This window comes from Hibiscus syriacus, unplaced genomic scaffold (assembly GCF_006381635.1).
Source record: "Hibiscus syriacus cultivar Baekdansim isolate YM2019G1 unplaced genomic scaffold, ASM638163v2 tig00111937_pilon, whole genome shotgun sequence".
In the NCBI taxonomy this organism is placed as follows: domain Eukaryota; kingdom Viridiplantae; phylum Streptophyta; class Magnoliopsida; order Malvales; family Malvaceae; genus Hibiscus; species Hibiscus syriacus.
Window position 1 is genome coordinate 470,793 of NW_024063215.1, and position 72,089 is coordinate 542,881.

Below are 72,089 nucleotides of genomic sequence, written 5' to 3' on the forward strand. Positions count from 1 at the left end.
GAAGAAAAAACAGAAAGGTATTCAAAAGAGCCAGGATAGAATGAGAGCAAGGCTAGTCGGGGAGGATGTCAAGTGGGAGCCTTTGACTTTTTCGCCACTGTGTGATACTATCATATCGGGGGTTATATGTTTCAGGGAGGTTATTCATCTAAAGATCCAGTTGTTGAGAATGACTTGAGGGATTTAGGCATCAATGTGATATCAGAGGATGAGGTTGAGGAAGGAAATGTTATGGCATTTATCCAGCACCGCCAGGCTTTGTGCTAAACAATTGGACTGTAGAAGAATTACTTGCAGTTTACAAAACTTTTCAGAGTAATGCACAAAAAACTTTCCCTATTGTCTAAAACAAGGGGCAATAGGTGATCCTTTGTAAAGGGTTAATCTATTTGTTTTTAAGATTTCAATGAAAGATGCATTTCTATTAATTTACAAAGTGGCAAACATCCTCTCATGCATTTCTTCATTCTTTATTATTTATATTATTTTCTTCTATTTATTTTAATATGGGATAGATTCTCCTGTATGTATATATGCGTATATATCATCTCGTTTGTTATTCTTTTAGGACCTTCGATATCAATAGTATGAATGCTGATGACTCTGACCATGAGGTAGATTTCGAGCTACCCATATGTCAGGGGGAAGTCGAGGGTTGTGATAATGAGGAGGAATGTGGCTTACCTTCTGAACTACTAAAAATGGTAGAAAGGGGGATAAACATTGCCTCATGAGGAGCCCATTGAAATTTTGAATCTAGGATCTGATGAGAATAAGAAATATATAAAGATTGACACCACCCTATCTACTGAGGGGTGACAAAGTCTGATTGAGTTGCTTCAAGAATACAAAGATGTGTTCGCTTGGTCATATGAGGATATGACAGGTTTAGATACTGAATTAGTGGTCACAAATTTCGATAAAGGCAAAATGTAAACCGATACAACAAAAGCTCAGAAAGATTAGACCCGAAATGCTACTGAAAATTAAAGATGAAGTAAAGAAACAATTTAATGTTGGGTTCCTGAAAGTAGCCAAGTATCCAGAATGAGTGGCAAACATTGTTCCAGTACCAATAAGGAAGAAAAAGTTCGTATGTGTGTTGACTATAGAGATCTTAATAGGGTCAACCCGAAAGATAATTTCCCTCTGCCATACATAAACACCCTGGTAGAAAATACTATTGGAAACTCCCTATTTTCATTCATGGATGGGTTTTCAAGTTACAATAAAATAAAGATGCATCTAGAAGATATTGAAAAGAATAAGTTTGTCACCATGTGGGGCACGTTTTGCTACAAGGTGATGTTTTTTGGGTTAAAGAACGTAGGAGCAACCTACCAGAGAGCTATGGTAACACTGTTCCATGACATGATGCATAACGAAATAGAAGTCTATGTCTATTATATGATTGTTAAGGCCAAAACGGAGGAAGAAAATGTAGAGAATATGAGGAAACTCTTCCAAAGATTAAGAAAATGCCAATTGAAACTCAATACAAGCAAGTGTACCTTCTGGGTAATGTCTGGAAACTCTTGGGGTTTGTAGTAAGCAAAAGAAGGATTAAAGTAGATCCAGACAAACTCAAAGCCATTCATAACTTACCACCCCACAAACACAAAAAGAAATTCAAGGATTATGGGGAAGATTAAATTATATCACCTGGTTTATTTCACAATTAACCGAAAGTGTGATCCTTTTTCAACATTCTCTGTAAAAATAACTCAGGCAGATGGAACGATGATTTCCAAGGAGCTTTTGAAGCAATAAAGGGATATTTGTCAAATGATTCAGTTTTAATGCCGCCAATCACAGGAAAACCATTGATTATTTATTTGTCAATCTTCGAGAATTCAATGGGGTGTGTATCAGGCAGCATTACAAACCTAGAAAAAAGAGAGAGCAATCTACTACCTCAATAAAAAGTTAACTGATTACTAGGCAAGGTACTCACTAATTGAAAAGTTGTGTTGTGCTTTAGTTTGGACTACTCGAAGGCTTAGGCAGTATATGTTGTATCACATTACTTGGTTAATCTTCAAACTTGATCCTCTGAAATATATAATGGGTATGCCCGCTTTATCTGGAAGGTTGGCTTTATTGTCTGAGTTTCACATCCAATATGTAAGCTAAAAAGCAGTTGAAGGGAGTGTTATAGCCAATTTCATTACAAGCAGGGCTTTGGAAGAATATGAATCACTAAACTTTGATTTACCAGACAAATATTTGATAGTTATTTCATCTGAAGAGGTAGTTTCCTCTACTGATGAATATTGGAAGACGAATTTTGATGGCGCCTCGAATGCCTTGGGACACGGAATGGGGGCAATTTTGGTCTCACCTAGTGGAGAACACTATCCTTTCACTAGTTGGTTGAACTTCGATTACAAAAACAACATTGCTGAGTGTGAAGAATGTATTATGGATCCAGAGCTGCCATAGAGCTTAAAGTAAAAACACTCAAAGTGTATAGATATTTAGTTCTGGTAATTTATCAACTTAGAAGTGAATGTGAAACGAAATACCCCAAGTTGGTGGAATACCGTAAGTTTGTCCTGAAGCTTATCAAAGATTTTGAGGAAGTGACATTACATTTCCTCCCCAAAGAAGAGAATCAAATGGCGGATACTCTAGCCACTTTGGAAGTAGCCTTCAAAATCAATGAACATTCAAGTATGATGCCTATTTAGATGCAAGCCTATGAATATCCAACCAACTGCTATAGCATATAAGAGCAAGAGGATGGAAATCCTTGGTATTATGATATCTTGCAATAGATCATATATCAAAGCTACCCTGAGCAGGCAACTGAGAATGACAAACGAACTATTCAAAGAATGGTTGCAGAATATGTACCTGATGGCGATATCTTGTATAAGTAACATGTATTGTTGAGGTGTGTGGATGCCAAAGAACTAAAAAGATCATAAAAGAAGTGCATGAAGGAGTATGTGGTACCCATACTAATGGACGTGCAATGGCTAGACAAATAATGAGATTTGAGTATTATTGGTCAACCCTGGAAACCGACTGTATCAATTATACCAGAAAATGTCACAAATGACAGATTTATGGAGACAATCTCTATACCTCTCCTCATCCATTACACGTTATGACTTCTCTGTGATCATTCTCTATGTGGGGCATGGATGTCATTGGGCAAATCTCGCCCAAAGCTTCCAATGATCATCGTTTCATATTGGTGGCAATAGATTACTTCAATAAGTGGGTAGAATTGGCTTCCTATACAAATGTCACCTGTCAACATTTTGTAAGTTCTTAAAAAAAGAGATTATTTGTCGACATGGACTACCATAAAGGATTATCACTGACAATTTCTTGAATTTAAACAATAAGATGTTGGATTCAGTATATAAACAGTTCCAGATAAAACATCATAATTCCACCACTTATCGGCTAAGATGAATGGGGCAGTAGAGGCAAAAATAAGAACATCAAGAGGCTCATAGAGAAAATGACTGGTACTTATGAGGACTGACATGAGAAGTTACCATTTGCTCTGTTTGCCTATCGAATTTCAGTAAGGACGTCAACTGGGGAAACTCCATTTTTTTTGGCCTATGGGATGAAAGTTGTATTACCCATCGAGGTTGAAATTTCATCACTTCGAGTGCTATGAAAGGTTAAACTAGATGAAGTAGAATGGGTGCAAGCTAGGTATGTCCAACTGAATTTAATCGAGGAGAAAAGATTAAAAGCTATCTTTCATGTACAAATGTACCAGAAGCGTATGATGAGGGCACATAACAAAAAAGTTCACCCACGAAAGTTTCAAGAATAAAATCAGGTACTGAAAAAGATTTTGCCTATTCAAAAGGACTTAAGAGGTAAATGGATGCCAAATTGGGAGGGACCCTACGTTGTAAAGAATTCCTTTTCCGGAGGAGCTTTGATCCTCACCAAAATGGATGGACCTGAGTTACCTAACCCTATGAATTTTGACGTTGTTAAGAAGTACTTCGCTCGAAGAAAGAAAGAAAGTAAAAATAAATAAAATGAAAGAAAATGAAAGAAAAAAAGAAAGAAAAAAAGGATGAAAGAAAAAAGAAAAAAGAGAATAAACAAAAAGGGGTTCAAGATAAAAACCCGTAAAAGGCGTCTTGAAACCAAATGAGGTCTCAAGTTGAAAATCCGCATAAGGTGACTTGAGAATTGTGTAAATTCAGGTTTTGAAGTAGTTTTGAAGAATTAAAATGGTGGTCAAGATTAGGACTGGAAATCGAAAAGTCTTTGATAACTAGAAAAGAAATGAAGAACGCATGAGATTCAAATAATTGTTTATGGCATCCAACATTCGGGGAATTTGGTAGTACAGGGGAAATTTCACACCCTTGCGCATTGTCACCATCCTCAATATCCCTTTTACATAAGCTACATTCAAGTCATTCTACGGTGTGCCAGTTCAAAAGCATTCGTACTATTAATATCTGAGAACGCCTACTGTGTTTTCTTTTGATTACTCCATTTAAAAGTTTGTCGTGTATTTACCAAAAACGCTTTATTTATATAAATAAAGAGAGATCTTTTTTCTTGTTAAAACATGTTGCAAGAATCTTAATTGTAAATAAAAACATGTAGATTAACTCGGAAAACATGAGATCATCATGTATTATTGTACAAAAAGTTTTGGAAAAGTGCAGGAGTTCTGAAGCTAAAAATGGATTTAGCATGAGATTTACATGATGTTGGGCTACAGAAAGTTAAAGCCTTAGGCTACACATAAAACCTCAGCAAGGTGGGATAATCTAAGAGATTTGTCATTGATCAAGTAGTTGGTCGTGAGTAGTGTCTGGATTCAGAGTCACGTTCAACCAAAGAGTGTCCGAAAAGAATTGTCAGTCGGGATGAATTGTTGTTGATTTCTCGTGCCCAAGATTCGACTGAATTATGAGGTTGTCTACGAAAGAGAGTTCTCGGTTGAAAAGAAAAATACCCTAAAAAGAACTACATCATTGCATACATTTTAGGCATAAATAAGATCATGACATAAAATGCATCATAGTGATATATGCAATTGAGTACTTACAGGTTCTCTAAAAAGAAAAGATGGAGATATAAGAACCCATCATATAAGTAACAAATTCAGATTTCCATGTTTGTTGGTGGCAAGACAAGCTCCCACAAGAGAAATCACTTACCAAAGATTATTCTACCAAGGCTTTCAGGTATGATGTTTTCGAATCCTCAAGCACATATTAACGAGGTTATTGTTTAATTTTTAGATTTGATATTCTAAAAGAAAAGAGAAGCGAATCAAACTCGATTTAATCTTCCCTAGAGAACAATGGAATGAATAAACTTTTTTAGATATGAGTTTTCCACAAGAAGAAGCGAAATGGATCCCTCTCTTTCAAGATTTGATATTCCCTAAGTAATAGTGGAACAAGTCTTCCTCGATTAAAACTTCCCTGAAGAATAGTTGAATAAATAAAAGTCCCCATATCTGATTTTCCCTCAAGAAGAAGCGTAACAGATCCATCTCTTTCAAGATTTTATATTCCCTGAATAACATAGAACAAGTCTACCTCGATTCAATCTTCCTTGAAGAATAGTGGAATGAATCAAAGTCCCAAGATTTGATTTTCCCTCAAGAAGAAGTAGAACATATCCTTCTCTTTCAAGATTTGATATTCCCTGAGTGACAGTGGAACAAGTCTACCTCGATTCAATCTTCCTTGAAGAACAGTGGAATAAATTAACGTTTCTCGATCTGATCTACCTTAGAGAAATAGTCGAGCAGATCTCTCAAGAGACTTAAGAGCATAGATTCGACCGGACAAAAACTCATTGTCTCTTCGCCTTTGCCCTATTCTTGTTAACACAAGAATGTGCAAAGACGGGCAACTGTAGACACCCTTTTTTGTCTGGGTTCTAATTTATCATTATATTATTATTATTACTATTTTTATTAATTTTATTTTATTATTATTTTTAGATTACAAATCAGGCCCAACAAAGGTCCAAACCAAATTACAGGCCCAAATCAAATTTACAGGTCTTTAAATTTCTATTTTTTTTGTCATACCTTAATACGGTCTATTTGACTTGTTTGTGTAGCGTTAACCTCTCTGGTTTGTTGCATGTTATTAGGTAGTTATTAAATGTGCATGGGTTTGATCAATATGTGTATATTAGTATTTTTAATATATATATATATATATTGAATATTATTTTGTGCGAATAATTTATAGAAACGTGCCTTAACTGACAAGGAGTGTGTTTCCAAGAATTGTTCGAACAAAATAATTTCTTTTATATTTAAATGATTTTTTAAAATATATTTAATATATGTATTTTATCTATAAGCTCAGGCAATATTATTTTGTATGGGGAATCTATGGAAATATGCCTTAACTGACAAGGATCACATTCCTAATGATTTTCATACAAAGTAACATCTTTTTATATTCGAGTTTTTTATAAAAAAATATTATGCATATATGATTTATTAAAAATTAGGGCAATATTATTTCGTATGGAGAATCCATGGAAATGCCCCTTAACTGACAAGTGCTTTCAAGAATTATTCTTACAAGATAATACCCCTTTTAATTTTTATAAAATAGGATCATAACTTAAATGTATATTCATATTTGCCAATTTCAATATTCAGATGATGTATAATTGCTTAGTTACCGATTTTGGGCGCTGTGGGGTGATAATCCTTTCCCACACATAATCGACTCTCGAACCTTTTTCAAAATGAGTTTCTGGTTAAACGCATACCACTTTTTATCTTTTAAAATTATTTTCTTAAAATTATTTTAAATGATATTTTTTAGGTATTCGACCTACCTAACCCAAAGGTCGATGGCAATTCCAAATTTTTTTATTTATGCATTTATTTTAAAATCCAACTTTTTTCCAAGATTAAGTTGGATTGCTCCCTCCATACCCTAAAAAGATTAAGGATCATTCCGAAAACAACAATCTTAACATAAAGAAAGATAAAATTATCTCAATTTTTTCAGAACTCTGAAAGGAGAGCAGATTTTGTTAAGTTTACAGTTAGTTTTTCTATTACTAATTAGTTAGAAGCAGTTTTGAGTTGTTAGGTTGTTAGATTAGATACTTGTATATATTGAGAACAAATTGTAAGTTTACGATTGTGGTGTATATGAAAAGTAATTTTTCATTTTGTTGTTTTACATTTTAACATGGTATCAGACTAATCGATTTCACTGGGTCTTTCCTTCTTGGGCTCATTCTCGTCTTTTTTCGTTTCACATTTATGAAGTAGTTCATTTTGAGATAACGACGAGACTGCTGAAATGCCAGCTTTAATTTTGCATCAATTGTATGGGCTCGACAACTACACCATCTGGAGTCGATCTATGCGAATCGTGCTTCTTGCCAAGAATAATTTAGGGTTTGTTGATAGAGTTTGTTACTGTGATAATTTTCAACCTCTCCTTCAAGTTCAATGGGATAGTTGCAATGCCCCTGTGCTTTCCTGGATCATCAATTCTGTGAGCAAGGAGCTGTCTGCTGGTATCGTTTTTACCTCAAGTGTCGCTTTAGTTTGGGCAGATCTCAAGGAATGCTTTGATAATGTCGATGGTTCTCGAGTGTTCTTCCTTCATCGTGAGATTGTGCCACTGGTTCAAGGTGAATTTTTCATTTCTGCAAATTTCTCGCGTTTAAAACTTCTTTGGGATAAGTATGATGCATTGGTACCTCTTTCGAATTGCACCTGCGAGAATGCTCAGTCTAGTTCAAGGCATATTTCTTAACAGAGACTTTCAATTTTTTATGGGATTGAATGATTCTTATGCTGCTATTCGAAGTCAACTATTATTGATGCAGCCTTTACCTTTAGTAAACAATGCCTACTCTATGATAATTCAAGAAGAATCCCATCGTCTTCAATTGTCTGGTGTTGTTCCTCTTATGGAATCTACAACATTGTACTCTAATGCTTCTGGTAATCGTAGGAGGTTCATTGGAACCTGTGATCACTACAAGATGAAGGGCCATAAGAAAGAAAATTGTTACCGGCTGACTTCAAATTTAACAAGAAAAAGAGCTCCCAAGCTGCCATGGTAACTCATTCTGATCATGAGTCAGTTTCTCCAGCTCCACCAGTCTTCATATATGGGCTTCTGAATCAGGCTTCAACTTATAATTCTAGTACAGATTCCTCTATGAATTTGGAAGGTACTTTCTGTTCTCTTGCTCATGTTTCAATAGAATGGATTCTGGATTCTGGAGCAACTGACCATATTATGTCAGATTTTACATGCATGACTGATCATGTGCCTTGTATATATACTCATAGATATGTCCAGTTGCCTAATGGTAAATCTTTTGCTGTCACTCACATAGGTTCTGTTAAATTCCCAAATGGTCTTCAATTGTCTAATGTCATGTGCCTCATTTTACTCATAATCTTACTCTATTTCCAAGTTAGCTCATGATTTAAAGTGTGCTATCTTGCTCTATCCTGATATTTGCTTCTTGCAGGATCTTTACAATGGCATGATAAGGGTGATTGGCAAAGAATTTAAAGGTCTTTATCTGCTCAGGTTTCCTTTAAATTCTGTTTTTTCTGTTTTTGCCTTACAACATTCTGCATGTAAATCTTCTGTTAGTTCTGAAATTTTTCTCAATACTTGTAAATTTGTTGATACAAATAAAACACATCTTTGGCATGCTTGTTTAGGGCATGTTCCAACTCCTCAATTAAATAAATTACCTATGTTTCACAATACTGCTTTGCATTATGAATTTGTTCAAAATTCTCTATCTGTCCTTTAGTTATACAGTCTAGGTTTCCATTCCTAGTTAGTAGTTCTAGGACTATTAATCCATTCAGCTTGATTCACATTGATTTATGGGGGACCTATCGAATTTCCACTCATTCTGGTCAACATTTGTTTTACCATTGTTGATGACTATACTAGGATGTCTTAGGTGTACTTATTAAAGATTAAGAATGATGTTGTTTCTGTCTTAGAACCTTTATCTTAATGGTTTAAAATCAATTTTCTGTCTCAGTTAAAGTCATACATAATGATAATGGTCGTGAGTTTTTTAATTCTGAATGTTCTCCCAAGTTTGAATCCTTGGGAATTATTCATCAAAGCTCTTGTGTGCGTACTCCTCAGTAGAATGAGGTTGTAGAACGTAAGCATAGGCATCTTTTGGAGGTAGATCTGGCTCTTTATTTTCAGACTCAAGTTCCTTTAAAATTCTGGGAGAGCATTTGTTAGTTGCATGTTATATCATTAATAGGTTGTCTTTTTCAGTCTTATCTTGGAAAACCCCTTTTGAACTATTATATAATAAACCACCTTCTTATGACCACTTATATTTTACAACAAATCTCAATCATCATGATAAGTTTGATGTTCGTGCCTTTGCTTATGTTTTTGGGATATTCTCCAACTCAAAAGGGTTATTTGTTGTTTAACCTTGATTCAAAAAATTATTCATTAATAGAGATGTTAAGTTTCATAAAGATCAATTTCATAAAGATCAATTTCCTTTTCATCAATCTTCTTCCTTTTATGATTATGTTTCTATTTTTTTCCCATCTGCTCTTTTTGTTCTTGATGATGATTTTTTGGTGTTAAACTCTCCAAGTTCTCAAACTTCTGTTTCTCATCATAATGTTCCCACTAAACTGGGTTCTGCTGCTATTGAACATAATTCTCAGGTTCCAGTTCAGTCTTCTGCTTCAGTAAGTTCACCTATCCCTTCCAGGAAGTCTTTTATAGTATCGAAGCCACCTTATTGGTTAAATAATTTTGTATGTTCTTGCCAATCTTCTTCACCAGCTTTCAGTTCTCTTTCTTATTCTCATTTACCCACTCCTACTCAATTGTTTTTGTCTTTCATTTCTCAAATTTCTGAGCCTCAATCTTATTTTGAGGTTATTCAAAATCCACTTTGGGTTCAAGCAATGAAAGAGGAAATTCATGCATTAGAATCTAATAAAACTTGGTCCTTGTTCTAATACCACCAGGAAAAGTTCATATTGGATGTAAGTGGGTTTATAGAGTTAAGTACAAAGCATCAGGTGAGGTTGAGAGGTATAAAGCTCGTTTAGTTGCTAAAGGTTATAATCAACATGAGGAATTGATTTTGTTGATACATTTTCTCCTATGGTCAAAATAGTTACTATTCAAACCATTTTAGCTCTTGCTTCTGCCTTTAATTGGCCATTGTTGCAAATGGATGTCTTCAATGCTTTTTAGAAGGAGATCTTTCTGAGGAAGTTTACATGCAACTACGAGAAGGTTTTTGTAGTCAGGGGAGAGGATTGTATGTAGACTGCAAGAATCATTGTATGGCCTTAAGCAAGCTTCCAGGCAATGGAATTGAAACTTACAAAAGCCTTGGTTTCAACTGTCTATGTTCAGAGCAAGTATGATTATTCTCTATCCATTAAGAGGCATCAAGGTAAAATGTCTTTGTTGTTAGTTTATGTTGATGATTTGGTAATAACAGGTGATAGTAGTGAATTAATTAATGAATTGAAGTTGAATAGTCATTTTAAGATGAAGGATTTGAGTGAACTGAAGTATTTCTTAGGAATTGAAGTGTTAAGGTCAAAAGATTGTATACTTTTAAATCAAATGAAGTATGCACTTCAGTTAATCAAAGATACTGGTTTGGAGGAAGCCAAATCTGTTGTTACTCCATTAGAACAAAATTTGAAATTGACTTCTTTGGATTATGATAAAGCTATGCAGCATGATATTGAAGATGAGTACGATCTAGTTGAAAGGTCAGTTTATCAAAGACTCATTGGGAAACCGATTTATTTGACATATACAAGGCCTGACATTACATATGCAGTAAATTTTCTCAGTCAATTCATGCAGCGACCTAAGAAGTCTCATTTGGAGGCAACTTTAAGAATAGTCAAGTACGTTAAGAAGGAACCAAGGCAGGGAGTTTTGTTAAAATCTTCTTCAGGCTGCCAAATTTCAGCTTATTGTGATTCAAATTGGGGGTCATGTCCAATGAAAAGAAAATCTGTGATAGGGTTTTGCATTAAGATTGGTGACTCACTGGTTTCACGGAAATCAAAGAAACAAAATGTTGTAGCAAGATCTTCAGCAGAAGCATAATATAGAGATATGGCAGTAGTTACTTCTGAGTTAGTATGGTTACAAGGTTTACTTGCAGAACTTGGTACAAAAGGCTTGAAACCAACAAATTTGTATTGTGACAACAGGGCTGCACTTCAAATAGCTGCCAATCCTGTGTATATGAAAGGACAAAACATATTGAAATTGACTGTCATTTTGTAAGAGAAAAAAATTCAGGAAGGGATGATTCAAACAGAACATGTTTCAACACATGAGCAGCTTGCAGACATCATGACAAAAGCTTCGGGAAGCCAGCAACATAGTTATTTGCTATCCAAGTTTACAGTTAGTTTTTCTGTTACTGATTAGTTAGAAGCAGTTTTGAGTTGGTTAGGTTGTTAGATTAGATACTTGTATATATTGAGAACAAATTGTAAGTTTATGATTGTGGTGGATATGAAAAGTAATTTTTCATTTTCTTGTTTTACATTTTAACATATTCAAATATTTGAATAACATTAACTAACGTTTTTTCTTCCTTTCTTTACAAATATAAAGTTTCTTACACTTACTACAAATTGAATTATTATTTTTGTATGAATTCTAACAAAAAAACATAAATTATTGAATAATTATATATTTTAAATTTAAATTTAAATTTAATGATAATAATAAAAAATCGAAAATAAATTATGATGGCTTTGCCTCTAAACATTAAAGTTGAACTTTATTTTTCTTTTCATTTACTTGGAGTGTAGCTATGATAGTAGAAATAGCCCATTGAATGGTACAAAAATGAAAGGAAAAAAAGTAGAGTTTAAAGAATTGGCATAGTTAGACTTCAAAAAAATTCATTTATCAGATTTGAATGATGATCCAATTCATTGTGGAAGATGAAAGGTATAAAAGGAAAATAAATTATAGCAATAAGGTTTTTATTATAAACACAAAGGAAAGTTTTAATTTAATCCGAGTCATATTTATTTTGATCTAATGGTTTGAAAAAAAAAGGTATAAAACTCATAATTTTTTATGGTATAACTATAAATATATTCCTTCCATGTATGTATCGGTAGAAATTCACCTATATTTAGGGATATGTAAAAATAATAATCTGATTGATATGGTCTATTAATCCGATTTATTGATTTAATCTAAAAATTAGATATTCGGTCTATTTTTTAAAATTTTGGATAGTTTAGATTGGATATCTAAAAAAACAAAAATTCGAATCAGATACGCATTTCCTAAATTCTTTTCGGATTATCCAAAAACCTAATTAAAATTGGGTCTTTAGAGCTTAGACATTCTCGAGAACAATAAGTGAGTAACCTACTAGCTCACTAAATCTATACCCACATAAAATATAAGATATTTAATTGTTTATTATATGCAAATAACTATACATTATATATATATAATATATTAAAGGTATAGAAGATGTTGCATTAAGTCACAACATATAAATTTAAGTCTAAATTTCTTTAGTCAAATTAAGTTTTATGTTTAGACTAGTTATCCATATTAGGGCTGTAAATGAGACGAGACAGATCGTGAGCTATTCGAGATCGACTCGATCAATGCTCGATAAATACTCGGATCAAATTGACTCGACTCGAGTTCTTAACGAGCCGAAACGAGCTACTCGATATTCGACTCGAAAAGCTCGTGAGCAACTCGAAAATATAATATATTAAGATTTTATTTTAAAAAAATAAATTATTAATAATATTAACATTTATGTAATTATTTTTTTAAATACACTAAGATTTTCATGTATTTATCGAGTTAAGTTTAATATTTTTTTTCTTTTCGAGCCTTTTCGAGCTGCTCACGAGCTTCAGTTCAGGATTTCGAGTTCGAGTCGAGCTTGAAAATTTTAAGCTCGCGAGTTTTCGAGTCGAGTCGAGCTCCATTTCAAAGTTTTCGAGTCGAGTCGAGTCGAGCTCAGCAATACTCTCGACTCGGCTCGTTTACACCCCTAATCCATATATTCAATTTGAAAATTTAAATATTCAAAAAATTGAATATCTATTTTTTTGATCGGATACGAATCATAATTTTAATAGTATAAAATTTTAGATATATGAAATTTTAGATCAGATAATATCTAATATTCAAATATCACACTTATATTAGTGTAAAATTAGATCCATCTAGATATTTCAATAGTTTTCCGCATATTAGACAATCCGACCATTTAGTTTATTAATATGATTGTATTCGCTATGTCTTTAAAAAAAATTAAATTAATCTTTTATTATAATCACTGGTATCTGATCTATTGATCGACTAATTTGGATTGAGTATTGTAAAGGCAAGGGTGACCCTCCCAACCAGTGGCGGATCTAAAAATTTAAAAATGAGGGTCTAAAATTATAATACTTGATTTTAAAAGTTTTGGGTATGCAAATTTTCATATTTTTCCTATTTCCATTTACAAGTTAAACTAAATATAGTTCTGTCAAAAATAAATAAATTTAAATTTTTTCCTAAAATAATTAATGTGCAAATGCTCCCCTAGAGAGCCACATGCATCCGTCACTGCTCTCAACACAGTTTTCTCTATTTGCAATCGCCAGGATTCGAACATCTAACCTTGCTTAAGAGATCTAATATATCATCCCACTTGACCATTTTTAAAAAAAATTAAGATGAACTTCTACCATATTGATATATTATGAATTTGATAAAAAAGAATTATCAAGCATCATTTGAATAAAAATATAAAATATGATCAACATATTATAAAAGAAGGAATGCACATAAAGGAGGGCGGGTGGGGGCTTACGCCCCTAAAATTTTATATTATTATATATATTAGATATAGTTTTTTATTAAAAATATGTTTTTACCCATTAAAATTTTATAAATTCTCCTATGTAAAATTTTATATGAGTTCTCCCCTATTTAAAATTTTATATGTTTGACCCTCTAACATGATATCCTACCCATACCTGAATAAAATTAAGCATACAAAAAAGTATTAGAATATCAAATAGCTCTAATTTTATGTGTGTGTTGGGGGTTAGGATCCACTTACAGCTAATGTATATATTAATTACTTTTAGTTTTACATCTTTTTAGGATCATTGGATGATCAAAAATCAAAGGCTGAGATTAAGTCCTTATATTTTCTTAGTGAATATCTTCTTATTTTCTACTTTTAATCTGAGTCTTTTGTTTCCCCTCATCCAACGATCTTAAAAAAGTATCAAATTTTTAAATTTACACTATGTAATTAGATCCATGGTGATATATATATCTTGGAGTGAAATGCTTGAATGCCAATATCTTTAAGGTTGTTATAAAGTAATGATATATATATATGGGCAGGATCTAGTTACACAATGTAAAACTCTTTTAGTTTTATACTAATTTAAGAACGTTGGATGAGTGAAAATAGATAGTTGAGATTAAAAGTAGGAAATGTAAATATTGTCACTTGGGATAAAAAGGAGTTAATCTTGCCTTTTGTCGTAACCGATTTTCACCCGGGTAAGAATTTTTACTTGGCGGGAAATGTAATGTGAATAAATAAATGGTTTTTAATGAAATATTTTGGGAGTCGCCATCGACCTTTTGGGTCAGGTAGGTCGAATACCTAAAAATCATCTTTTAAAAGAGTTTGTAAGAAAACATCAGTTAAAAGATAAATGGGTCCGCGTTTAACCAAAAATTCATTCTTTTTAATAATAAAAAGGGATTCGTGGTTGGTTACATTTGGGGAAGGAATAGCAACCCCACAACGCCCAAAATTAGTCCTTGTCGATTATAAATTGTCTCTAATAGTAGAATTTAAGAATTCATATATAAATTTAATTTATGATCCTATTATTTCGTATTTTAATCGAATAATTCTAAGGAAGAAAAAGATATTAAATAATTTTTATAAATTATAAATAAAATATTTATTTATTTAAAACATCAGAAAATGACATCTAGTTTCTTAAAGACTGTCACTTCATAATATTTGAAAAATAAATAAATATTAAAAATAATAATTTTTTTCTAAGAAAATAATTTAAATAAAACAATATGTATTTTCTGGTTTTTATAAGTAATATATTTATTTATTTTTAAAATACCAGAATAGGACATCCAGTTTCTTTAAGACAACCATTTTCTTTGATATTAAAAATAAATAAATATTATTATTTAAACATATATATATATATATATATATATATTTATATGACTAATATAATAATAAAATAATAATTAAAGTATAATTTAAAGATTTTGAAATTGAAATGATAATAATACAAATTAAATTGCAATTAAATAGTGACTAAAATAAATAAAATTAAAACTATAGTATTAAAATACAGAATATATAAATTAATAGACAAAAATGAAAATTATTAAAAAAAATCAGTAACAAAAATATAAAACATAAAGATCCTAATTTGAATTATTAAAAAGATATGTACTAACAATGTAATTTAGCCTTAATATAAATTATTCGGGTTAAAATAAAATTTATTAAAATTACCAGGGACTAAATAAAGTATTTACCATAAATATGTATAAAATACAAGTAATGACTAAATTATAAATAAATAAAATATAAAGACTAAATTGAAATAATTAGAAGTTGATTGCAGTGACTAATTTGTAAAGAATACAAACTAGGAGTGACTGCGGACGAGATTTTCCCATGAGGGAAATTACACAGGTACCCTCCCCAAAACGGCGTCGTTTGGGGAAGGGTTTAAATACCCTTTTAATCGGCTCTTTAAGCCATTTGCTTTCATTTTTTTCTTTTTCATTCTCTCTCTAGTAGAGAGAGAATATTTTTCTCTCATCTCTCTCCTAAAACCTCCGCCCGGAGGGAGCCCGGGCACTAATCGGCCGCCATGCTCCGGCGCCGATGGCCACCGCCGGCCACCGTAAACGGTGGTCGGAGTTTGAAAAACTACACCAATGCTTCCTTTTTTAACCCTAGTGTCGAATCCGACCTTTACTCCTAAAAATTTTAGATCTCCATAGATCTAAGAAAAATCAAAGCTTTTACCTCGTTTAGAATAGCGTCTCCGGTGATGGTTTGAAGGCTCTCCTCGGTGGTAAGTCTCTCGGCTTCTTTTATTTTCTTTCGATTTGTATTTGTCTGGGATCATTGGTGTAGTTCTTGCTCTGTCTTTGGTTGTTGGTTGTTGTTCCTGTATCTCCCTCCGTTTCTTTTATTTCATAGTGTCAGTAATGGTTTTATAGCCTCGATAAGGCTCTCGTCGGACCAGGTACAAGGGTCGAGTTCGGTGAGTCACCAAACTATGTGGTGACTCACCATAATGTTGACGTGGGTGGCCATCTGGCCTTCTGTAGACTTCGGTGATGGTGGTATCGTGGCAGCAAGGCGTCGGCAGCATTTGGTTGGGTCACCTGGCAGTGTAAATGTCGGCAGTGGCGGCTGGAAGTTGAGACGACCGCAGTTGAGATGTAAACCCTAATTGGGATTAGGGTTACACATTTTGGTCTTGTAATTAGGCCTTGGGATTTAATATTTGGGCCTGTAAATAAATAAAATTATTTCTTAATATTAATAATAATAATAAAATAATTATAATAATAATTATTATAATAATAATAAAAATAATAAAACCGGGATAAAAATTTAATGTCTACAGTTACCCCTCTTTGCCCATTTCTTGTGTTAACAAGAATAGGTCAAAGACGAAAAGGCAATAAATTTTTGTTCAGTTGACTTCTCTTGGAAATGTTGAACAAGTTCTTCTCATTATGAACTTCTTCTTCCTCTTCAGATGAGTTATTCTCATTATGAACTTCCTCTGAAAATGTTGATCCTCAAGTGAGGTTCTTCTTTTATTCAACTCCATAGGAGATGAATCAAGCTAAAGTCGAACAAGTTCTTCTTATTATGAACTTCTTCTTCCTCTTCAGATGAATTCTTCTCATTATGAACTCTACCTGAAAATGGCTCTGCTGCTCTATCTCCTTTGTGATAGAATCGAGCAAAGGGTTGAACAAGTTCTTCTTATTATAAACTTTACATTCCTCTTCAGATGAGTTCTTCTCATTATGAACTTTCTCTGGAAATGTTGATGCTGATCTATCTCCTTCTGTGATAAAATCGAGCAAAAGGTTGAACAAGTTCTTCTCATTATGAACTTTTTCTTCCTCTTCAGATGAGTTCTTCTCATTATTAACTTCCTCTGGAAATGTTGATGCTGATTTATCTCCTTCTGTGATAGAATCGAGCAAAAGGTTAAACAAGTTCTTCTCATTATGAACTTTTTCTTCCTCTTCAGATGAGTTCTTCTCATTATGAACTTCCTTTGGAAATGTTAATGCTGATCTATCTCCTTCTGTGATAGAATCGAGCAAAAGGTTGAACAAGTTCTTCCCATTATGAACTTTTTCTTCCTTTTCAGATGAGTTTTTCTCATTATGAACTCTTTCTGGAAATGTTGATCCATCGAGTGATGGAAATTTCTGTTTCTAGTAAAACTGTCTCAAGCGAGACGAATCTTGTTTTAAGAAAAAAAATCTCAAGGGAGATAAATTATTGTTTTGAGTGAAATTGTCTCAAGCGAGACAAATTTTGTTTTAAGAAAAACAATCTCAAGTGAGATAAATTGTATTTGAAAACATCCTGCACTGAAGGTCTTATGGATGGCCCGTAGGACTTATAAATTTGGGAAATAATTTACTAAGTAAGAAACTTTGGAAATCGTTTTCTCACTATTCAAAAATTTCATTTTCAGAAAAGATTGAATGAGAAACTTTGGAAATCGTTTTCTCATTTTTCAAAATAACTTGTTGATTCGGTAACATGCCCCATTTTAAAATAATGATTCTTCTGTGGATTGCGTCCATCTATTCTTCAAATGTTTGTGTGATTCCTGCATTTGAGGTTTTGAATTCTACCTTCTTCTTGTAAGGTATTTTCCATCATAAATCTTCTTTTTCATTTGAAAACCTATAAAACTTTATGCTTGAATGCAATCAAATGTATCAATGTAATGCATTTTTTATTATACAAATGATGTTCTTATGAATGCATAAATGTTGATGCAATCTTCATTTGACTTCAAAGTGGTGAACTCGGTCTTTCTTCACTTAATCAAAAATGTCATTTCAAGCTGGCATTTATGATGAACCATTTGATCCAATTGCCTCTTTCTGTCTTCTTTGTTTCATTAAAGTATCAAAAGAAATGTTTCATTTGTGGAACTCTTGCCGTAATCAGAATTATGACCTTGATGCCCCATTTTTGTCTTTCATAACATCATTTTTCTTCATCTGGACTTGTGTAGAAATCCAATAAAATTTTCATTTTTGAAAAGAGACTCTATCATCTTTGAAGAGAGAATCTATCATCTTTGAAGAATGTAGATGTAGATATACTGAACTCAGCAGAGATTAATTAGGAGATCGTCGTCTGTTCTGATTTGACTCTTGAAACACATCATTAGGAGGATTTATCCTAATTCCTTTCATGTTTCCACATCTAATCAAATCTCGAATAAGGCAACTTCGACCATATCATGTCGAGATGTTTAACAACAACCTATTGTTCAATTTTAGTTTCTCTACTAGTTTCTTGTTGTTAAAATTTCAGTTTCCCTTCTATGGAAAGAAATCTTCATCATATCTCACTTCTAACCTTGGGGTTTAAGAAGAAAAACTTCATCTTGCATCAATAAATGAAAATCATATGATCATAACATTGGTTCAGCACCATAATCATTGGTTCATAAAACATTTGGCAATGCATTCATCCTTTCCTGTGGCTTCTACTCAGATGTTCGTAAAACATTTGACAAAATTTCAGCTTCCCTTCTGTGGAAAGAAATCTTCATTATATCTCACTTCTAACCTTGGGGGTAAATAAGTCAAAATTCATCTTGGGTCCATAAATTGAAATACCATATTAGTTCAGCACCATAATCACTGGTTCATAAAACATTTGGCAACACATTCATCATTTCCTGTTGCTTCTGCTCAGATGTTCGTAAAACATTTGACAACACATTCATCATTTCATGTGTTTCTACACAGATGTTCTTCAAACATTTGACAACACATTCATCATTTCATGTGTCTTCTGTACAGATGTTCGTAATACATTTGACAACACATTCATCATTTCATGTGGTTTTCGCACCGATGTTAGTAAAACATTTGACAACACATTCATCCTTTCCTGTGTCTTCTGTACAGATGTTCGTAATACATTTGACAACAGATTTATCCTTTCATGTGGCTTCTTCACAGATGTTTGCCAGTGAAGCTCTTTGCATAGTGTTCAAATCTTTTATATGATGTCACAAGACTACTTGAGAACAAACCTCAGTGGGAATACAAATAGGATGTTGGTGTGTTTCATGACCAAAAAGTTGGTCAAATTCACAAAATATGCTAATGTCGAATTGAATAATAGATACCAACTGATCTTGATATCATCTCGGGCAAGGGCAAGTGTGATACCGATCAGGTTTTCTTCCATAATGAGTGTTGTATGAAGTATAAACACATTAACTATAGGAGCCATGTACAGAAATAGGTCAATGGGATTCTTGCTGATGTAGATTAAACGCACATGATAAACCAAATAGATGAAAATTCAGTTCACCTCGACTGGCAATGATAACCCCAGTAACAATGGGAATAAGGGTAATATACATAATCTCGAGCTTCCCTATTCAATGTCATCAAGTAAGAAAAAATTGTTGTAAAAAAACAGTTTCGTAGCCCCAACAGTATGGTTGAAACTAACTGCCAGAAACTTCAAAGAAATATGTTCAATCATTACTGACACACAAAATACCAAACTCCAAGTCGAGATCTTGAAGAACTGAACCCTGGATTGAATGGTCTGCATGGGGATCATCTTTATCAATGCAACCTTGATGTGGCTTAACAAAGAATACGCTGTCATGTGACACATGGTTAAGAAGATTGGGTATTTGAAATCATACTTGTTGAATAGATATTTGTTAAACAATAGAACTCTAATGAAACTGCCTGATGAACGAAACAATTATGTATAGTCAACTCTACTATCACTGTTTCACTATTTTCATTCTTCATACATTTCTGTCTTATTGGAAATATTTGCTCCAATCAATGATCGTTCTGCAAAATGATATGGACCTTCAGCATGCCCCAACATTTTCTGTTATAAGCGTTCAAAATGCCTCAATATTCCTGATTATAATTGAAATGGGCTTTCAGCATGCCCCAACATTTTCTTCTTGCTAAAATAAGCCTCCAAGAATGCCCAAATATTCATATTGTTGTGAGCCTTCAAAATACCCCACATAGATCATTTCTGTTTTAATTAGGCATTCAAGATGCCCTAACATTCTATTTCTGTTTGAAATGAGCCTTCAAGATGTCCCACATGAATCTGCCTGAATTGGCCTTCAAAATGCCCCAACATTCTAAATTGTAAGGCTTGCTATTAACGTCTGTTTGACTTGAATATCATGATCTCCACGAGGTCCAATTTTGACAATGCACTGTTATGGGTACTTGTGGCTTTATTTGTGCCCCAAATTGTTTATCTTGAATATTCTCATTTTGGTGTCACTAAACAACAGTGTTGTAAAGTAATTTTAGGAATTCTCTTCATGTGGTCCCAAACTTAAGAAGTAATCAATCATTTGGACGAAAATGTATGAGATATGTGCCTCTTCTGAATGAGGTGCCCATTTTTTTGGATCTGGAGGGGTCTACTCGGACAGAGTGGTATAAATCGCTTGGTAATCCATTCCAGGTCGACAAAATGGCTTATCATCTTTCAGTTTTAAGATTCATGTTCCCAGGGGTATCAATATTCTGTCTCTTTTCTCTGGGATCGATGATGGAGAGATTGCCCTTTACCGGTTCAGCATACCTTTGAAAACAGATTGTGCAAGAACTGAATGATGATCGGTTGGAGCAATTGATAGTAGATTTGACGGATTTGACCTTGTTGTCGGTGGCATCCCATGTAACAACTTTACTGGAAGAAATAAACATCATCTGAATGGACTTGAGGATTTTTGTTAGTTTCTTTTCTTGTAATGGTTGTTATAATGATTGCCTCTTCTGTTGCTCAAAGATATATCCCACTCTTCCCGAACCATGGAAAGGTTTAGTTGATGATAAAACTGGTTATCTCTATTTTTGGAATCCTGTAACCAATGTTACCCTATATGAAAGGCCTACAAATGTAGAATATGTTCCAATATCTTATTTTGTGCCTATAAGTTCTCAATTTCAAGTTTAGCAATCTTCTGAAGGACATAATGGATATAATCCTGACAAGAAAAATGATCGGCATGGATGAAGCAACAATGATGTATCAAATCTTGAACCAGTATCATGGTATAACTAGAGTGCATATGGGGGACTTGTTCATTCCATAATACACCTAATGAGACTTATGGCTCTGTGATTAGAGGCTCTGCTAGAGGACATGGATTTGTAGATGGGGGAAGTAATTTGTCTGGTGAATTGCCATCAGCATGAGATAAGTGTCCCTTTTAAATAGGGTAATCTTTCTTGATGAGTGGCTAATAATGTCTCAGGAGATCGTTACAAGTTCAATTCTCCAGACTTTTTGGACTTTCATACCACTTGCTTTTAATAATGCTTTATCATTCTGTCATTGCTTATTCTTTTTCTACAATAGAGGTAGAATACGCAACAATTTACTTCAAGGACCTTCCCCATTTGAGATTGTCCTATTTGAAAATGTTTTTTCTCCTTTCTTTATCAAAAAATGAAAGAATTTTGTAAAGTATTATTTCTTACAGGTTCACAATAAAATCAAATCATAAACAATGAGTTTAATGAATATCAAATAAATCAACTACACTTTTAAATAAAAAAAATCATAGTCATATGTCAAGTGTCAAAATTATTGATTGATTTAAGGTGTAGGTTGATTCTGGTAAAGTAAGGTCTATCAGGTTGATCTAGCATATATGTCACTTTGAGCTTCCACTAACTTTAAAAAGTGGTTTTTATGCACATCTCATAGAGATACTTCTTGTTTCCAGACTCTCAGGAACGTCTTTGGGATGTGTGGTGCTTCATCAAAAGCTTAAGATCGTCTCTTATGTCGTTGTTGCACCATTCAATATTCGAGCCACCTTTTCAGGTTTTCGACTCGAATCCTTCTTTGGTTTCAAAACGTTATTTAAAATTTTACATCTTAAACCCCCTTTTATTATTTTTATATCATGTAGATTTTAAAAAACAAATTTTTGTAAATAAAAATCAAACTTGAGAAGCAGAATGAAATCTGAAGATAGTCTCTTTCACATAGAAATCCATGTATGATTAGAATGGACTTTTCAGGTACGTAACGTAGGCCAGGGCTTATGGTTACAAAAGAAATGGATAAAAAGGCCCAAACAAGTGTTTAAGGGTAATTGAACCAAGGATCAATTCATCCCGATGCCTTCAATCTTGCCTTGCTTGACTTGGATATGCTTTTCTACTTGTCATTGTTCTTTTGGATCCCTCTAGACTGTCAATTTTTGGTTTTATTTCCATTTTCTCATATCTTCATCATTTCTCACTCTTTTTGTTGAATATGAATCTTTGAACTAATTGCACTGGATCAACCTTGTAGCTTGAGGCTCAATGAGTCACCTATCTTGATTCAATTTTTTTTGAATGAGTATAGAACTTCAATTGCTTTGAGCACCTACTTTTCCTCTTGCATTTTGGAAATTCTTTTGTTATTCTTGAATGGATTGATCTTCAAGCACTTTGTATTTGACCTACCTTGTAGTTCAAAACTCTCTTCATTTCATGAAGATTTGTCTTCATAATTGACAATCTTTATTCCTATTAGCAGATATCCTTCTTCTTGCTCCCCAATGTGGAGGGTGATCCTTGATTAAGGTTGAATCAGAAAAAATATTATAGGCTCAAAAGGGGACAACAAGGGATGTATATATATATATATTTGAAAGGATAAATGAAACAATGTCGTTCGTCATCTCATACACAGAAGCCTTTGTACAAAGAGGTATCCCCAGGGGGATGAATATTCAAGATTAATCTTTATTTACATGAAAACAATGTAATTAATGCATGATATATTTATCTAAATCAATTTTTTCTTCTTCTTCTTTGAGTATGCCCCAATCACTCGAAATTATCTTCGATAAGTTGGTCCATGATGCCTCATATAGTCTCTTCTTGCGGGAAGATTCACGGATAATTTGAAAGTTTGGTTCTTTTGAGGTCTTTTGGTTTATGATGGTTTTGTATTTGGAAGGACAAATGTTTGACTTTTGAAGTCGTGTATATGGTGGAATATTATAAACCAATCAACTCTACCCACGAAGGTAAACATCTGGATTTGGTATCTCAAAAACAAGTAGAGACATGACTTTAGAGTCTCAGATAAATGTATGATCAAGATTTGGTTTTAGTAAAGGTCAAGTAATTGGCATTGGATGAGATATGGAATGTATAATTTTACCACTTTCCAGAGATTTATAATTCTTGAAAAATAATATTTAATCTACTTGATACTCAAAAATTTCAAAATTAAAATTTAATTTCTTGCTCATAACCATAAAAGCAACACAAATTTATTTATCACAAAGAGACAGAAAGGAACAAAAAAACATGTTTAAACAAGATGCTGAAAATATAAAGTACTACAGTGGTAGATAACAACTTCCACTTGTTTATTTTATTATGATCTATCATTCCTCAAATGTTGGGTGTGTACTTGGCCCATGATTTTCATCCTTATTTTCCCCTCATTTCTTGATCATTTCTTGTGTCAAGACTCCCTTGTCAACGAGCATCTATATTTATTTTAACAGTGGCCAACAACTCCTTGTTGAATGTCCCTTTACCCCCAAGTGAAAATTGTAAAAGCTATTTTGATCATAGCAATGGGCATAAGGTTTTGGTGACACTTTCACCAATCTTGGTGTAATATATACCTTTAACCAAATGAGGGTACAGATCTGAGATAGATTCTTGAAACACCTTCAGAGTTTTTCTCGCTCGAGAGATTTTCACTTTCCTTGATCATTCTGAACGACGAAATGCTCTCCTGTGATCGAGGGGGTTCTGGATGCTCATTTCAGCTATAATTGGGGTAGTATTCACCAGACTCTTTAAATTGCCCCTTGGGACCAAATCTTGAAGCTATCTTGAATTACCATGCTCCCTAATAGGTTCTTGATCATCAGACAATATTGCTTTGAACTCATCATTATCATTCAGAACCTTATTCACAACCTTTACAGTGGGATCCACTAAGGGTTTCTCTCCATGGATCATATCATTCATCATGTCCATTAACGTGGTCATTTGTTCTTTTGAATCAACCTGAAACTTTTTGGGCATGATCAGTCATTTCTTGTTGAGTCTTGATAAGTTGCTCTTGCAGTTTCTCGATTCTACCAACCCTTGCTAAAATCTCATTCATGGCTCTTATCCTTCTTTAGGAAGACCAAGTTAGCTCCATTTTGATTTCATAAATTCTGCCATGGAATTCTCCACGAATTATTCCACATTGTCATGATTACATGTATGTAAAATAGTTTGAAACAAAATGTAATTATGCAAAGATGCAAATACAACAATGAAAATGTAAAAATGCAAAGATGCAAATGCAAAAATAAAAATGCAAATTGTGCAATACAAAAGCAAACATAAAAGTTCAAATGTAAAAATGAAAATGCAAAGATGCAAAATGCAAATGCATGTATGAAAAGGTGTTTCTCAAGAGTGATCATCTTAAAACAAATTTCATTGAACACAAAAGTTTCGGTGCATCAAACAAAATTTTTACATGTAGAGGACAGCTTTCAGTTCTAACTTCAACAAAACTTTACATATAGGGGATAACTTTATCTCATAATTTCTCTAAAGCCAAGTTAGTTTCCATTCATGCTTAACAGTTGAATTATCAGTCTCCTTTAATTCCTTGTCAAGTCAGCTAAGTCTATCAGCTTATAGGCCATATTGCCTGTCTGGACTGCAACTTCTTCCATGACATTCTCTTTTTCTTTTCATCTTTTGTGTCAACCTTCGGAGTTGTAGGCAATGTTTCTCATTATCCCTTGTAAGGGAATCTTTATGGTGACGGAGTTCTTTGATAAGATGTTCATGTATGTCATAACTCTTTTTCAGTTTGGTGACCCCTGTTATCCACTCTTCTGGGGTGTTTCCTATGCCAACATTTTGAAAGGTTTGACTAATCTTTTGGAAATCTTCATGCTTGGTTTCCATTTTTGTGCTCAATTTCTTGTTTTGATCCTTCAAATAACATGCTTGAGCTTCATAAAAACCTCCTTTATTCTGAATGGCCCGACTGATACTTTTACCGTAGAATACTTTTGGTATCAATCTAACTGGATCTTTGTGGAATACTTTTGGTATTAATATAACAAGATATTTATGTGCATAGCTCTCTTCTATCCTCAAAGTTCCCTCAGGATGTCATTCCCTGGTTGTGTCATATTTTGCTTGATCATAAAACTTTTTGTCCATTTATGAAAACTTTCCAATTTGATGAACAATATTTCAAATCAACACCTTTTGGTTATGCCATGATCATGCAATGCAAATACAAGAAATCAATATAAATAAGTTAGAACAAAATAAAATGTATATAAAAAATAAAAAATAATATAAGGAAAAAAATGGAAAGGAAAAAAATCTATCTATCAAGGTATAAATCCTAACCTCATACTTTCTAGTTCCATCCTTTGTTTGGAAAATTTTACCTAACTGCATGATTTATAGTTCCATCCTTTGTTCAGAGAGAAAAATAATAAATTAAATAAATTAAAAGCTAGAGTTTATTTATCCTTTGTGTACACCTATGGACAGGGTTTTAGTATTGTCTTAGATCAGGAGAATTTCTAGGGTTTATTATATGCATGGTTTCAGTTCTAGGAGTAAAGGTACTCGAACTATCTTTGTTAGTGCCCCCTTAGGCTGCCAAACCCTCAATCTTAGTCCATCACAGACTTAAACGGATCAAAATTCGAGGAGATACATTTCCCTATGCCTGACACGTAGAATAAATTCTTACGAAGACGTCGCTTTCACTCCCACTTAAAAGGGAAAAGAGCTCGGGTATATAGCTTATGTTTATGTAATGAAAGTGTTTTGTGTGAGGAGAAATATTAACACAAAAATTAATATCTAAGAAGTAATTAAATATAAATATACAAGGGTATAAAATAAATTGAAAGAAATAAAAAGAATCATAAATTAAATAAAATTGGATTCTCAATTTCTAATTATAGAGAAAATATATAATCGACTTAGGTTTGACCAATCCCCAGCGGAGTCGCCAAGCTATCGTAACTAGTTTTCGCCCGGGTACGAATTTTTACTTGGCGGGAAAAGTAATGTGAATAAATAAATGGTTTTTAATAAAATATTTTGGGATTCGCCATCGACCTTTTGGGTCAGGTAGGTCGAATACGTAAAAATCATCTTTTAAAAGAGTTTTTAAGAAAACATTAGTTAAAAGATAAATTGGTCTGCGTTTAACCAAAAATTCATTCTTTTTAATAATAAAAAGGCATTCGTGGTCGGTTACATTTGGGGAAAGATTAGCACCCCCACAACACCCAAAATTGGTCATTGTCGATTATAAATTGTCTCTAATAGTAGAATTTAAGAATTCACATATAAATTTAATTTATGATCCTATTATTTCGTATTTTAATCGGATGATTCTAAGGAAGAAAAAGATATTAAATAATTTTTATAAATTATAAATAAAATAATTATTTATTTAATACATCAGAAAAGGACATCTAGTTACTTTAAGACTGTCATTTCTTAATATTTGAAAAATAAATAAATATTAAAAATAATAATTTTTGTCTAAGAAAAATGATGATACATAAAGATGGGGGTGTAGATGATGACGTTACACACCGTATAAAGGCGGGATGGCTAAAGTGGATGGCTGCTACTGGAGTTTTGTGTGACAAGAAGGTGCCTCTAAAACTTAAGGGAAAATTTTATAGAATGGCAATAGGACCAGCGCTGATGTATGGATCAGAATGTTGGGCAATCAAGAAGGATCACGTAAGGAGGATAGAGGCCGCAGAAATGAGAATGCTTCGATGGGAATGTGGTAGGACACTGTGGGACATGACACCAAACTCTGTTATTAGGATGTCCTTGGGGGTGGTGCCTGATCCGAAAAATTGAGGGAGGGAAGACTACGGTGGTTTGGACATGTCCTTAGGCGAAAACCGTCAGATGCGGTTAGGAGGGTTGAGTCGATTATAGTCGATTGTGCCAGAAGGAGAGGACGACCAAGGTGGAAATGGAAAGACTGCTTGAGATCTGATTTGAAGGATTTAGCCCTTACCGAGGACATGACCTCTGATAGGAAATTATGGAGACTTAAGACCAGGGTAGCCGAGTAGTGCGGGTCACCCATAGTGTGTATCATCTCTGTCTTCTTTTAATGCCTTTGTAGTAATTTCCATGACTTATACTTTTTTTTCGTTTCTGTCATTGGAATTTTTGAAGGCTTAGAACTAGAGTAGAGGAGTAGTGTTGCATTAGTTTTAGGTTTTAAACCCATTTGACTTTATTCCTCCTAGTAACTTGCTATCGTTGACTTATGTGTATCATTCTCTTCATGTTTTCTCTTTTTAAATTTAGTTGAGTCTTATGTTTTCTGTCTATATGCAGAAAATTTTATGCAAGGAGTTCAACTATTTATTTATTTATACATGCATTGCATTTTATCTTTATTTTTAATTGTCTGACTGCCGGAGGTCTTCCACCGAAGCTGCTCTCAACCTGGCGTTGGGGGCAGCCTACTACCCTAGCTCCCCCTTACCCCATTACATATGGGAATAGGGTTTTGTTGTTGTTGTTGTTTGTCTAACAAAAAATAATTTAATTAAAACAATATGTATTTTCTGGTTTTTATAAGTAAGATATTTATTTATTTTTAAAATACTAGAATATGACAGCTAGTTGCTTTAAGACTGCCATTTTCTTTGATATTAAAAATAAATAAATATTATTATTTAAATATATATATATATATATATATATATATATATATATATGACTAATATAATAATAAAATAATAATTAAAGTAATAAATTAAACATATTGAAATTGAAATGATAATAATACAAATTAAATTGCAATTAAATAGTGACTAAAATAAATAAAATTAAAAATATAGTATTAAAATACATAATATATAAATTAATAGACAAAAATGAAAAATATTAAAAAATCAGTAACAAAAATATAAAATATAAAACCTAAAGATCCTAATTTGAATTATTAAAAAGATATGTACTAACAATGCAATTTAGCCTTAATATTAATTATTCGGGTTAAAATAAAATTTATTAAAATTACCAGGGACTAAATAAAGTATTTACCATAAATATGTATAAAATACAGATAATGACTAAACTATAAATAAATAAAATATAAAGACTAAATTGAAATAATTAGAAGTTGATTGCAATGACTAATTTGTAAAGAATACAAACTAAGAGTGACTGCGGACGAGATTTTCCCATGAGGGAAATTACACAGGTACGCTCCCCAAAACGGCGTCGTTTGGGAAGGGGTTTAAATACCCTTTTAACCGGCTCTTTAAGCCATTTGCTTTCATTTTTTTTTCTTTTTCATTCTCTCTTTATCAGAGAGAGAATATTTTTCTCTCATCTCTCTCCTAAAACCTCCGCCCGGAGGGAGCCCAAGCACCAATCGATCGCCGTGCTCCGGCGTCGATGGCCACCGCCGACCACACCAAATGCTTCCTTTTTTTAACCCTAGTGCCGAAGCCGGCCTTTACTCCTCCTAAAATTTCTTAGATCTCCATAGATATAAGAAAAACCGAAGCTTTTACCTCGTTTAGAATAGCGTCTCCGGCGATGGTTTGAAGGCTCTCCTTGGTGGTAAGTCTCTCGGCTTCTTTTCTTTCGGTTTGTATTTGTCTGGGATCGTTGGTGTAGTTCTTGCAATGTCTTTGGTTGTTGGTTGTTGTTCCAGTATCTCCCTCCGTTTCTTTTATTTCGCAGGATCAGTAATGGCTTTATAGCCTCAATGAGGCTCTCGTTGGACCCGATACAAGGGTCAAGTTCGGTGAGTCACCAAACTATGTGGTGACTCACCATAACGTTGACGTGGGTGGCCATCTGGAGACTTCGGTGATGGTGGTATCGTGGCAGCAAGGCGCCAGCAGCATTTGGTTAGGTCACCTGACAGTGTAAATGTCGGCAGCGGTGGCTGGAAGTTGAGGCGGCGGCGGCTGAGATGTAAACCTTAATTAGGATTAGGGTTACACATTTGGGTTTTGTAATTGGGCCTTGGGATTTAATATTTGGGTTTGTAAATAAATAAAATTATTTATTAATAATAATAAAATAATTATAATGATAATTATTATAATAATAATAATAAAAATTTAATGTCTACACCTTTGATTTCACTCATCCAACAGTTCTAAATCTGTGTAAAACTAAAGAGTTTTACATTGTGTAAGTGGATCGTAACACACATTTATGTGTATATATATAGGGTTAAAATTCACTTACACTGTGTAAAACTCTTTTAGTTTTACACCCTTTTATGATCATTGGATGAGAAAAATTAAAGGTTCGGATTAACAGTAAAAATAAGAAGATATTCATTGGGAAAAAAAATAATCTTAACATTTAATTTCCCTCAATCCAATGGTCCAAAAAAAATGTAAAAACTTTGAGTTTTATACCGGGTATAAGTGGATATTAACCCATATATATATATCAAATTGTATTCTTGATTACGTGCCAATAACTCTTCAAGTGGAAATCCTGCAATTTGAATGGAGAAGGATTCTCATCCACGAAAAACGCCACTAACTCCCGACAAATACATGAATTTAATCCCAACTTGTTTTGTTTATTGCCTACCTAATAATCACGTTAGAACTCACAAGAGCATAAACCTGCAAAATGAATTAACAATATATTAAAACTTATTTAAATATAATTATAATATAAGTATGTCCGGAACTAACACCAAATTTTTTTTATTTCTTTAAAAAAATCCTTTTTAAATTTTGTAAATAAAACATTAAAAGTAAAACTAATATAATTTTATAAAAATGATTGACATCATTTTAAGAAAATTGACACCTCAAAATTTATCTAATTATTTCCACCCACTTAAAAAATTATTTTTTGAAAATTTGATTTTCCAATCTAAATTATTTATTAGCCCTTAAATATAAAAAAATTGATAATATGGATTTATAAATTATTAAAAAATCATATTAAAACCCAATTTTTAAAGAGTTTCAATCATTTGGTATTGAACACTCATGCCCTTGACATATGTGGTGCTCAAACTCGAAACCTCGAGAAATAACAATAACTCTTTAATCATTTAGGTCGCTTTATTCATACTTATTATAATATCTTTAGAAGTATTGATAAATATTATCTCCATATTCATTATATATACACAGTGTTATAAGTTAATCAAGCTTAAAATCAAATTAAAATTTTAGGGAATATTTTTTATAAATTATCCAATATTTTTTTAAGTTAATATTTAATTTAAATTTATTGTATGATATAATCTTATAAAACAAATTTGTTACGTAAAAATCAATGAATTCTTAGCTCAATTGATCAAAAGTTGAGATCTTTGAAGACCCAATTTTATTTCTCACTCTATGTAAAAATAGCCATTCATACAGTGTTATAATTTTGCATGAGTCTAGTGTTATAACTTATAGCCAGAAATGACATTAAAGCATAACAACATTCGAAATGAAAAATGAGCATAGCAAGCAAAACATACCTCATGTTTCATACTTCACCCAAGATTTAACATCTTACCTTTCCTTATTAATGTTCGTGTTCGTATTTATGTTCGTGTTCATGTTCGTGTTCGTATTCAGGTTCATATTAACATATTTCATGATACATATCACACGTGTTTCTTTTTAGACAATATTTTCCGTTCTTTACATAGAAAATTACGTTGATAGAAATTATCTCTAGTGCTTGAACCTCATTACCCTTACAATCTTTAGTGCTTGAACCTCTAGGACCTCTAAAAATAACAATTATCTCTTTAACCACTAAGGTAGCTTATATCATGTTGCTAAAAAATCAATTTAATCTCTCTATCATGTCATCATTCATATGTGGACTATCACATTAGTATCGTTTATCATCATATTAGCATTACGGATCTTCACATTAATACTATTAATTATCACGTCAATATTGTAACAATTAACATCAATTAAAAAATAAACTTAATATAATTAAATAAGTTAAAAATTTTAATATAACTAAAAAATATATATCAAATTACTGATTTAGTTTACTTCAAATACCTTAATTTTTTTCTTAAGTTGTGAGACATTGTGAGGGCATAAAGCTGACATAATGGTTTGGGTTTGCAGTCCGCATTCCATGTGCCCGCCCACACACGATCCACTGAAACTGTTTGGTTAGAGATAGATGTTGGGGTTCCCATTTATAAATATCACTCTCCCAGGTTATTGGACATTTTGTGTTCAAAGAACCACGTTTTCAAATCAATATTAAAATCATATATTCAATTATATCCCACCATTTTGTTCCACACTGACAATTTTACTTCGAACAATTAAGTACCTATTTCATTTAATTTGGGGTAAATTATACCTTCAGTATCTAACTATCAGTTTTGATTCGTTTTAATACATTCAGTTGTTTTAAAACCAAAATTAAAGTTTAGTTTTTATTTCATTTTAGTATATATCCTTTTAGTTTTTATTTCATTTTAGTATCATATCGTTAAATACTTTAGTTTTTGTTTCATTTTAGTACCTCCGTTCAAAATTTAACGTTAAGCTTTGAACAAATTGAAAGTTTAGGTACTAAAACAGCCAAAATTGATAGTTTAGGTATTAAATGTATTAAGTTTTTAATGGTGAGTACTAAAATGAAATGAAAACCAAACGTTAGGTATATTTTCAAAAAAATTGGAAGTTTAGATACTAAAACGGACTAAAACTGATAGTTTAGATACTAAATGAGTAGTTTATTCTTTAATTTAATTTGATGTATAATTTAAACAAACTAAATAACTAAATTTATATTCAAATTGATCAAATCATGATACAAAGAATCAAAGATGAACTTTAGGGGACCTTAGAGTTTTATAAGTTTAACCTGTCCTAAACTTTAAAAATATTGTTCTCTTAGCATATAATTTTGTGTACGTCTCTAAAAGAACGATCGAAATTTAAATGATTCAACGGTTTAAATTTTTGGGTAAATTCAGTATCAAAATATTAGTCTTGGTCTATTTAGTACCTAACTTTCATTTTTTTAAAAATCATACCTAAAGTTTAGTTTTTATTTCATTTTAGTATCTTTGTTTAAAATTTAACTTCAAATTTTGAAAAAAAAAGTTTAAGTACTAAATTGGATCAAAACTGATAGTTTAGGTACTAAGCACGTTAAGTTTTTAACGACGGGTTACTAAAATAAAACAAACGGTATGTATGATTTTAAAAAAAATTAAAAGTTTAAGTATTAAAACCGATAGTTTATATACTAAATACGTAGTTTACCCTTTTTTTAATTTGTCAAATTTATGTTGACTGGACTCAAAATCAACTAAGATAATCATTTGATGCTCTATATGGGCAAAATAGGTCAAAAGACCCTGCTTGCTCAACATTACCTACAGAAAAGCATTCCTTTACTTTGATTCGTGGATAAAGGAAATGAAAACCTTACGTTAAAAACTTGTTTCCTTACTGCAATTAAAACCGTGTGAAGTAAAAAGACAGATTTGTTGAAGGGCAGAGGCCAACATACCAAACTATTTACGGACTGAATTGTAATTTCGGTGTTGCTTGAACCTCTCCATGTAACTCTTCCCTTTAAGAAGAGTGAAGGCTCCTCAATGTTTTTAAACCTCAGTTTCTATTTAAACTCCATACCAAAAAAGAAAATACCAACATTTGTTTTCTGGTTTATAAGAGATGTGGACAACTCCAGGAAGAAGAAAGGTAACCAAAAATACCATTTTCAAATTGAAAATCCATCTGCTTTATTCATTGCTCTTATGTTAGCACTTGTTCAATCCGCAGGTTTATGGTAACATATTATTACTGTTGGAAAATAGTCAAAATCGGTGGGCATAAAAATCTGATTTTTTTCGGTGCAATAATGCACCGAATGGGGAAGCTGTAAAATGTTGAATTTGTTGGAATGAGATAATTCACATTTAGTCATTGAACTTTAGGGTATTTATAAGATTAGTCCTTAAGCTTTAACTATAAATACCCTAGCTCATTTAGCTTCAAAATCATCCTAAATCATTTCTTTCTCCCAATACTAGAGAGCTTTCTTGTGAGTAGTGAGTGTTTTGTAAACACATGTAAATGTTTTCTCTTAGTAAAAGATCTGCAACAGTCCGGAGACGTAGGCATAATTGGCTGAACTAAGTTATCAATTTCGGGTATTATTTTTCCACTTTTATTTCGCATTCTCAGTAATCTGGTTATAGGGAAATTACTTGTACTCAGTTTATTTCCCAACAACTGGTAATCAGAGCTTTTGGTTGCGAATTTTGTCAATTTTTTGTGAGATTACTATTCATTACTATTCACATGAATAGTGAATTTTGTGAATAGTAAAAAATTTGTCGGCGATACGAATTTGTCGACGGAGATGTTCTAATACACGGTGGTTCGCAAGAATTGTCAGAAATGATCCAAACGAAGCCAGATTCGAGTGGGAGCGATGGCTATAGACAAAGGGAAAGTGAAAATTGAAAAGTTCGATGGTGCGGACTTTGGCTTTTGGAAGATGCAGATTGAAGATTTTCTGTACCAGAAAAATCTATATCAACCTCTCTCAGGAAAGCAACCATAGGGCATAAAAAAATGAAGACTGGGCTCTTCTCGACAGACAAGCCCTCGTAGTTATCCGACTGACGTTATCCCGCAATGTTGCTTTCAACATAGCAGAGGAAAAGACCACGGCGGGTCTTATGGCGACTCTCTCCAGTATGTATGAGAAGCCATCTGCCAACATGACAGAGGAGACAAGTGATGCCATGATTTTAAGCGTCAACAGTCCGATTGAATCATGGATCTTGGATTCAGGGGCATCTTTCCACTCCACCCATGCCAAGAAATCATTGAGAACTATGTCAGTGGTGATTTTGGGAAGGTTCATCTAGCTGATGATGAAACCTTAAAGATCGTCATAAAAGGAGATATTCGATTAAAGTTGCCAAACCAGACCACCTGGACGCTGAAAAGAGTGAGACATATTGTAATACCCCAAAATTTTGGATAATGGCCAAAATGAAAATTTTGAATGTTTGATGGTTAAAGTAGAATAATTGAGAAAAAGTTTAGGGAATTAAGTGGTGATTTTCCCAAAAAGAATTTTATTTCATAAATAGATTTATTTAGTGGCCAAATTATAAATTTGATAAAGTTTGGTGACCAAAGTATAAACTTTGAAAAGTTTAGTGATCAAAGTATAAACTTTGAAAAGTTTAGGGACCAAAATGTAATTTTAAAAAAATTATATATGAGTCACGAAAATAAGTAAATAAAAATATTATTTTCACATTTTTAAAATGTTAAAAAATAATATTTAATGGTTTAATTCAATGTTTAATTTGAATTGTTTGATTAAAGTGATTGAATTATAATTTTTGGAAATTACAAGGACAAAACAGTAAAGTGGAAAACTAATTTGTTCATCTTTTGACTATTGAAAGATGACAAGGCTGATATTTATCTGATTTTGAAGATGATAAGGATATGTATCTTGGTTTAATGGTGATTTTAAAGTTATATTAAGGGTATATTGGTATTTTCTCAAGTTAATGATTAAATATTATTTTAAAAGATGATAAGCATGATATGAATCTAAAATATCATGCTAAATGTTCATCTTCTCCAGCATCTTCACGTGAGAAAGCTTGAAGGTAAGAAAATATTTTATTTTCAATTTTTGAGCTAATTCCTTTGGAATTGGGGTTATGTAGTGAAATAGGAAAGTGATCTACGCGAAAAACGTTATCATTTGGTACCAATATTGCTTTATAATTTTGTTGGATTTCAAAGATCCCAAATCTAAGGGTTCGTGTTCATATAAGGGATCATGAAGTTGATGATGAATCTTAATGTTTTTGAGGTTGTAGATTCATATTCAAGCTTGATTGATGGTTATAACATGTTCAATCTTCCTAGAATTAATTCTATAAAATTTGTCCAACTATCAAGTTGGAGAACTTTGTGTTTTGATGAGAGATAATTAGGGATTTGATTGTAGAAATGTTTTAAGGTTGATTGAAAGTTGATTTCATGCTTGAATCGAATCAAAATCATGGAAAACCTAGTTTTGATCTTTAAACCATTAGGCTTTGGTCTTAAAGGATGAGAAAAAATATGAAAAAATTATATATGGGTTGGGAATGATGAAGGAAATATTCTACAAGCCTTAGAAAAATTGGGGACCATTTCATAATTTTTGAAAAGTTGGAGATCAATTCGTAAATTTTGGAAAATTGATGGGTTGTTGTGTAAGTGTTGTATAATTGATGTACTATACTGGAAATTATTGATTGGAATTTAAATGAGTGTTATATGTGAAAAATGACTATTTTGGAAATTTGAAAAGATTGATGATTTAAGTACAACACTTGCATAGTTGGGGTACTTAAATGTAATTATGGCTTTGTAAAGCATTTGTATGATAGTAATTACAATGCTGGAATTTTGGTATTAAGAATTTAAGTGATAAAATGGTGAAGGACCATTTTGTGTAAATTGGAAAAGTTGGTTCCAATGTTAAAAGGAATTATTAAGTGTTTAATATTTGGTAGAAATGAAGTTGTTATGGGATATGTTTATGTTAGTATAATGCTAACATATATATCATTGTGAATTTGTGATTTATATATAGATCATGATTGATTTGCGATTGAAGCAAGTCAAGTATAAAAAGGGTTTATTGTGGAACATAGTGAGGCACATATTGTGGATTTTATAAAGTGTCAAGGTGAGTGCAATACATGCATGAAATTATACATGGATGTTTTATACATCATCAGGAAGACTTGCGATAAGTCAACCTTATTTATATCAGCATGATATATGTTATTTTTATAACTTCGACAAGACATTGAAATATCACGGTATGAAATCAAAATGCATTGATTATGAAATATGTGATATTTTACCATGAATGTTTTCAGGTATGAACTGCCCAATGTTAACTATTGATAATATACTTTTCCATGGATGAATTGAATAAAATAGACTATATGCCCAAGTAAGTCATTGAGGGATAGGGTATAGTTGGCATGCCATAGAGTATAGCAACTGCATGTTTATATTACACTATAGTGTGTAAGGGCACTAAGTGTACATGGTGGGCATGACCTTATGTGTAATACACTTCGGTGTATAGTGGGTACGACCTTATGCGTAATACACTTCGGTGTATATGGTGGGCATAACCTTATGTGTAATACACTTCGGTGTATATGGTGGGAACGACCTTAGGTGTAGCACTACGGTGCAAATATTACTCGAATACCCAGGGTCCTCAGGGTTGTATATTGGGCTATAGGCTATGGATTATGGTTTATTGCTTAATAAATGGTAAGCATGCAAATAAGCTTACGAGCTTATGGAATATTGGCAATTATATGGGTAAAAATAAGCTTACGAGCTTATGGGACAAATGATAATTATTTTGGTAAAATAAGCTTACGAGCTTATGGAAATAAATGGTAAAATATTGGATATGCAAATAAAATGATGTTATGGCATTTTGAATTTGACATTGAAAATCATGCATGAATTGTATTGCACTGATTATTGTTTTTAATTGCCTCACTAAGTATATACTTAGCGTATGATGGTTTTCACGCGTAGGTAAAAAGCCAGTAGTGAAATAAAGAGTTTAACGCGACATCAAGCATCGAGGTGTATATTTTCAATATTAGTAAGACATCCTAAGATGTAATGTTGACTATATTAGTGGCATGTAATTATTAAGTTTTACTTGCTTTGATGAAAGGATAAATTTTTATGAATTTATATGTATAATGCTGAATTTACTATTCACGTCACTGTAGTAGTACATTGGTACACTGTTAACTGTTCACGGTACTATTCATCACTATTCATAAAAAATCTTTTGAATTAAATATGCTATAAAAAAATATAAATTATATGATATGATATTTTATAATATCAATTACCATTTTAAGAAAATAAATTTTAAATCGCTGTGTAAATTGGATAATGGTTTTCGAAAATTCGGGTGACATCTATATCTGTATAGGTATAATTATACGGGTTATGGGTGTTACACATATTCTTGGCCTCAAAAGAAACTTGATTTCTGTAGGACAGCTTGATGGAGAAGGATATAGCACAACCTTTTCAGGTTGTGAATGGAAGATTACCAAAGGAGCACTCGTCATTGCTCGTGGTAAGAAGACTGGTACTCTTTATGTAACCTCAAATTTAGAGAATATCATTGCAGTCGCAGATGCTGATGGAAAATCAAACCTATGACACCAAAGGCTTGGACATATGAGCGCGAAAGGGATGAAGACGCTTTTGTCAAAAGGGAAGCTGTCGGATCTAAAGAATGTAGATGTCGGACTATGTGAAGATTGCATCTTTGGCAAACAAAAGAAAGTCAGTTTTGCAAAGATTGGCAAGAGGCCCAAGGCAGAAAGGTTAGAGTTGGTTCATACTGATGTATGGGGACCATCTTCAGTTCCATCTTTTGCAGGCTCACTATATTATGTCACCTTCATCGATGATTCAACAATGATGGTATGGGTCTATTTTATGAAGAAGAAATCAGAAGTCTTTAATACTTTCAGAAAATGAAAGGTCATGGTGGAAAATAAGACTGGTTCGAAAGTCAAGCGGTTGAGGTTTGACAATAGAGGAGAGTACAGAAACAGTAGATTCAGAGATTTCTACGCAAACAATGGGATCAAGATGGAGACAACAGTTCCCATGACACCGCAACAGAATGGCGTAGCAAAGCGTATGAACAAAACTCTGAATGAACGTGCCAGAAGCATGAGGATTCTTGTTGGATTGCCCAAATTTCTATGGGCTGAAGCTATCAACACTGCAACTTACCTGATCAACCGTGGGCACTCAGTTCCTTTGGATGACAAAATACCAGAGGAAGTTTAAAGCAAGAAAGAAATAAACCTTTCACACTTAAGAGTGTTTGGTTGTATTTCTTATGTACACATAGACTCTGCTGAAAGAAGTAAACTTGACGCCAAGTCCAACAAATATGCCTTTGTTGGTTATGGTGGTGATGAGTTCGGTTATCGATTTTGGGACTATGAAAATCGAAAGATCATCAAAAGCAGAGATATCATTTTCAATGAGAATATGATGTACAAAGACAGGTCAACCATAGAATCAAGTAACTCCAATACCGAAACTGAAACAAAGGAATTTGCTGAGTTTGAGGAGATTTCTGGAAATGATGTTCAGATTAGTCCTGAAGCAGTTCAAGAAGAACCAGGAACACCAGAACTGAGACGTTCCTCCAAAATTCTTAAACCAACCCAGCGTTATTCGCCTTCTTTGCACTACTTGTTGTTGATTGATAATGGTGAACCAGAGTGCTATGATGAAGCAATGCAGGTGGAGGATTCAGTCAAGTGGGAGTCTTCCATGAAAGATGAGATGGACTCGCTTATGTCAAATCAGACATGGGAATTACCTGAATTACCACCAGGCAAGAAAGTGCTCCACAACAAGTGGATTTACAGGATCAAAGAATAGCACGATGGGAGCAAACGCTACAAAGAGAGATTGGTTGTCAAAGGTTTTCAGCAAAAAGAAGGTATTGACTACAATGAAATTTTCTCTCCAGTCGTGAAACTGTCTACAATCAGACTTGTGTTGAAAATTGTAGCTGCATAAAATCTACATCTTGAGCAGTTAGATGTAAAGATAACTTTCCTTCATGGTGATTTGGAGGAAGATATCTATATGAGACAGCCAGAAGGCTTCATAGAGGCAGGCAAGAAAAACCTGGTATGCAGGTTGAAGAAGAGCTTGTATGGTCTAAAACAAGCTCCTAGACAGTGGTACAAGAAGTTCGATAGTTTCATGAGTAGCAGTGGTTTTACCAGATGCCAAGAAGACATGCTCGTTGCAGCCTCAGACATGCTCGTTGCAGGCTCAGACATGCAAGAGATTATAAACTTGAAGCAAAAAAATTTCAAAGCAGTTTGCAATGAAATATGGGAGCTGCAAAGTAGATTCTTGGGATGAGGATTAAGAGAGACACAAAGTCGGGGACTTTGATGTTATCACAGGCTGAGTACATCAACAAAGTACTCTCCAGGTTCAACATGCAAGATGCTAAACCAGTAAGTACACCTTTAGGTGTTCATTTTAGACTCTCCAAAGAACACTCACCAAAGACGGAGGAAGAACGTGCACACATGGTGAAGGTGCCATATGCCTCAGCAATTGGAAGTTTGATGTATGTCATAGCTTGTACTAGACCAAATATTGAATTTGTTGGCATGGGATAATTCACATTTAGTCATTGAACTTTAGGGTATTTATAAGATTAGTCCTTAAGCTTCAACTATAAATACCCTAGCTCATTTAGCTTCAAAATCATCCCAAATCATTTCTTTCTCCCAATACTAGAGAGCTTTCTTGTGAGTAATGAGTGTTTTGTAAACACCTGTAAATTTTCTCTCTTAGTAAAAGATCTGCAGCAGTATGGAAACATAGGCATAATTGGCTGAACTCCGTTATTAATTTCAGGTATTATTTTCCACTTTTTTTTCACATTCTCGCTAATCTGGTTATAGGGAAATTACTCGTACTCAGTTTATTTCCCAACAACTACTTGGGATACTTCTAGTTTTGATTAATATAGATGGTGCTGCAAACCGAGAGGTGAAAGTTTTGGACTCATCGGAAGACTCGGTAGCAGGTTGCGGCAGAAGGTTCAGTGCCTCCTTGACAGATTTTAGTCGTGTTGGTGATGGGGTAACATCAAATACAATGGCTTTTCAGGCTGCTGTTATTAGCCTCAGCCAGTGTGTGTCGTATGGCAGATCTTTGCTCTTCATTCCGCCGGGAAAATGGCTAACCAGTAGCTTTAATCTTACCAGCCATTTCACTCTGTATCTGCATAAGGATGCTACTATTCTTGCTTCACAGGTTGGAAAGTGTCCGTTGCAATGTGTATTTGAATTTTTATCCATCTTTGTGAGTTTTAATTGACTCCTTTCTTGTTCATGTTCTATGATGAGAGTGAATGGGCTGTTATCGACCCTCTACCGTCCTACGGTCGAGGAATGGATGCAGCTGGCGGAAGGTACATCAGTCTTATTTTTGGAACCAACCTCACCGATGTTGTGATAGCAGGTATCCGGGTCCATAATCATTGTCGATGAGATTTATCGAAACGAAATATTAGATTTATCATGTGTACTTAATCATGGATTTCCCAACATTTTTTTCAGGAGAAAATGGAACTGTTGATGGTCAGGGTGTGACCTGGTGGGAGAGCTTTAATACACAAGGCCTTACCTTATTGAGATAATGTACTCACAAGATGTTCAATCTCTAATATCACATTGATGAACTCCCCATCTTGGAATGTTCATCCTGTTTATAGCAGGTTTTTTCCCCTGATTGCTTAATGTTTTCTTCAACATGTTGTATAATGTTACTAAGTTGCTTGATATGAAAAAAAATGCAGTAATGTCGTAGTTAAATGGTTAACGATCCTCGCATCGGTGACTTCTCCGAATACCGATGGGATCAATCCAGGTGAGAAAGTTGACAATGAATACTGAAGATTAAATTTCATAGTCAATGTTAATAGGCTTTGTTTTCGCTTCCTGTTGTTCTTTCAGACTCTTCATGAATACTCGGATTGAGGACTGCTACATTGTGTCCGGAGATGATTGTATAGCCGTTAAGAGCGGCTGTGATCAGTATAGTATCAAATTCGGCATGCCAACAAAGCAACTAGTGATCAGACGTCTCACCTGTATTTCTCCTTTCAGTGCGGTGATTGCACTCGGTAGCAAGATGTCCGGCGGGATCGAGGACGTTAAGGTGGAAGACATCACAGGCATCAATTCGGAGTCGGCCTAACGAATCAAGACCGTCGTGGGAAGAGGGAACTATGTCAAGGACATATATATGAGGAGGATGAGTATGAAAACTATGAAAATGGTGTTTTGGATGGAAGGGAACTATGGCTCTCACCCTGACAACGATTATAATCCGAATGTGATCCCGGTTATCCGGATTATAAACTTCCGAGATGTTGTTGCGGAGAATATGACAATGGCAGCTAGATTGGAAGGGATTCTAGGGCATCCATTTTCTGGTATATGCATATCTAATGTCACCATTGAGCTAGCAAAAAGGCCAAAGAAGATTCAATGGAACTGCACTGAAATTTCTGGGGTTTCAAGTGATGTTACTCCCAAGCCATGCAATCTGCTTATGGATCAAGGGCCAGAGACTGCCTGTAACTTTCCGGAGGAGGATTTCTAACTCTAAAATGTGCTCTTTACATGATTTGACAAAATAAGTGATGATCAAATCTCTTCTTTATGAAATAATGATAGTAATATCATCAAAAATGTCAAACCACTAAATTAACATTTAAGCATAGTTTTACTTGAAATTATTGCAAGACACTATAATAAACCCTTTCTAAATTGAGGTAGAACTCGTGTATTGAAAATGGGTGATTGTAAATAGAGTTAATTTTTTACAAGAACATGGTGATTATTGTATTTTAATATATATATATATATAAAGGGAAAAATTAGATTTATTTAAAAATAAAAGGAAACAAATGCTTAGGTGATTGAGATCTTTGGTCGTCTGTCTCCCAAGATACAACAACTAAATGATCAGCGAACAATTACACAAACTTTCGAGATCACGAATTATACTTTCCTTCGACTATCACCGAAAAACTAAGAAGGAAAAAGAATATTTTCTAAGAAGGAGAGAAAATATTTTTCAAGAGAAGAAAAGTTATTGAATTCTGAGATATGAAAAACCTAACTTGTTTGATGAGTATTTATAGGAAATTTTTAAGAGAGTTTTAATCCAACTAGATATTTTTTAATATAAAAAAATAAATAGATAATTATATCTTTTAAATTTGAAATATTAACAAGATATACAATCCTTTTATTATTCAAACTTAACAAATATTATTTTAATTTGAAATATTCAAAAGTATATAATTATCTTTTAATATTCAAAATTAAATAGATAATAAATATCTTTTTAATTTGATATATTCAAATGAATAATTATCCTACTAATATTCAAATCAAATATTATATTTTAATTTGTAATATTTAAAAGTACTCTAAATTCAATATAAATATTAAATCCATAAATATAATTCACATTTGTTTCCAATAATCTCTCATAGGAATGAAATTGATGATTTAATCAAAACCATTTTGACACGATGTGGTTATAGCCTCTACGATTGATAGTTGCATAGGATAGGTAGGTGTCCTCTTTTGAACCTTCCTTTGTGACATTATATTTAACAGTAGACGCGATGTCCTTGAACTATATAGGTATGGTTCTACAAGAGTTTGAAAAACCTATGTCCAATATTCTCCTTGAAGAGGCCCCACTTCACTCTCACATAGGTGAATTGTGTTGCTCGGCTCACCACAACACACAATGGTCACAATGGTCATTAAAAGCTTTTTGCTTAGCCTATATTACTTTGATCATTGTTTACATCATAGGAACATACTTGGGATAATAAACTCCCACAATGATCGTATACGTGTTATGCAATTAGGTTGTCCCTTTGAACCTAGATCTTGGTGTCTCCAGTCAACTACGTAGGGTTTTCCTTCACATAATATCTTTAAATTTCATGGGCTTTAGTCTCATTCCTTTAGATGTTTTCTCAACTTGATCTCGATTTAACCCATTCAATAGTGGATATGCGATATTATCCTTTGATCGTAAAGAATCAACAGAGATAACTCCATTTGAGATAAGTTGTCTAATGGTATTATGTCGACAACACATATATCTCGATTTACCATTATACATGAAATTATGTGTTCTAGCAATTGTTGTTTGATTGTCACAGTATATACATACTATGGGCATAGGTTTTGACTATTATGGAATATCCTTAAAAAAGTTTCAAAGTCGTTATGCTTCTTCTCTAGATTTGTTTAGAGTTACAAATTCAGATTCCAAAATTGTGGATCAAGTTAATATGCCTAAAGTTGTTATACGTAAGTTTACAAGGACACGTGCCCTAATTATACCAATTTTATTAACTGACACATAAATACTTTCATTAAATGTTAACGGGATGTAGCTATATTGAAACTAATTCAGTGGTCATTTTGACGCAAATTTAAAAATGATTGTCATTTCGAGACAAAGCCCATAGTTGGATAGTCATTTATGTAGTTTACCCTATTTTTAATGATTATATATATGAAATAATTAAAAATTAATTTAATATTTAAATTATAATCATAAGAAAAAAAAATTAATATTCAAATTAAAAATTAAGGCTTTGCTTGGTTACTAACTGATCTTGGATTTAAATGCAATTAAGTTATTAAATATAAAATAAATATTTTTATTGCTATCATTATTTTTTTCCTAAACCTGAACAAGTTATATAACATATATATTATCTTGATAACAAGTGTGAAAATTTGCCCAACGATTAATTCTAAAATTTAAGGGATTTAATCTATAAATTTAATACCTAACTAGAATAAAAGATTTTAAAAGTAATGCTCAAATTAATGCATTTGATAAATTAAGAACATAATCAAAATCCAATCACATTAAATGAAAATCTAAGTAAACAACTCATATACAAGTAATGATCCAATTGGAAGAAAACAAAGCAGAGTGTCAAAACGAATTTCAAAAAAGTAAAAGGATAGACCGCAGTTTCATCTTAATCATCGTGCGCTGGGCTTCATCCTCCTCTTGATCGTTTGATCTGAAAGTGATGGCAGATGTTCATATGGAATCAGAGTAGGAGACCTTCGCATTCCAGGTGGAGATCAACCTGCTCTTGAGTCTCCTCATCAACACTTTCTACAGTAACAAAGAGATCTTCCTTCGTGAACTTATCAGCAATGCTTTTGATATAAGAAGATCACATTTTTTACAACTGCTTTCATGTTTCTGTCCTCTTTGCTATGAGAAAAGGAATATATGCTTCGAATTTACATGGTTTACCTGTTTGTGTCGCGTCATTTAGCTTGTTTCTTCTCTTTCTAGGAGTATTGTGATGCCATGTTTTCTTGATTCAAAATATGGATAATGAGCATTTTGCGAACAGAAATATCTTCTATTGTTTACATGGCTAGGGACAGAGAAAAAATAGAGAATTTATCTTACAAAAGGGGATTCAAATATCGGTTGAATAGTGGAATAACTATAATTGTATAGTAGTAACAGTAGTGTCCAAAATCGTTATTATAAAATATAGCAGTGTGAAGTATCTATAACGATGAATCACGATCAATTATAGCTTCCTTGCAATTGTTTTGTTATTCTAATTTTTTAACCAAAATCAGCACCTTTTGTAAAAAAAAATTATTCCTTCAAAGAATTTATGACTCTAATAATCACAATAACCATAATAGTATCTGTTACATCTCAACGCACGTGAGGGAGAGATTGATATGTTTGATTTAGAATCTGAATTTCGTTTTTCATAGGCAATGGATAAGATCCGATTTGAGGGCATAACAGAGAAGAGCAAGCTCGATGCTCAGCCGGAGCTCTTTATCAGAATCATCCTTGATAAAGCTAATAAAACCCTCTCTATTATTAATAGTGGCATTGGCATGACCAAAGCAGGTACACTATTAATGAGTATCGACACCGTTTTTCGCCCGGGCGGGGAAAAGCCGATACCGACTCGGGGATTTTCTATTTGAAAAGGTTTCGAGAATGTGAGGAGTCGTCACCAATCAATTAAAGTGTGATTAGAACACCATAAAAATCGGGTGATTTTAATAAAGCATTTTATTTTTATCAAAATATCGAGTTTTGGGGCCTGCAAAAATCCAAAAATCTGGTTCAGGAGTCGGTTACGCGTGGGGAATGATTAGCACCCCCACAAGCGCCCAAAAATTGGTACGTAGTCGATTACCCTATATTTAAAATTGAAAATTTTGAATTCGATCTTTATTTAATTTAAAAATCATTAAGGATGCAGAGTTTGAAAATGATATTCGTTTATCGAGACCGATAGCATTCACCCCCGAGCGTAAATGCGGGAGATCAACTATTGTGTATAATAACCGAATATTGTCTCATTTTTAGAAAACATGATACGATTTTGGAAAGGATATCGACTTACTTAGGGAATTGCCAGTAGTCACCCCCTGAGCACGATTGCGGAGGATATATTATTAACTCCTTAATAATTGAACAGTGCCTTAAGTTTTAAAACCAATTCAATCTAGCAAAATTTTATTTAATCCTAATTATACTAAAAATAAATTAAGGCTTTTTCTAACCTACGGTGTCAAATTATGAAAATTAAAGAACCTAGGGGCTCAAACCTAAAAACGTAGGCTTTAATATTAATCCTATTTGATTTTAATTAATTATTGAATCGAATGACCGAAATGGTCCCTCGAGCTTTTAAGCGAGAGCCACTTCGAATTATCCCCTAAATTAAGAGACTAATTTAATGTCTAAATTAAAATGGAGGCTCTATTTAACCTATTCAATTATGTCAATATAAAGTTCTGATCGAATCGGGGACTAAAATGTCAAAGAAATAAAATATCGTGCTCTAAAAGATTTAAAAGTCTAAGGACCTAAATAGGCATTTCTAAAGTTAAGGGGCTAACCTAATTTTTAAACTAATATTTTTAGAAAATATTAATCATTAATTAATTAAATCGAACAATTGATTCGAGTATTCAGGCATATAATGTGAAATCTCGACTAGAATTGCCCCCTAATTAAACTATAGTGTCGTCCTAATTTCTAATTTTGATTCGAATATTAATACTAATTAAAAAATAAAATTACAAAATAAATTAAAAAAATACTAAAATTGAATAAAATAAAAACTACAAATAATAAAGGAAATTAAAATATTCAAGATCTAAATATAATAAACTTTAAATGTAAGGACTAAATTGCAAGAAACCAAAAGAAAATAACTAAAAAAATAAGCAAGGACCAAAATGCAAGAAATTAAAACTCAGAAGCTAAATTAAGACTAATAAGGACTAAATTAAATTAAAACAAAACTGTGCGCCAAAATAAAAATAAACAAAAAAAAAGGTCTAGTGACCAAAACATAGGTTGCATGTATTTTTTTTTTGTGTTTATGTTTCGGGGAAAAAAGAGCATGCAAGCATTTCAAATAAAAAAAAAAAAAGAAAAATTTACCCCTTGATCTTGCTCTATTTCGTATTGGAAAATTTGAGAGAAAGACCTCCCCTTGTTTACATTTGATGTTGGCGTTGATCTACCTCCTTTTGTGATAGATTTGAGTAAAAGTTGAAATTGATCCAGCTCCTTCTGTGCTGGATTAAAATGTTAATCCACCTCATCCTGTGATGGATTTGAAATGTCGATGTTGATCTACCTCATTCTGTGATAGAATTGAGCGAAAAGTTGATGTTGATCCAACTCTTTCAATGCTGGATTAAAATGTCGATCCATCTCCTTCTATGATGGATTTGAAATGTCAATCCACCTCTCTGTGATGGATTAGAATGTCGATCCACCTCTTTCTGTGATAGATTTGAATATCGAACCACCACTTTCTGTGATGAATTAGAATGTAGATCCACCACTTTCTGTGATGAATTAGAATGTAGATCCACCTCTTTCTGTGATGGATTTGAATATCAAACCACCTCTTTCTGTGATGAATTAGAATGTAGATCCACCTCTTTTTGTGATGTATTTGGATGTCGATCCACCTCTTTTTGATGGATTTGAAAGTCGATCCACTTCTTTCTGTGATGGATTAAAAATATCGATCCACCTCTTTCTATGATGGATTTGAATATCGATCCACCTCTTTCTATGATGGATTTAAAATATTGATCCATCTTTTTCTGTGATGGATTTGAATGTCGATCCACCTCTTTCTGTGATGGATTAAAAATATGGATCCACCTCTTTCTATGATGGATTTAAAATGTCGATTCACCTCTTTCTGTGATGGATTTGAATATCGATCCACCTCTTTCTGTGATGGATTAAAAATGTCAATCCACCTCTTTCTATGATGGATTAAAAATGTCGATCCACTTCTTTCTATGATGGATATGAATGTCGATCCACCTCTTTCTGTGATGGATTTGAATGTTGATGCTGATCTACCTCATTCTGTGATAGAATCGAGAAAAAAGTTGAACAATCTCTTCATTATGAATTCTCTGTTGGCAATATTTATCTTCTCTCAAGGTTTTTAAATTTGCTGCAATCCCTGAAAGATATGGATTGATTCTTCGTGGAAGTTTTGAAATGAATCTTTCGTTGACTCTTTGAGTTCCTTTTGATTTCTTCTTGGATTGGGCTCTTCAATTCATGAGGTTATTCCAATCAGAATATAATCCCCTTCATTCAAGGCTTGAATTTTGTCTTTTTCTTTTCTTCTTTTCTTGAAAATCTGTAAAGATGTGCTTTGATGCATGTGAATAAAATGGATATGTATCTAAATGTAATGCATGACCTTTTTTATATGTGGAAATGTTTATCAATAACCCTCTTTTGACTTCAAAATAGAGATCTTGGTCCTCTTTCACTTGATCATTCTTATATGGAGTCTACCCCCAACATCAGCATGGTCAACCTAATCATCTGGAACAATTATGTCCCTCTCATGTTCTATCTTTTGTCTTGTTTCTTCAACATGATTACGAAGAAGTGCTTCCTCCCTTGAATTCTTGTTGCGATCAAGTAGATGATTGGGCACCTTACACGTCTCTGACTCGATCTTTCAATCAGAATTATTTCTTGAGAGTCATTTGCCAACTGTAGTGTGAACGGTTTGTTTCTCTATGTAAGCTCTACTTGTGTTCATCTTTCAACCCTGGCACTTCAAGCGAAAGGGGTCATTCACCATGTCTGTTTAGTTTGAATCTTCTGATCTTAATGACATCTTGTTTAGGTAATGCCCCAATGCGGGTACTTATGGCTCTTTTTATGCCAAAATCATGATTTCGAATGGTTTCACTCTGGTGTCACTAATCATCAATGTTATCGAATAGCTTGAGGGCTTCTCTTCACGATGCCACAACCAAATGGACACTTAAGAAGTGATCATAATTATCTTTCATTTTTTCCATGAGCTGGGATATGTGTTGTCTTCCACTAAGGCGATCACCAACTTCTGACAACGTCACAATGAAGTGTTTAGAGGTTATGTCCTCTAGTCCTTATGGTCTCTCGGACTATCTGTTTTCAAGAAATGTTTCATTGTTCTGGCATCGTGTGTTTTTTTCCTTCGATAGAGACAAAATGAGCCTCATCAGCTTCAAGAACCCTTTTCACTTGAGATTTTCCTATTTGAAAATGTTTTTTCCTTTTCTTTTATGAAAAAATGTTGAATAAAATTCAGAAGTGTTGCCATTTTCTTCCGGCTCACAATCAAAACAAATTGTAAAACAAAAGTTCCCTGAATATCACAAAAGTAAACTTTTCTTTTAATCCTTCAAAAATTATATACATTTGGAAAGTGTAAAGATTAATGTTGATATAAGGCTTAGGCTTACTTGGGAAGGCCATGTGTTTCGCGTTAATATGGAAAGGTAATGTGTTACAGGTTGGCTTCTTGCGTCCTTGATTCTGGCGTTTTATTGATATGATGAAGCAGCCATCATGCTTCTCTTCTGGAAATGTTTACTGGTTCTCAGCCCTTGCGAGCGTCTTTGGACTGTGCAATGCTTTATCCAGAGATGTATAGGATTGTCCTTTTGTGCAGTGGTTGACAATATTTGTTTTCGAGTTGCCTTTTCAGGTTTTCAACTCAAATCCCCCTTTGGTTTCAAGATGTCATCTAAAATTATACGTCTCAAACCCTCCTTTTATTGTTTTTCTCTATCATGCATTAAAGATTTTAAAAAACATTTTGCAAATAAAAGATTAATCATGATGGGCGGAATGAGATCTGAAGATAGTATCTTCTATGTAGAAATCCATGTATGATTAGAAGGGACTTTTAAGGCATGTAATGTAAGCTACGGTTCATGGTTATGAAAGAAAGGGATAAAAGGCCCAAAATAAGTGTTTAGGGTTATTAAACCAATGATCAATTCATTTTGTTGTCTTCAATCATGTCATGCTCGATTTGAATCTGATCGTATGAGTCTTTTATTTTCTCTGGATGCTCCATGACCTTATGACGAACTGATTCTGAAATGATTGTGATCAATCTCATGGTTTGAAGCTCGATGCGTCATTTGAGTCGAGGGACTCTTTGCATGTGCTTCTTTTCTTTTTTCTTTTTTTCTCTTGTTTTTTTTCCTTTCTTTTTCCTTTCTTTGATTTTTTCTTTGTTATTTTTTTCTTTTTTTTCTTTTTTTTATCTTTGGTTTTTTTCTTTGTGTTTTTTCTATATCTCTTCTTTTTCTAAATTTGTTGTTAACTTGATTTGATCTTTGAGTGCTTCGTATTTGGTTTACCTTGCGGTACCTCATTTCGATTGATAGTCTTCACTCATGCGAGCAGATTTCCTTCGCTTTGCCCTTAGTACAGAGGGTGATCCTTGGTTAGGGTTGAATCAGAAGGAAAAATACTATAGGCTCAAAAGTGACAACAAGGGATATATATATATATATATATATATATATATATATATATCATATAAAAGGATAAATGAAACAAAGTCGCTCATCATCTCATACATGGAAGTCTTTGTAAAAGAGATATCCCCAGGGGGACGAGTATTCAGGATTAACCTTATTTACATGAAAACAAATGTAATTAATGCATGATAGAATTATTTCAATGATTTTCTTTATTATTTTTTTCTTCTTCCATTTGCTCATAGTATGCCCTAATTATTCGAATTCTCTTGCAAAACTTGATCTGCAATACTCAATCTTGTCTTTCTTTCAAGAAAGGTCCTCGTTAAGCTCCCCAGGATTTATTGAGGTTGGGAAATGATTGTTGGTTCCATGTCTAGGAAAGGAAATGTGTGACTTTAAAGTCTTAATTCTGAAGAAGGTAATGTCATAGAAGGATTATTTTTGTATGGGAAGGTGAAAGTACAGGTTTTGGTGCCTCAGGGATTAAGGGCATGACTTTATTGTGTCGAATGGAGGTGAAGTCAAAGTTGGGTCTCTTGGTAATGAGCATTTGTTATTTCAGGTAAGGAAACAAACAATGGTTTTTTCAGCTTTGGGTGGGGTATGGAAGGTCTGATCTTGCCACTTGTTAAAGATCCATAATTAATGAAGCAGTAAAAATCTTTAATTCATTTGATATTCAAATAATTACCAAATTAAAACTTGATTTATTGCTCATGACCTTGGAAAATGACATGAGTTCATTTTTAAAAAAATCCTTACAAAATTTGAGAAAAAAGACAAAAACAAGTTCAAACAAGATGTTGCAAATGCCATAAAGTTTCATGATGGATGAAATGATTTCTGCATAATTAGGATGCCCCATTACTCATCTGATGCAGTGGCATTTTATTCGATCGATTGTTACATATTTCACTCTGATGCCCCATTCGAGTTCGTCGTCCATTGTTAAACCAAATCTTGAGTTAACGTTCCATTACTGACGGGCATATCTATTTTTTTCATCAATAGACCACAGCTCCCTGTAGAATGCCCAGGTGCCCCCATGTGGAAATCACAGACACTGTCTTTATCATAACTATAACCAAAAGGGTTTGGCATTGCTTTCATCGGTCTCGGAGTGATAAGTTGACCTTTAACAAGATGTAGGAATAATTCTGATATGGGTGTTTGGAACAACTCCAAAGCTCTTCTATCTGGAGGAATTTTCTTTGGTCGATCTGGGTGGCTAGATGTCCTTCTTCTCTTACGGTTGTGGGGGCTCTGGACGTGACATCCATTTACCTCCCTATCTTTTGGTGGTTGGTCTTTCGGAAGCAGTCTTCAAACTTCCCTTGGTGATCGCATACTCTACTTGTTCCCCACTTGACACAAGATCTTCAAAATCATTCATTGAATTTGCAAGAAGTAGCTCGTAGAAAGGGTTTGGAAGGGTTCTATGAAACATACGTGACATTTCTTTGTTTAGCATCAGAGGCTGAACCTGAGCTGCCATGCTTCTCCCTTTCAAAGCGTATTCTATGAAGCTTTCAGTAGCTTTCATCTTCAATTTCTGAAGATCCTAACAATTTAGAGCCAATTCATTGACATATTTGTATTGATCTAGGAAGACATTGGCCAAATCAATCGATAACTTAATTTGCTCTCTGCTCAAGCGATTATACCACACCATTTCGGTCCAGTAAGACTGTTGTGGAAGCAATGAATCAGTAAATCATTGTTATTTAAGTACCTCTCCATTTTTCTGTAGAACATCTTCAAATTGATTAAAGGGCAACTGGTACCCTTATACTTTTCAAACTCAGGTACCCTAAACTTATGGGGAATGACCAAGGTGGGGACTAAACTTAGTTCTCTAGCATCTAAGTTTTCACGGGATGCTTTAACAGCTTTTATTACCTCAAACGACCCTTCTAACTGCTTAATTTTTCCTTTGACATGCTCGGTGACCGTGAGATCTTTCCCCTTATCCAAAGAGGATGACCCACAGTGGTCAACCAACCTTGATGTGACCATTTGCTGATGTCTTTCAGCAGACACTTTTCTCAGTTAACAACCAATGTAGCCAATACTCCAGTCATCTGACCCAATACTTCTTCTTGAGACACTAAGGCTTGACTTTTCATCTTCTATTGCAGCATGGCCATCGGATCTTGAAATTTATCCCGTAACTCTCATTGAGACTGCTCTATTCCTTCTAACATCTTATCCATCGAGAGTGAAGGATAAATGTAAATGGGTGATCTTGGTATTACTGCCATGTAACCTTTCAAAAATTAATCTGATGATTTTTTATACTATAAATGTATTGAAATAAATGAAATGCATGTAAAAGAAAGGTGTAAATCCAGAGTAACCATGTTAAAATGATTTTCATTGATCACAAAAGGTTTTCAGTACATCGAATAACCAAGCTACAGATAATGAATAGCTTTAGCTCCTAATTTTTCTATCTCATTTAGGAGCCAGGTTAATTTCTAGGCATGATCTGGTGTTGAATCATCAATCTGCTTCAAATCCCTTGCAAATGCAGCTAAGTCAAATAACTTGTGAGCCACATTGCTTGCTTGAGTAATCGTCTTATTCATCGAGTCACCTTTTTCTCCAATTTCATTTCAACTTTTGAAGTTGTAGGCGATTTTGACCATTTTCTTTCTCAAAAGACTCAGCATGGTCATAAAGTTCTCGTACAAGGTTCCTACAGTCAACTATCAGCTCTATCAATGTTTTATTTTTAGCTTTATTGGCTTCTAGCTCGTCTACTGAGTCGATGAAGGCTGTTTTCCACAATTCATTCCTTTGTTTCCAAAGCTCCAAATCTTGTAAATATGCTCTACGTTCGCCTTCTGCAATCTGCAGATATCGAGAGTACTTATTAGCCCATCCTTCGTGCATTTTTCAATTTTTTTTTCATTGTTCAACATCATTCTTTAATTTAGAGGCCTCTTTTGCCCACTCTTCCGGGGTAATACCTAAACCAATACTTTGGAAGGTTTGACTAATTATTTGAAAACTATCTTTCATGGCTTCTAATTTTTTGTTCAGAATTTCATTTTCGCTCTGTAACTGACATACTTAGGCTTCGTATTTCAGGAAATGCTCTTCATTTTGGCTATTCTCGCTTATGCTTTTGTCTTTGGACTCTATTGGCTTCACCTCGACCAGATGTTTAGCTATTATACCATGTTGACCCTCATTCTCAAATTCTAGTATTACATACTCTATCAGGCAATAAACTCGACGTTTGAAGGTAACACAGGTATTGATATAATGTCCTTGAGCTCCTGCATGATATTCATAGTTGGCATTGGCATCATACCATCCCGAATACGGAGGTTGCAGAGGTTTCACATACTGCGGGGTTACTTCCCGTGCTTCCAGCAACTTACTATATAAATCTCCATATGCGATAGGAGCGAGATCAAAGTCAGGTTTATTCATTCCTAATTTCTGGTCATTCATAAGGCGCGTCTCCTGTTTGAAATGATTATGTGGCCTCTCTTCCTCAATATTTCTTTGGAATTTTAAAGTTGTCACAGTTTCCTTTGTACCTCCTGACAACTTGTTGATACAGGCAATGATTGCTTGAGGCTCCTTAAGTTTGCTTGGATCATCTTGTTCATAAGTATCCTCTTGTGTTACAACTTTATTTTTGTTGAGTTCTTTCTCACCTTTCACAGAAACCTCTTTTCCTCAAGCCAACATAGTTATTCTCTCCATCATCTTAGACATTTCCTCTTTCATTTGCTGCAGCTCTCTTTGTTCTTCATCAGACATGTGATCTTCAGACATACAACTCCTTGCTCTTCTCGGAACTTCTTTTGTGTTCCATTTCTTGGCCACATTGTGGCTTACCTGATTATGAAACCCCTTGTCCATGGTGAAAAACTTTTAATTGGTGACTACTCGGAATTGACACCTTTTTGTATATGTCATGACTATATGATGCAAGAAAGAGAAAAGAAAACAAGTTAGGACGTATATAAAAAAGGTAACGTATAAAGGTAAATGCAAAGGCAAAAATGTAAATGCGGATGCAAATGCAAATACAACCTGATATTGATTCCAAAATAACTTAGTTTATACAAAAAGTACTCAACAACACACAACGTCTAAGCACTTAGGCAAAGAGAGTACATCAACATGGAAACTAAATGTAGAATATTTCCTATCCCCTAATCTCTCGAGCTCTATCATCAATCATTATGCGCCGTTCTTCTTCTGATTTCGGGATCAAAAAAACTCTCATGGTTACTACTTCTTCAGATAATTTGTAGACTTGGCTAGCAACACTACGGGTCTGATTCACTGCTCTCTCTATTGCTTCATGTTGCCTCTAAATGGTGTCCTGAGCCTGTCATAGCACGATTCCAAGTTCTGGATTAGTCCATGGTCGGTTCTCCTCTAACTGCTGGATTCGCTGATGGCATCTCTTTATTGTAACTTCTAACTCAACAATCTTGGCTTTTAAGGCCTCATTTTCCTGCCTGTCTATCTCTTGTGTGGATGAGTGGATCAACCTTGCTCCTTCTAGCTCCGCTATCCTTTTCTTTAACATCTCATTTTCTTTTTTTTATGACGGAACCCATTGTTGTTGTAAGGGTTCTAAAAAGTCTCAACCAAACTAAGCAGTTGTGCTTCGAGCTACTCAATCTGTGCTTGCCGCTTCTCTAGCAAAACTGATTCTTTGGTAGTGACAAGGTTGTCCCTGAATTATGTTTGCCCGTACTCGGACCAAGTCTGAAAATTGATTGCATTCTCAATCCCATCGGAAGACATTGCTACCTTAAGCTCTTTTTATAATAACTAGGTAATCTAGGAATAAATATCGTTTATGAAATGATATATGCAATAATGCAATAAGAGCAGACAAAAATAAACCAATGCTAGCATAAAAGACCGAAAGAATCAAGTTAGCTGAAATGATTAATCAAAAAATGTAATCTTAGCAAAAATAATTAAATCTGACTCAAAGTTGAGATTAATAAAGAACATACAAAGAAAATTAATAGTCCTAACCAGATGTGTTCCAGCTCTCCTAGGCTATCCACATGGCTCTAACGGGGTAGGCTTACTAGATTCTCTATATGTGTATGGATTCTAGCAAAGGTTCCCAAGTAATTTCACAACTGCTAAGGTTGACCCCGATTCTGGCCTATTACAAACTTGCGAATCGGGTTCCACTCAGGGGATCACACTACTAAAAGTGTACCTCAGAACTAATATCCAGATAGGCAACTTAGGGTGCTTTCCAGAGATACTTTATCATACCACATAAGGAAGCCCAATGCTCCTCGTGAGGTGTGACATTTTTTTCTTTTTGAAAGAACATAATGAACCGTAAATTAAACAATATCGAACTCGTAATTTTCAGAATCATAAATACAGGGACCAACTCGTGGCTCGGCTCTCATTTGTTTTAAAAACAAAATCCCCAACGGAGTCACCAAGCTGTTGACATCGTTTTTTGCCCGGGTGGGGAAAAGACGATACCGACTCAGGGGTTTTCTATTTGAAAAGGTTTCAAGAATGTGAGGAGTCGCCACCAATCAGTTAAGGTGCGATTTGAACACCATAAAAATTGGGTATTTTAATAAAACATGTTATTTTTATAAAAATATCGAGTTTTGGGGTCTATAAAAATCTAGAAATTGGTACCTAGTCGATTACCCTATATTTAAAATTGGAAATTTTGAATTTGATCTTTATTTAATTTAAAAATCATTAAGGATGTAGAGTTTGAAAATGATATTCGTTTATCGAGACCGATAGCATTCATCCCCCGAGCGTAAATGCGGGGGATCAACTATAGTGTCTAATAACTAAACATTGCCTTGTTTTTAGAAAACATGATATGAATTTGAAAAGGATGTCGACTTACTTCGGGAATTGTCAGTAGTCACCCCCTGAGCACGATTGCGAAGGATATACTATTAACTTCTTAATAAGTGAACAGTGCCTTAAGTTTTAAAAACAATGCAATCAAGCAAAATTTTATTTAATCCTAATTATACTAAAAATAAATTAAGGTTTTTCTAACCTACAGTTTCAAATTATGAAATTAAGAACCTAGGGGCTCAAACCTAAAAACGTAGGCTCTAATATTAATCCTATTTGATTTTAATTAATTATTGAATCGAATGACCGAAATAGCCCCTCGAGCTTTTAAGCGAGAACCACTTCGAATTATCCCCTAAATTAAGAGACTAATTTAAAGTATAAATTAAAATGGATGCTCTATTTAACCTATTATTATGTCAATATGAAGTTCTGATCGATGTTCGGGGACTAAAATGTCAAAGAACTAAAATAACGGCTCTAAAAGATTTAAAAGTCTAAGGACCTAAATAGGCATTTTTAAAGTTAAGGGGCTAAGCTAATTATTAAACTAAAATTTTTTAGAAAATATTAATCATTAATTAATTTTAATCGAACAATTGATTCGAGTATTCAGCCATATAATGCGAAAACTCAACTCGAATTGCCCCTAATTAAACTATAGTGTCATCCTGATTTCTAATTTTGATTCGAATATTAATCCTAATTAAGAAATAAAATTACAAAATAAATTAAATAAATATTAAAATTGAATAAAATAAAAATTACAAATAATAAAGGAAATCAAAACATTCAAGGATCTAAATATAATAAACTTTAAATGTAAGGACTAAATTGCAAGAATTCAAAAGAAAGTAACTAAATAAAAATAAACAGAGACCAAAATGCAAGAAATTAAAACTCATAAGCTAAACTAAGACTAATAATTACTAAATTAAAATAAAATAAAACTGCTTGCCAAATAAAAATAAAAAAACAAAGGTCTAGTGACCAAAATGTAAAAACACACTAAAAGTAGAGGGACTGAAATAGTAAATTTACCAAATAATTAAAACATGCATACAGTGACCAAAACGTAAAAACACGGTAAAGTTGTGGGGTTTTAAGATGTAATGTGCCAATTAATATCCTCTATATATATCACATTTTAAGCTTTTTTGTTCATTTTACCCTAAACCAAAAAAAAAGAGGAGAGAGGATGGGATAATTCTCTCCCAACCAAGGTCAGCCTGCCCATTATCGGCTGCCGCGAACAGCTGCCAACCTTCGTCTGACCACCGTACACGGTGGCCGAAAATCCTCAAATCGACCCAAACCACCCCCAAAACGATAGATCTGCCTACTAGGAACCCTCCTAGGGGATAAAACCACCTAATAAAGCCTTAAACTAACCGAAAACCCCCTGAAATCGCTTAGTTTTCCCAGATTCTGGCGACCTCCGACGAGGCCCTTTGGCTGAGGTAAGCCTCGATTCCTCTTCCTTTTATTTTTATCTTATTTACTGTAAAATATGGTTACATGTATTTCTTTTTTGTGTTTATGTTTCGAAAAAAGAAAAAAAAAGAAGCATGCATGCATTTCGAATAAAAAAACTGAAACATTTACCCTTTGATCTTGCTCTATTTCGTACTGGAAAATTTGAGAGAAATACCTCCCCCTTGTTTACATTTGATTCGAGTTTATAACCCTTTTACATTGCTTTTACACAATAAAATAAAACAAATGCAAGTTGCTTGTGTGATGATGCTTTGGATAAAATCTCATATGCACTTATCCCTTTTGAGTTGGCAGTCGTATGAAATAGGGGACAATGGTATGGTAAAAGCAGCAAGTTGCCTAGGGTTAGGTGAGTAGGGTCGTGTCAATTGGGCCTTAGGTCGAATGCGGGTCTGGGCCTGTAATCCCTTTTGCTAAAATGACTCTGGTGTCTTGATCATTTCCCGAGCATTCAAACAAGGCTAGTTTTATGTCACCCTATTAATTTCGTTTCTAATGTGATTAAACATTATTATTGTTCTCACTTGTAGTCTTATTTGGGAGAAATATAAAGTTCTTGGAAACCTCATTACATCTTATTTCCCTTGTAATTAAAGCCCCCAAAGCTGTCTGCTAGTATCGATACTAAGCATCTCGGTATCAGTACTGACCCTAGAGTATTGATACTCCTCCTTGAGTATCGATACTCAAGGAAAAATTCTACTAAGAAACCAAGGTATAGTTTCTTTACTCCTATGCAGTATCGATACTCTCATGTTATAGTATCGATACTGACTAGGGTATCGATATCAAAATAGCATTTTGGAATTTGATTTATGATCTCGGTATCAATAACACCCCATGAGTATCGATACCAACCATGTAGTATCGATACTCCTCCTATGGGTATTGATACTCCCTTTAAACTTAAAAATTTTTACACTGATTGAAAACCAGTAACGATACTGACTCTTACAGTACCGATACCCTGCTAAAAATGCCCTACTTGGGCTCGAAATGGCCACTCAAACTCCCCAATTTTTCTACCTTGAGGTTTTCAATTGTTATTATTGTTTTATGGGGACATAAAGGGTCATAAATAAGGTTTTTGAGAATACTAAAAATATTAAATATGAAATCTACCATGAAATGCATCACTAAGCTTCATAAATCACTCTTTAGCTAGGACACATTTCTAATGACCCACAATTGGTATAAAGGAGTTGTGAGTGTGTTAGTTGATTTCTTTTTCTGCTAAAATCTCTCTCAAATCATTCTTTCCCCTTGCTTTTGAACTTTTTTCCACCTCTTTAACTAAACAATGGTAAGACACGAAATTACTAACTTGTCTAGGACTTGGAATAGAATTAAGAACACTCTAAAATCTTAAATTTACTAAAACAAACTTGAAACCTTTGATTTCCATAAACCTCCCTAAAACCCATTTTGAAAACTATGACCAAAACTTGGGATCAAGGGCTTGAATTGAACTTGAGGGATGAAGATTAAAGTTCTTACCTTGGTTGATTCAAACTAGGTTTAAGGATTCAAAAGCTATCACCTTTAGCTCACCTTGAAAAAGAAGAAGAAAAGCGAGAGAAAAAGAAAACGGAAGAGTGTTTGGTAAGCTTGATTCACGTGAAATCCATCTAAAATAAGGGGCTTCTATCCTTTAACTTAAGAAATGGGTAAACCATACTTTTAGTCCTTCTCCTTACAATCCACATTAACATCATCACTTATCTTTAACTATTGGGCCAAACTTAAGCCTAATACCCTTTAAATGGGTCTAAACTCATTTAGATCTATCGGGCTCTACTTTTGGGCCTCGGGTTGACTCGAACTACTAACCTAGGATTTGAGGTGTTACAAGCTCGAGTTTAAGGTCATCCTCTTTGTACTCAAGAGATCCCTGTTCAATTTTTCGACACGAGGAAGAAGATGAACAATATTAAGCTTTATGTTAGAGGGTGTTCAGCATGGACAACTATGAAGAACTCATTCATGAGTATCTATCAATTGTCAAGGGTGTTGTCAACTTTAACAGTCTTCCTTTGAATATATATCAAGAAATGTTGTGGCGGAACAAGATTCTTAAGGTCATTAGGAATAACTTGGTGAAGAAAAACATCGAGATATTCCTTGAGATTGCAGAAAACAAAGATGATTACACCGAGTTCTATGAAGCTTTTTCCAAGAACATCAAGTTGGATATTCATGATGATAGCCAAAACAGGGCTAAGCTTGATGACTTGCTTAGGTATTACTCTACTAAGAGTGGTGATGAAATGACCAGCTTGAAAGACTATGTTACTAGGATAAAGAAATGTCAGAAAGATATATACTACATCACCGGTGAGAGCAAAAAAGATGTTGAAAACTCACCATTTCTCGAGAGACTCAAGAAGAAGGATATTAAGTGCTCTTCATGGTTGACGCAATCGATGAGTATGCTGTCGGGCAATTGAAGCAGTACGACAAAAAGAAACTGGTCTCTACAGTTAAGGAGGGTCTAAAGCTCGATAAGGAGTCGGAAGAGGAGAAGAACAGGGAAGATAAGAAGAAATCGTTCTAGAACCTCTACAAGAAAATTAAAGAGATTCTAGGAGACAAGGTGGAGAAGGTGGTTGTGTCTGATAGAATTATGGACTCTCCTTGCTGCTTAGTGGCCGGAGAGTGTGGATGGACTGCCAAAATGGAAAGGATTATGAAGGCATAATCTCTTTTAGATAACAACATAGGCGTTTATATGTCGAGCAAGAAGACGATAGAGATCAACCTGGACAATGGCATAATGGAGGAGCTAAGGAAGAGGGCAGAGGATGATAAAAATGACGAATCAGTGAAGGACTTGGTGCTTTTGCTCTGAGACTGCTCTTTTGACGTCATGTTTCAGCTTGGATGATCCCAACACATTCGCAGCAAGAATTCACAAGATGTTGATGCTAGGATTGAGCATCGATGATGATGAGGCTGCTGATGACGACACCGACACTGACATGGCTTTGGAGGAAGAGACCAACGACGAGAGCAAGGTGGAAGAGGTCGACTGAGGAGCTGAACATGTTTGCCTACTTCCAATCTATGTTTTACTACATGAATCATGATGGTCGAGTGTCTTTAGTTCTAGATTTTTATATGTGGTTTGCCATAGTTCCACCGCTCCACGTTACTAGTACATCTGATACTGAAGGGTCTTTGTAAAATTTTACAAGTTCGCTTTCTTTTTTGTCTATTTTCAATAACATTTTCACTTAAAATATTATTTTTTTCATAATATTTTTTATCGACAACTGAAAATAGAACCTCTTACAATAAAAAAATGTTATAAGAGACACATTTTGAGTTTTATCCAACTTAAATTGTTAAGTTTTTATCATACATATCATATTTTCGATTGAGCTTATTTTTAGTCTAAGTTAGGTTATCTTCCTTTAATATTTCAGGTTATTTTTAGTCTTAGGTTAGGTTGTCTTCCTTTCCCGTGCTATGGAGGAACTTAGAATTGGTTCTTCCATTCATTCCGTTGTACTAAAATCTAGTTGCAAACGGATATTTTTGTCGACAACTCTTTTCTGGACAAGTACATGAAATATGGATGTATACGCTAGAAAATTGTTCGATCATATGCCTGAGAGAGGCTTGGCATCATGGACATCAACAATCTCAGGTTACTTCCAGAATCGATTAGCTGACCAAAGGATATCCACGTTTGTTCAGATGTTGGAGAATTCCATGAAGCCATCAACAGCACTTTCTTTGCACAATAAAGTAGTCACAAACGATGCGAGTGCGATGAAGAAACATGTAAAGAATGTGTTATATAAATCAACTGAAAGCGACTAAACAACAGTATTCATTTAAGACTACATTATTCCATTGTATTATAAATTTCACCTTCAAACTCTGGAATTAAGTTTTTAGTATTCCAGTACAACAAACTCAACAAAATGTGTGTATCGATCAACAGCAAGAAAAAAATAACATTGGTCCTAGATTTGATTCAGATTTTTCATAATCATCTCACAAAAAAATGATTAAAACATGAAAGCACAAGACAACCTTCTATTACCTCCAACTGCCAACAAAACTAAATTGGCAAAACTCTCATGAAAAATCATTCCATCTCAAGGAAGACCTGCACTGCCGGCAGGTCAACATAACCATCAATCAACCACCACCTCCACGACCAATGGCAGGCCTTGTCCCAGGACCCTGTTAGTTCAAAAGTTACAAGTTATATGAAACCCTTTGTTTGTCTAAACATGACCTCATTGATATCATCAATGCCTACTGTCGCAACGTCTTAAAAAATCGAGGGATTAATTTTAGGTGTTCGTTTTGACTAAAAATAAAATTGTGGTTTGAGGGAGTCGCCACCAATCTTTGTTTAGGGTGTGATTGGATTACCCAAAAATGTTTTGCTATTTTAATAAAATCTTAATTTATTTAAAAAAAAATTTTGGTATGCTTTTCCAGAAAAATAGGTTCGGGAGTCTATTACGTGTGGGGAAGGGCTTTGATCTTTCATGTTTCCTTAATCTTTTAAACAATTGAATTTATGTTACTTTCTAAGGTGGAGCAATTGAACAAATTTTAATCTTTAGTTCTTCGAATATTAAATGAATTAAGGATTCTTTTAATTCTTCAAGAATTATAGATTTTTGACATATGGCAAGATTAGACCTTTCTTATCCTGTCTCAAACCCCAAAATAAAATACATTAATTCTTTACCCAACATAACTCATGGTCATTACCAAAAAGACCAAATTTTGGCATTATCTCCCTTTGAAACTTTTGAACATTGCCTTTATCTTTTGATACACCCATACCTTTCTTTGAGTCAAATAAAGTCACACCATTGTCTTTTTAGACTCAAAATTGACATTTTTATGCCATTAAAACCCAAGGCATTGAGTTTTTTCTTGAGTCTTCTTCTAAGACACAACTTGGGGCATCTCGCAAGGAGCATGAACATTGAGACATGTTGGGGGCAAGAAGCAGAAAGAAGAATTCACTCGGAATAATTCTACCATGCATTAATTGCATTGTTTTCATGTGAATAAAAATAATCCTGAAAATCTATCCCCCTGGAGATACCTCTTCTGTGAAGACTTTCATGTATGAAATGATGAATGGCTTTCTTTCTTTATCCCTTCACAACATGAGAAAATATATATCCATTGTGTCCCCTTTTGAGCCTATAGTATTTTTCTTCTGATTCAACCCTAACCAATGATCACCCTCCACACTGGGGGCAAGGTGGAGAAAATATGCTCGCATAAGTGAAGTCATTGATTCAGATGAGATACCGAAAGGTGAACCAAATGCCAAGTGTGAAGATTCAATCAGAACAAAAAGAAAAAAAAGAGAAAATAAAAAGAGAAAAAAATAAAGGAAATTGAAGAAAAAAGAAGACAAGATGCATATGAAAAGATTCTCTCGATTCAAACGACGCACCGAGATTCAAACTATGAGATTGATCAAGCACAATCATTTTCGAATCACTGAATCACTTCACTCGAAGATCATAGAGCATTAAATGAGATTGATCAAACACAATCATTTCCGAATCACTGAATCACTTCACTCGAAGATCATAGACCATCAAGAGAGAGAGACATACGAGCAGATTCAAATTGAGCAAGATATGATTAAAGATATCAGAATGAATTGATCCTTGGTTCAATACCCTGAAACACTTGTTTGAGCCTATTTATCCTTTTCTTTTATAACCATGAACCATGGCCTACACTACGTGCCTTAAAAGTCCCTTCTAATCATACATGAAGTTCTGAACAGAAGAGACTATCTTTAGATTTCATCCTGCCCATCAGGATTAATCTTTATTTGTAAAAAATAGTGTAATTAATGCATGATAGAGAAAAGTAACAAAAGGGGGTTCAAGACGTAAATTACGAATGACGTCTTGAAACCAAAGGAGGATTCGAGTTGAAAACCTGAAAAGGCGACTCGAATACAAAAACTTAGGCAGCTGAGGCGCATGAATTCCTTGATAAGGCATCGCACAATCCAAGCTTGACCCTGAAAGCTAGGAATCAGAGAACACTTCTAATATAGGAGCATGCAAGATACCCCATCAAACCTTTGAGCATCAAATAAACAAAAATGCCAAACCTTTGACCAAACACGATAACCTGAGACATTTTTATCCTTTCCTTACTTAACCATTTCCCAAAAATAGATTTGATATTGGCACGTGTCAAACGGCTATAATTTATTAAAGGATTAATAATGTAATTAATTCTTTGATATCCAATGAACTCTAGTTTTATGATATGTCTCAATTGTAAAATCGTGAAAGGGGCAATATTTTCAAAACTTTTGAACTTTGAAAATAAAAAAGAAAGAAAAACATTTTTTTCAAAACAAGACAATCTGTCTAGAATGGATCTGGGTAAATGGCATGTGGCTCTCAAACACAAAACTCATGCTTAGAATCAATGCTGAAAGCAAGAAATCAGGAACAATGAGGGCATCTTTGAAGATTCAACATCAAATGTTGGGGCATTTTTTTAGATTTAACATCAAATGTTGGGGCATTTTTTTAGATTCAACATCGAATATTGGGACATCTTTGAGAATTCAACATCCTGATGCAAATTATCAGACCTTTTGAAGGCATTTCCTCTATATGCAGGAACAAACACACAAAGCACGAGACTCCATCCAGGGGATAAAACAAAACTAATTCATGTTACATGCATCTTAGACATACTTAAGAGCATCGCATTTATCATTTTTTGTATACATAAGGTTTTGCAACTTTTAGAGTCAAGTTTCAACTTCAAGATGAAGGATGCTCGATTCAAAAGCACATGGTGGTTGCTCTACCTCACAGCGAAGGGGCGACTGTCTGATAACAAAACAACTTTCCAATTTCAGTCAGAGTCAATTTCAACTTCATGGCGAAGGATATTGAACTCAAAGCGACACAATTCGCTCGAGAGTAGATTTCAACTTCACGACGAAAGATATCTATCTCGAAGCCAAACTTTACAATAAAGGGGTCATCCACGGTTTCGACATCCCGACGAAGGGAATCGTGTCCACTCGCAACATACAATACTTGGATTTCAACTTCACAACAAAGGATATCCAAGTCAAGGCTCAACTTCACGATGAAAGGGTCACCTGCGATTTCAACTCCACGACGGAGGACATCGTACCCACACATCCATGATTTCAACTCCACGACGGATAATATCGTGCCACTCCAGACAATACAAGTTCAACTTCATAACGAAGGGACGGCTGGTTGTCAACAAATAATTTCCCAATTTCAGAGACAATTTCCCAAATTCAGAGCCAATTTCAACTTCACAGCGAAGGATATTGGACTCCAGACAACACAAGTTCAACTTCACAACGAAGGGACGGCTGGTTTTCAACAAACAATTTCCCAATTTCAGAGCCAATTTCAACTTCACAGCGAAGGATATTGGACTCGAGAAGCACAAGCTCAACTTCACAGCGAAGGGGTGGCTGGCTATCAACAAACAATTTCCTAGTTCCAGAGCCAATTTTAACTTTACGGCGAAGGATATTGGACTCGAAACAATACAACTTACTTGGATTTCAACTTCACGACGAAGGATATCCAATTCCAAGGCTCAACTTCACAACGAATGGGTCATCCACGGTTTTAACTTCACGACGAAGGGAATCGTGCTCACCATTGTCTCTCTTGAGACAGTTTCCAAGTTTCCCTTGAAACAAAATATTTGAATCTGTTTCCCTTGAAACAAATTTTGTCTCTCTTGAGACATTTTCTTTTGGAACTAAGTTTTGTCTCTCTTGAAACATAAACATTGAAAATATTTCCCTTGAAATGAATTTTGTCTCTCTTGAGATAGTTTCTCTTGAAACAAAATCTTTGAATCTGTTTCCCTTGAAACAAATTTCGTCTCCCTTGAGACATTTTCTTTTGGAACTAAGTTTTGTCTCTCTTGAGATAGTTTCTCTTGAAACATAAACATTGAAAACATTTCCCTTGAAATGAATTTTGTCTCTCTTGAGATAGGTTCCCTCGAAACAAAATTTTGTCTCCCTTAAGACAGTTTCTCTTGAAACATAAACATTGAAAACATTTCCCTTGAAATTTTGTCACTCATGAATAGTTTCCCTTGAAACAAATTTTGTCTCCCTTGAGACAGTTTCTCTTGAAGCATAAACTTTGAAAACAGATTCCTTTGAAACAAAATCTTTGAATATGTTTTACGTTAAACAAATCTCGTCTCCCTTGAGACAATTTCTTTTTGAAGTTTTTGTCTCTCTTGAGACAGTTTCTCTTGAAACAAATTTTGTCTCTCTTGAGACAGTTTCCCTTGAAACTTCAATCTTTGAATATAGTTTCTCTTGAAACACAAAAAACCTTTGAAATTTTTTCTCTTGAAACACCAAACCCTCGAGTTCGATTACACTCAGCTTCGAGGGCACATCATTTACAGTATAACTCAAGGCTAGAAGAGTTATCTGTCACCAAAAGACCTTCGAGTTCGACTATGCTCAACTCTAAGGCACATCATTTACAGTACAGCTCAAGGCAAGAAGAGTTATCTGTCAATAAAATTATCGAGTTCGATTCCATTCAGCTCAATGACACCTCAATCACACTATTGTCCGGCTACAATCGAGGTTTTTCAAGCCGAGAAGAAGGTCTGGGTTAGTCGTGCCTTAGTAGCAAGAAGACTTTTTTCCGTCAGTATAGCTTAAGTTGAGAAAAGCTATCTGTCAGCGAAGACTTTTCGAGTTCGGTTTTATTCAGCTCGAGGGCATATCAACCACATTATGGAGTCAAGAGATTACTTTCCAGTCAAATTTTTAGCCAATGTCTTTAAACCGAGAAAGAGACCAAAGTGGACTACAACGTGAAGCCATATTCTGATTCAAATCATTTCAAGATGGACTCGACTTCGCGACGGATGAGCCATTCACAATTCAATTTGACAAGGAGTTATTCTTCAACTCCACTGAACGAAAATTTGTGTCTTTTTATCTTTGTCCTATTTTTCGTTCCACGAAAAAGGACAAAGAGGGGCAGCTGTAGACACCCATTTTCTTAAAAGATAGAACTAGCAAGAGTTTCTCTCCCAGGAGGACTCTTCCACCACCATATCTTTTAAAGCAACAACCACACCAATAAACGTGCAACAACTGAGCAAGGAGTCTAGTTGTATTAGGATTCTATTGTTAATAGGATTCTAAAAATAGTTGGTTTTTTTCACTATAAATACATGTAATCCTCCCCATTTGTAACACACGATTTATATACAAGATACAGAGGAAAGCATGAAAAAATACAAAGGTAAAGCTATTGTAAACGATTCGAAAAGGAAATAAAAGGTAACATCTTTTTACATTGATTCATTCATTTCTCACATGTGCATGTTATTTTTCTTGAGATTTGGTTTGAATAACCCAAAGCGTGGGTTGCGCCGATGACCAAAAAGGGGTGGGGTTTCGAAGTTTCAAACCTAGATCTACTTTCCAAACAAATGGTACGTTCTTTCTCATCAACTTTGTTAAAGGCAATACCATCATCAAAAACTTCTTAACGAATCTTCTATAATAACCGGCAAGTCCAAGAAAACTTCGGACTTCCGATACATTCTTTGGAATCTCCCATTCCATAATAGCTTTTATCTTTTGAGGGTCCACCCTAATTCCTTCTGAAGAGATCACATGCCCAAGAAAAATCACTTCATTAATCCAAAACTCACATTTGGACAATTTGGCAAAAAGTTTATTATCTCTAAGAATCTGTAAGACTAACCTCAAATGTGTACTATGTTCTTCAGTGGATTTCGAGTATACCAGTATGTCATCAATAAAGACAACTACAAACTGGTCCAGATAGGGTTGAAAAATCATGTTCATGAGATCCTTGAAAGCAGCAGGTGCATTCATTACTCCAAATGGCATTACGATGAATTCATAATGACCATATCTCGTTCTGAAAGCCGCCTTCGGAATATCTTTCTCCTGAATCTTCAATTGGTGATAACCAGAATGTAAGTCAATCTTCGAGAATATCGAAGCTCCTTTTAACTGATCAAACAAGTCATCAATGCATTGGAGGGGATACTTATTCTTGATGGTCACCTTATTAAGTTATCGATAATCAATGAAGAGACGCATTGATCCATCTTTCTTATTAACAAATAACACTAGAGCTCCCCAAGGCGATACACTTGGTCGGAAAAATCCCTTCTCTAACAACTCCTGCAATTGATTCTTTAACTCTTGCAATTCTTTCGGATCCATCCTATAAGGTGTCATTGCAATTGGAGCAGTTCCCAACATTACTTCAATTTGAAATTCTACCTCTCTATCTGGAGGTAATCCTGGCAACTCAGCAGGGAAAACATCAGGAAATTCCCGAATTATTGAAATCTCATCTAATTCTTTCTCTATAGCTCTGGTATCTATCACATTTGCCAGAAAACCTTGACATCCTTGTAGAAATAGCGTCTTGGTAGACATTACTGATATTACATTTGCTAAGGGATTAAACCTTTCACTGATCACACTTATTTCTGTTCCTCTTGGACTCTTCAGGGTTACCTTTTTCGATCTGCAATTAACATCTCCATAGTAACGGAACAAACAATCCATTCCCAGAATTACTTCGAATTCATCAAACGATAGTTCCATCAGATTAGCAGGAATTCAATTCCTTGAATCCTTATGGGACATCCCTTACAGACTTTGTTCACACGAGCACTATGACCTAAAGGATTAGGTACTATAATCTCATTACTCGTAGCTTCTAAGGGAATCCTCAATCCCTTTACTAACTTACTTGCAATGTAAGAATAATTAGAACCTAGATCAATCAGTACCAATACCAATTTATCATACAGCTAAAAAGTACATGCTATAATATCAGGGTCATCACGGTCTTAACTTGTCTTTAAATTGTACATCCGTGCGGTTGACCAAACTTCATATTGAGCAGAGGATTCAGACTGGTTCCTTCCTCTACCTCTTACCCGACCTCTCTGTGAGGCAGAGCTAGCTCTCTCAGATGGACCGGACTCTCCCATCATTAACGGACAATCTCAGATAAAATGTTTGGCATCTCCGCAACGAAAACAAGTTCCAGAAGCCATCCGACATGACCCAAAATGGTTCTTTCCATAATGCTGACACTGGCTCGCTTGACTCGGAGTGGATCTCCCAACACTAGATCCCATTGATTGCGTCTGTCTAGGTCTCACCTGACTTGCTCCTCTAGCTGAGGATGCAACTGATTCGGATCTAGCCTGTGATCGAAATCCTGAGTCTCTTCCTCTTTTTAGTGGTGCTGAGCTAGAAAAAACACCCGTCCTCTTTGATGTCTGAACTCTTGAGTCCCCAAATCTCTCATTATGAGCCCTTTCAATAGACTTTGCAAGATTGATCACCTTTTGGAATGAGGACAAATTCAATACTATGAGCATCTCTTTCAATCTAAGGGCGTAAGCCCTCCACAAACTATTTACACTCTTCTTTTTAGAAGGCACAAGCTCAGATGCAAACCGACTCAGCTTGTTAAACTCGTATTCATACTCATATACAGAGCGGTTCATATGTTTCATGTTCATAAACTCTTGCTTCATCTGCCGAATAAATTGATCTCCAATGTATTTGTTTTAAATTCATCTAAGAACAAAGACCAAGTCCACTGGTCACTGGACATCCACATGGTGACGTTCGTCCACCATATCCTCGGCTGACCCCTCAGTAACGAGACAACTCCATATAACTTCTTCACTTCAGAGCAGTGGAGACCATCCAACATGATTTTCATTTAACCAAAGATCCACCACAATCGGACGTTCCTTGGCTTCTCCCTTAAATTCGGGAGCTCCTAAACCTCTCAACTCTTTTGCTATATTCATTCCTTGAGTTGGTGGAGCAGGAGGTTGAAGACGCGTCAGAATAGCATCTAACGTTCTGAAGAACGTATCCTGATCTTGCACAGGCACTCCTTGAGATGCATGTTCTTCACCTTGCCTAGCTAGGGCAGGTGAATTACTGCTTTCAGCAGGCCTATCTTCTCCCGCTTCACTTCGGGAGCTATTATGTCTGGACATCTAATAAGAATAAACACATTATTATATTAGCAAAACATCATACTCATACTATACCAGATCAGAAGTTCTCACTATTTGTTGGCATGTATTCCATTTAAAGACTCTATAGACTCTGGTTTATGCCTAGAATCGGCTAAATCATAGCTCTGATACCATTAAATGTAACACCCTCAACCCATACCCGACCCGATATGAGTGCAGGATATCACATTGACTAAACAAAACAATACTCTTAGAAAACGATAAAACATTTGAACTATATTAAGAAATATAATAATATATATATATATATATATAGGTTCATACAAAGTTCACAAAATACTCAGAGCATACACAACTTAACATTCTATTACATGCCAACACTGATTTACATAACAAAATGACATACTATTAAGTTGTTTCTGATCTGTTAGTTGCAGGAGTAATGTTGTCCAGCTGGTTAACCTTGATCGTCTACTTTCTCGGATCCTACGTGTGAAACACTCACACGCTAAGTCATCGACTTAGTGAGGCAATATAATAATAATAATAAAATATAATGAAAATGTCAAAATGAGATAGATTGCAATGATAATATGTATGTAAACAATGCAATAATCATAACCATATTTCTTCCACATAGACTTATCAAATTCACATTCATAAATTCACTAGCCCATGATATCATACTGAGAACCTAAGGATATGAGTACTGTGAGGTTGTGCACTATGCTGTCACCACAGCTCGTATAAATGCATCGAAGTGCCACGTAGAATTGCACCGTAGTGCCATATAAGATTGTCCCCTAAGGACCACATAAATAATTCCTTAAGAATCATATACCTATGTCAAGGATCAAGTATGTGTCTCAAAAGACCTCATACATGTTCCAAAGAATACATATATGTCCCGAAGGACCGCATAGACCCTATACTCTTGGCATGACAATTATACCTATAGTTCTCATCTACATAACATGGGATTTTCCCAAATTACATAATATATATCACATAGACATATCATTTTCTTACCTTCATCACATTGCTCATATAACTTTGCATACATATTCATTTAAAACATGCTACACAATGCACATAGTATGAATTCATATCATGCTTCAAAATATGAAATGAATCATGTATCAATGTATTGAATCTAGACTTCTCACAAGTATAGAACTAATTATATCATTATAATCATGTTATGTATATGCACTCACCTATATTTCCTTGTTTTTTCCTCGATCGATCCTACTAGGCAATTGTTCTGAAACTTGTTTAGGCTTTGTATCTACATAGTAATTCATTGATACTTATCAGTATACTAATGAATATATTCTAACTATCATTTCTTAGGCTAAAAGAAAAGCTATTTCATCTGTAAATAAAGGTATGCATTGATGCACTCTACAGTGTATCGATGCACTCCTTAGTGTGTGCATCGATGCACTATCTGTGCATCGGTACACAAATTACATTTGATGTTTTCTTCTTAAGGAGGTGCATCGATGCATTGAGGACATTCGATGTTCATTTAATTGAAAATGCATCGATGCACTCCTTATGCATCGATGCACTAATGACATTCGATGTTCAATTAATTGAGGATGCATCGATGCACTCTACCCAGAATTGTCATTTTGAGCAAGACAATCTCTTTATAATCCTCCCAACACTTCATAATTCACCTCCTTTTATATCCCTAACTTTGTATACACTTATTTAAACTAATTATTATCCATTCAACACCTCTAAAACTTAAAAACCCAATCCTCCATATAGAATTTAAGAATCTAACCCAAATTCCAACATGTTCTCATTTTAATTCTAATACCTCATACTTCTTAGTTAGCTTGATAACAAGTCAAATCCCACTTCTAATTCTTATTTTGAACTATAATCCAAGATTTCACTTTTCTATTTCCTTTCTTTAATTCTTTATGTACTCCTCATCTTATGGTTTTAAGATAATCTAAGTTTTCCTTAAGCTTAGTTATCATCTAATGATCAATAAGCAACCTTAAATTCATCAAGAATTTGATCAACAAGAAAACTCACATTTATCTTGCTTTCACGGTGGAGAAGAAGAAGAGAAATCTGGAAACTTTAGTTATCCCCAAATGCCTTCCACGTGGATATAAATATCATCATCTAAGATTTAATTATTTTCCTTGTTAAAAGACTCATTTGCCCTTTAGTTCCCCTTGCTTTGCTAATTGATCCTACACCTAATATTTCAATCAATTCCTTCAACTTTTAATTTATCTACTTTGATCACTAAATTTTAAAATTTCACAATTTGGTCACTAACCCGGTATGGAGGATGTTACACTTGCTTTGTGATGTTGGTTGTTTTTGGTTCAGTGTTTGCCTGTTTTTTCTTGTGATTCTGGTTGTTTGGATGCCTCTTGATCGATTGCTCACTATCGTTCTTGGCCTTGCTGGAGGCTTTTTATAGCCCAGGTTTTTGCCGTTTTGAGTCCCGAATGGGATGGGATTCGTGGGCTGTTTGTTGAGTTATTCGTTCTGATTTTCTCGTGCACCCATTCTGTCGGGATTTTAGGGATGGTTCTATCTCGATCTTGGTCGACTGTTGACCTCCAATCTCCACACTTCGCGCGTGGCTTCCACGCACATATGTGCGGCGCCATTATTGGACCCTAAATATAAAACCCTAATCGGGTTAGGGCTGGGTCAGGCCCTTACCCGATTGGACTCAGTTGGACCTGATTTTGGACCTTTTGGGCCTAAACGAAAAAGAAGAAGAACAAAATAAAAATAAACAAATAAACAAATATAAAAAAGAAATA

General features: G+C 34.2%; 2 pseudogenes; both read left to right on the top strand.

The window, feature by feature from the left end:
- Window positions 1–16,351: 16,351 nt before the first annotated feature.
- Window positions 16,352–41,617, top strand: LOC120173001 (annotated as a pseudogene).
- A 17,265-nt stretch (window positions 41,618–58,882) lies between these two features.
- Window positions 58,883–60,251, top strand: LOC120173002 (annotated as a pseudogene).
- Window positions 60,252–72,089: the final 11,838 nt, after the last annotated feature.